Genomic DNA, 72089 nt, shown 5'->3' with positions numbered 1-72089 from the left:
TTTTTAAGCTCAAGATAAATTACCTCCTCATAGTCGTCTTCGTCTGATTCTCCAAGAAAGCAATAGTTTGAATGAGAATTTGTGCTTTCATCGTCACTGTCGGAGATTAGGTCAAGACTAACACTGCTGAGACAAAGGTTTGCTACTTCGTTGTCTTCAGATTCCTCGTCATCTTCTGAGTCAAGGTCTCCCCAACACGAAGCCATCATTACTTGCTTGAATTCTCTCTTTGTCTTCTCACGTTTCGTCTTGTCCTTTATCTTCTCCCATGTTGGACAATCTTTGATCATATGACCAGATTCTCCACACTTGAAGCAACCTCTATTTGCGAAAGACGATTTTGAGTCATTAACCTTTTTGTTGAATGACTTGTTGTTGTTGTTGTTATAGGATGATTTTGTTTGTTTATTTCGAAAAATCTTATTTTTAAAACGTCGTGCAAACAAGACAGTTTCATCCTCTAGGTCAGAGTCCACTTCTTCGCTCTTTAAGGCCATACTCTTATTGCGAGTTGGTTCAACGTCGTCTTTGTTAAGAGTAATTTCATGGGCCATGAGAGCACCGATGAGTTCTTGATAGGATAGGGTTTCAAGATCTCGTGACTCCTCCATTGCGGTGACCTAAGCACGCCACTTCTTAGTAAGGCTCCTAAGAACCTTTCTAGAAATGTCCTCGGTACAGAATTTCCTACCTAGGTTTTTTAATTCATTTATTATACTTGAAAACCTTGCGGACATACTATCTAGAGACTCATTAGGCTCCATGATGAATAGCTCATATTTTTGCATAAGCAAATCAATTTGGTGCTTCCTAACAATGGAAGTACCTTCATAAGCTAATTCGAGCCCATCCCATATCTCCTTGGCCGTGGAACATGAAGAGAACCGATCAAACTCAGTGGAAGTCATTCCGTTTTGCAGAAGACTTATTGCTTTGGAGTTTTTCTCGGCCTTCTTGTAGTCGGCCTCGACATAGTCCTCTTCTTTCTTTTCATAGGTAGTGCCTTCCTCGGATGCCACAAGAATTTTGTGCGGTCCGTTTTGAATGATCCTCCAGCACTCCCAATCGTGTCCTTTCACGTAGTGAGTCATCATGTTTTTCCACAATCCATAATTCTTCCCATCAAAGACGGGACACTTGAGATATTTGGAATCCATTTATCACGTGATAGGCAGCGGAATATAAAACGATAAGATAAATGAAAAACAATATAGATCAGCCTCTATGCGGTTAGGCAATCAAGAGCACGAGGCTCTGATACCAATTGAAGAGTCTATTGATCCAAAATACTCAAGAGGGGGGGTGAATTGAGGATTTAAAACTTTTTAATGCTTTTTCGATTGTACGTATGTAATTGATTATTTAAAGTTTATTGATTAAACTTCAACTAATCAACTAACGATTGTAAGCAAAGTAAACGAGAGAACGAAACAAGAAGAGACACGCGGATTATTGAAGTGGTTCAGTTTCACAAGTCGAAACCTACGTCCACTATTCTCGATTAATAAATTTAGTACCTTTCTACGGATTACAAATTTACTAACCCAACTCGTACAACTAACTCTAGCTGTAACTCAATGAGTACCGTTAAATACTCGAGTGACTAACTTACGCTAATAAGAAAGCACTAATGATTCTAACAAATGTTCACGTTAATGAACAAGTTAAGAAATCAATCTAAGCACTATTATCTTATAACGATAATGAAAGAACGAATGCACAAGTTTATAATTCACACGACCTTTTTCGAAAATAAACAAAACGGTTTTCTTGCTTTAAAACACGGTTTTTGTTTTGTGAAAATATATGAAAGTTATGCTCAAAGGTCTTAACTTTTAAAGATGTAAAGTATAGAGTATTTATAGTAAAAGAGGAGCAAGGGTTTCGGTTTACTAAAAACCCTAGATGCCGTGTGGTGTCTTGTAAAGTAAGAAGGAATTAGGTTAAATCTTTCCTTAATTCTTTTCCAAGACTTGCCTTAATAAATAATATTTTCCTATCTTAACAACTCACCAATATCTTGGAGATTAGGAAAGATAATATAAGGAGATAAAGAAATCTCTAACAAATATTATCCTAATACCTTAACCCTTATCCAAGCAAAGACTTATTGTACAAGAAGGAAATTACTATTCACGTTTACTATTCACGAGGCACTATTCACGGGTACTATTCATACAGCACTATTCATCCCTAATATTTTTATAAGATAGAAAAGAATAAATCAAATAATAAAGAGATAACAAATCTCTAATCAAATATTATTTTAAAGATTTACTCAATCTTTTCCTTCTATCTTTACAAAAATAATATCTTATAAGTTAGGAAAGAATAAATCAAAATAATATAAAAGAGATATTAAATCTCTAATCAAATATTATAAAGATTTACACAAAACCCTAACTTGTACAAAGAGTAACCGTGTATGAGAAAGAAACGACCCATAAGCCCATTCCTCTTTCACGAAAACCCTAGGTAAGATAAATTAGGTTTAGGGTTTTTAGAGTATGTAGAAACTAGAAACCCTAATTAGCCAGATGCCTCAACTCATAAGTTGATTCAATCATAATTACTAATTATAAGCTAATAGTAAAACCATACTCATATTAAAATAAGCTCCCTTGTAAAATAAATACTTTTACTAAAACATTTAAAACGGTTTTCCAAAAACAATTTAAAAACTATTTTGTCGTGTGTTTTATAAACTTCACATCTCAATGTTATAGTAGAAGAGCTATAACATTGAGCTCTTATATAAGTAATGTTATAGCTGTGAGGCCATAACCTTACCAATGTAAAAAGTCCATTCTTACGTTACCATTACGAGATAATCACCTACGCTATTCTAATCTTCGTTAGGAGATCTTCGAGTGTAGGCTACTTCATTATCCAAGCTTGATCAATCTTTAGATGAGCTTTATCTTCTCATGACGCTTGAATAATTCTTTCACTATCTTGTAATATCTTGATCCGTGATTGAGGGCTTGATCACAATATATTCTTGTATACTTCCATCACAATTCTTTAATGCTTGCGATTAGTAAGTCCAATCTAAAAGACTAAACAAACAATTACGCGCAACGAGTATATAGAATATAAAGCACTCTTGACATCATCAAAACATAAACATATATGTCTATATGGTTCAACACTTCTCATTACCCTCCTCGGTGGGCTCCATCCCGTAAATCGCAGCCTCTAGAGCATCCAACTCGGCTTTGAAAAGGGGAGATTCACTGTAGCCATTGTCCTCGTCAAAATTGTCATCCAAAATGAACCAAGATGACGATTCACTACTCTCTATGGCTAAACTACTCGATCAAGCAAAGATAGAACTCGATCGAGAGGTTTCTTCACACAGTTTACTCGATCGAACAAAGTAGGGCGTTCGATCGAAGTCCTCTAATTCAGCACTACTCGATCGAACAGTGTGGAGTGTTCGATCGAGGTCTTCATCATACAAACCATTCGATCGAGTTGGCATTTCTGCTCGATCGACTTCCTCCTCATATAATTCACTCGATCGAATAAGGTGAGCTGTTCGATCGAATGTTTTGTGCTGAATCATGGTGAAGTGTTTGAGAAAAGCCTCATCTTTATTGACACCTTCAACTTCCGAGTCATAAATGTCTTCATCACCAATAAACAACTCAGGTCTTTCATGGGAAAGACTAGTGATGGGAATAACAGCATATACCGTCTCTGAGTCTCTAGAATACAACTCGGCAGCTATTTGAGCTACTTGAGATTTAAGTAGCGTGAGGTGAGCGTCCCTGTATTTCTCGGTTTCTTGCATTTAAATTATAAGTGCTTTTACCATAGACTTCAACTCGGCAGTCTCTTCATTCTCTTCAACGGGAGGAAGGGTTTGTTGTTGCGGGGCGAGATAAACGGAGGCTTCTGATAGCCTCGTTGCTGAAGCGGATGTGGCGGCACTGATGGAGCGATGTCGTCGGGTCACATCAAATCAAACACATTTATAATACTCAACAAACTACTAGTTAGTGGTAAGTCGAGGTCGATCCATGGGACGGTGTGCTTTGGGTTCTAAGTCTATCTATCTCAATTTATGCTAGTGTCACGATTTGTTTGGGTTTGTAGTTGTGTTCTAGACTAATAAAAGCAATAAAGTAAAACAAGCAATAAAAGGAAAGATGTAAACAAATGATTAAAAGTGCTAGGATATCATGGGGTCATAGGGGATTCATGGTGTTGATCATACAAACATGTTTACATCGTTGCAAGCAATTAATGTTGTGGAGGAACCGAGTTGGTTTATGTCTTACGGTTCATAGGAAGAGTTGGGTCCCGGAGCCGAATCGATTAGATTGTACAACACCTACAAGTCGACTTACTTTCCTCCTATTCAACTTCTATGCATGGTCTAACAAGACTCGAGTTGGTTTATATCTTACAAGTCAAGTTGAGTAGATAAGAGATGGTTGTAAATGCAAGGATTCATAGGCTTGACATTTCATCAAACATAACATGTGCATAAAGTTGACATCATAACAAGCAAGCAATTTAATCATGTGAACATATTAGATTAAGCATGAATCAATCCCATGTTGGTTTTCCCTAATTACCCATTAATCCTAGCAAGAGAAACTACTCACTCATTATCATGGGAAACATGTCATTAATGGTGTCAATCATCACAACAAGTATAAACATGATAATAGAATGAAGAAATGAAAAATAAAGATTAAAGAGTAAAGGAATTATACCAAACTTGAGATGATCCAAATAATAAAGCAAAGAATAATAGAAGAAACTTGATGATTGATGGAAGGTTGTCAATCTCCCAATAATAACCCAATAATCTTCAATTACCCAATAATAAACTTGAACAATAATTAAGGAGAAATTAATGTGTAATTTGTGGAAAGATTAAAGAGTAATCTATTCTAATTTACTCCTAATCTAATCTAAAGAAGGATTTTTCTAGCTAAAAAGATGTGTCCAAGGATTATTACAAATGGGGTATTTATAGTGGAAATTAGGTGGATACATTAGGGTTAACTAAGGTAAGGGCTAAACTAGTAATTACACTTTTGAGATTTGAGCAGGGAGACTCCGGTATTTTCCGAGGGAAGGGCGTCTTTCACGGAGCTTGAAGAACACGAAAATTGCTGTAAAGGAATCCGTGCGTATTGGAGTCGGGACGGGCGGATTCTGGCTGGGGAAAACGGGCGGATTCAGTTGAATCCGGGCGGATTCTGAAAATGCAATCCGGGCGGATTTGGGAGAAGACGGGCGGATTCTGAAGATGCAATCCGGGCGGATTTGGGAGAAGACGCACGGATTGTAGTTCACGTAGAAAGGAAAAGTTTCCTGTCCAGGAATACGCCCGTCCCGAGCGAAATATGGGCGTCCTGGGCTTCAACCCGAGCGGGTTGAATTTGACCCGAGCGGGTTGAGCTGTATCTTGAGCTCGGATTGTAAAACGGACGTCATTTTCTCATCCGGACTCCTATTGGAGTGATTCAAAAGCCTAGATCACTTGTTTTTTCGACGCCGTTCCATCTAGCATACTTTCAGAGCCAAAGGAGAAGCCCTTGGTTCGGTTTTCGAGTGATTTCTTCTTGTAATGCCTCCCCTCTCGTCATTCTTACTTTTAACCCTTTGATCCCTCTATATACACTTTATTCCTACATCTTTGGTCATCATTCTTGCCTTCTCTTCATACTAGTCCATCTAATATCATCAATAAGCTTCCAAATATGCACGAAAGACGGGAATTTCCGCCTTATTATCTCCTTTTCTACAAAACATATGAAATGCGATAGAAAAGCAAATAGGAAGGTTTTGACGGATAAAATGGCCATAGAATGTTATAATAGTATGCAAAATAGGCTCAATTAGGGGACTAAATGTGCGCAAATAATGTTCACATCAAATATCCCCAAATCGAACATTTACTCGTCCCGAGTAAAGAGGTGACAAAGACTAGGACCATTATTTAAACTAACCTAATAACATAGCCGATATGAGACAATTAGCGGGTCTCACTCCGCCCCTTCAACTCACAACAAGACAACCATGAGGTAGGATGCCTTCTTGCAAGGCAAGGTGGGTCTTGCCAAAATGGCGACACATCCAAACATTAAGCACACAAAAATCAAATAATGGATGCATCTTCAAAAGGAATAGCCACTTCCTCATCAAGTGGCGGAGGCAACCAAAAGAGAACAAATTTAAGAGCATATAATCCTTCACAAATACCAGTTCAACAAATTACTAAGGCTAAGAGGATGCACTAAATCACCTCCAAATGGTGTTAAACTAGACTACTTTCGTCCTCAATTTCCAAATGCTTTCGTCAAGAGCGATCGGATGGTGGTGGAATGATGATCCCTATGATGCTAGTAGCATATGACATGACAAGTCTCGAATTCTCTACAAAAGTAAAGGTCATGGATCGTCCCAAGTTCGACAAAGTGGCTTGACAAAAGGCTTTTTGGGAATGAAATGCTCAAATCTTTATAAACAAAGGGTGGATATGACTAGTATTCAAAAATTGACCTCATTCAACTTTCACATTTCAAGAATTTAAGATGGGGTTTGTCCCTTCCGGGCTAGTGTCCTTTGTTTTCGCCAATCGCTTATTAGGCAACCGGTTAACCTCTAGACAATAGCTTTTCGGGGTGATAGTCACTCTGTCTTTGGGCGGCCGAATTCACAACCGTGTGGGGGCCCAATTCAATGGATCCCGCTCCAAAGCACATCGAAGTGGTACGCCTCCATCAAAACAATTTAAATTTCTCAACATTCAACAATTCATAACATTTGAGGTTTCCTTGGCATTAAATTACTTCCACATGACAAAACTTTAGAAATGAGCACTTCAAGCTTATTGATAGAAAATATTTTTGGGTTACCTTACCACAAGGTCAATCAAGGTCACCTAGACAAGTTAACCAAGTCCACATCGCATCACGGGGTTGGATAGGTGACCCACATGCAAACCCTTGACTAGGCTTTGGGTCATGGGTCAAAAGACACTAGTATGACACTATCTAGGGTGTTTTACAACCATTCTAGTAGGCAAAGTCTTAAGTTGAAAAAGTATTTGTAATGGCTTAGTTGCTCTTGTCAAAGTTCCTAATTAGGCACTTTTCAAAACTTTTTTCTAAATGCAACTACATGCTATGATGCAACTATTATAAACATCCTAATGCAAGTGATTCTATCAACTAATATGACATGTAAACTAAATGCAAGTCCTAAGTTCACATTTTTATACCGCATCAATCAAAATAAAGCCACATAGTCATTAACATAAAGAGGAAAAAGGAGATTGGAAAGATCATACAATGTGGTCTTCAATATCCTCATGTCTCGGATGTGGCATAGTCAATCAATGTGAACAAGGATAGAACAAACACAATATATATAACAATATATACATGACTACACTACAAAGGAAATGAACATGTTTTTTTTTATTTTTCAAATTTTCAAATTTTTATGGTTTTTGTTTTTATGAAATTAAAGAACATATTTTTGGGATTTTTCGAAATTTTTCAATTTTTATGTTTTTTGGAATATAAATTCTCATCCCCCACTTTATTTTGGACATTGTCCTCAATGTACATGTAGGAGTAGGAATGAAAAAGAAAAACATGTTTTTGAATTTTTTTGATTTTATGCAATGATATGAATGAATGCATGCTCTAACTAAATGCAATTCTATATGACATATATAACAAATGAATGCAATCTAAACTATACTATATGATGCATGATTTCTATTAAGCTATGGTCACCTATGATCAAACCTCTCCAAACAGATTTAAACAATATTTCTAGTGTAGAAATGAATAGGTTTGGCCATTAGTGACTATGCATGAATTCTAATCTATATGCAACTATCTACATGAATCATGTGAGATATATACAATGCAAACTAATTTAAATGAACTAACTAATGCAAATGCAATATGAAATATAATACAAATGCAAGCTAAATGTATATGTATATAACTAAATGCAAGTGTAAATGTAATGCAAAGTGAAAGGAAATGATATCTTACAAATGGTGGTTTGAGGGAGGACTCCACCAAACTCATTCCTTGTTGCCATGGTTATTGATGTTGTCCATGTTACTTAATGCTCTCAACAACCGGTCAAAGGCTTTTGAATGGGCTTCATATAAGAACAAATAGGAGATTGGCGATGTCAAAACGTAGTTTAGCCATCTTGGCTTGGAATAGAACTTGCCGAACACTCTCCCATTTGTTTTGCCCTTGGCACTTGGCTTCTTACAATGCTTCAAACTAGCAAGCACTTGGCTTCTTACAATGCTTCAAACTAGTAATTACACTTTTGAGATTTGAGCAGGGAGACTCCGGTATTTTCCGAGGGAAGGGCGTCTTTCACGGAGCTTGAAGAACACGAAAATTGCTGTAAAGGAATCCGTGCGTATTGGAGTCGGGACGGGCGGATTCTGGCTGGGGAAAACGGGCGGATTCAGTTGAATCCGGGCGGATTCTGAAAATGCAATCCGGGCGGATTTGGGAGAAGACGGGCGGATTCTGAAGATGCAATCCGGGCGGATTTGGGAGAAGACGCACGGATTGTAGTTCACGTAGAAAGGAAAAGTTTCCTGTCCAGGAATACGCCCGTCCCGAGCGAAATATGGGCGTCCTGGGCTTCAACCCGAGCGGGTTGAACTTGACCCGAGCGGGTTGAGCTGTATCTTGAGCTCGGATTGTAAAACGGACGTTATTTCCTCATCCGGACTCCTATTGGAGTGATTTAAAAGCCTAGATCACTTGATTTTTCGACGCCGTTCCATCTAGCATATTTTCAGAGCCAAAGGAGTAACCCTTGGTTCGGTTTTCGAGCGATTTCTTCATGCAATGTCTTCCTTCTCGTCATCCTTGCTTTTTAACCTTATGAGCCTTCTATATACTCTTTATTCCTACATACTTGGCCATCATTCTTGCCTCCTCTTCATACTAGTCCATCCAATATCATCAAAAAGCTTCCAAATATGCACGAAAGACGGGAATTTCCGCCTTATTATCTCCTTTTCTACAAAACATATGAAATGCGATAGAAAAGCAAATAGGAAGGTTTTGACGGATAAAATGGCCATAGAATGTTATAATAGTATGCAAAATAGGCTCAATTAGGGGACTAAATGTGCGCAAATAATGTTCACATCAGGCACATATGTAAAGGAACGAGTGGCCTGCCTATGCTTCTTGAATGTATAGACTTCGTCGTTCCCCGCTACACACGTAACAGCATTGTGCTGCGAAGCAACACATCTCTCACAGTAGACCACCTGTTGCGCCATAGACTGGAACATGGGTGGAAGATCAAAGGTACTCAAGCCTTCGCTTTGACGATCTCTTACCTAGAACTGTCTAGGTAGGACCTGTAGGACCTATCAAAACAGCACTGAATAAAAAGATGAGAACGGCCTCAAGGGAAAAATCCCTTGAGGCTAAAAACAGACAAAATTAAACAAGTAAATAAAGTAGTTGCCTCCCCGGCAACGGCGCCAAAATTTGATACCTAAGTCGTCTGTCGTCTTTCCTATTTATAGGGAAGACAATTATTTGACCTAAAAACGAAAAAAACATGAAAAATCCCGAGCCCATTAGATAACTACTCGATCGAGCCATTTGAAACTGCTCGATCGAATAGAATCTAGCAAAAACCACTCGATCGAGTAGAAAACCTACTCGATCGAGGAACTCCAATTATGCGCAATTCGATCGAACATGGATGTTACTCGATCGAACTTTTATGCTATCAAAAACTACTCGATCGACCATAAAAGCCTTCAATCGAGTGACTTTGACTCAGCCAGCTACTTGTTTCGTTGATTTCAGCCTTGACTTGGTGATTTAGCTTCCGAAATGACTTCACGCATCCCATAACAGCAGTATTTCCGCTCCAAATCCAATCATCCTCTAAATGCAAGCAAAGTGGAAGATAAAAGGCTTGATTCTACCACTTTCGGGTCCATTCCTACAAATAAAGCAAAACAAACCAAAGTAGAATATTCGGGGCATTTCGTAGCATAAAACTACGAGGATAGCATAGAAATACGTGCATAAAGAGGCTTAAAAAGACTATATAAAATGCACGTATCAAGAGTTATGCAGATCTACATCATCGTGACATAGAGTTTCAAGTTGGGGACAAGGTTCTTTTGAAAGTGTCTCCTATGCGTGGGGTCATGAGATTTGGTAAGAAAGGTAAGCTGAACCAGAAGTTTATAGGACCATATGAGATCTTGGATCGTGTAGGTGAGGTTGCTTATTGGTTAGCTTTACCAGCTGCTTTGGGTAGAGTGCATAATGTGTTTCATGTGTCTCAGCTGCGGAAGTATGTTAGTGATCCATCACATGTGTTAGAGGTAGAGAACATCGAGGTGGATGAGTCTTTGTCTTATCTTGAGGTGCCTAAACAGATTCTTGACCGAAAGGTTAGGAAAACTAGACATGGTTAGACGGTGTTGCTTAAGGTTCTTTGGTCTAACCATGAGGTTGAGGAGGCTACTTGGGAGGCGGAGGAGGCTATGAGGGAGCGGTATCCGTCTCTTTTTGATCAGGTATGTATGGTTACGGGGACGTAACCTTGTTTCTTTTAGGGGGTAGGAGATGGTCGCATAGAGTTTTTGCAAGTTTTTGCATGTTTTATGTCGGTTTAGTACAGTTAGTAGTTGTCTTGAGTCGAGTTGAGTTTTGTTTTGGGAGGTGTGTTCTGGAGTTTTGTGTTTAGTTTTGTTTATGTTGTTGTGTCGGGGTAATGTTAGTGTGTTTTGTTTTTGTTTGTGGTTCGAACTTCGGGGACGAAGTTCTTGTTAAGGAGGGAAGAATATAATACTAGGGTTTTATGTGTCTTAGGGTACTCTATCGAGTGGGGTTTACTCTGTCGAGTAAGTAGCTTTTTACGCAAAACAGTAGACTTCCTGTAGGGAACTCGATCGAGTAAGTGAGTTGACGGGTGATATTTGACGGATTTTGTTAATAGTACGGGCTTGGTATTTAAGGCTTTCGTCACTTTTCTTAAAACACTTTTACACTCAAAACCTTCCAAAAGAGAAGCTTAAAAAGTTACGTTGAATCATCCTCGCCGCATTATTAGCAAATTCCAAAGCTAGGAGTGTCGGATTTCATTGTTCTTTATGCCGTTGTGATCCTTGTGTCGACGGTAAGCTTTTCATATAAATTTTATAATGTTTTGTTAAAGTTGGTTAAACCCTAATTCGGTGATTTGGGAGTTTTGGGTGATTTATGTGAATATGGTTGTGATTGTATGTATGTATAGGAGAAGGATTCGTTGAGGAGAGATTCTGACTTAGCTGTTTGATCGTCTGTTGGTGTTTGCATTTTTAGGTAGGGTTTCCCTACTCAGTATTGATTATATAATGTGTGGTGTTTGTGATGGTGATTGGTAATTAATTATATTGTTGGTTTGATCTTGGTGGTTGTTGATTAAATATTGTTGATTGACTGTGTATCTGCCTGTGATCTTCGGGGTGCGTCTCTGGCTGAGTTGTAATACCCCGTATTTTATATAATCGAGTAAACGGATATTATTATATATTAATTATTATGTATTTTATATTACTAATTGTGTCGGGATAATAGTTGAGTCGAGTTATTTGTTTAGTCGTGTTGATATCGTAAGACCGAGTTACTTGTAAACTTGTTGGGACGGGTTTAACTGAACGATAGCTTACCCATTTACCAATCACGTTACCCATGACCCATTTACCATCTAACTTGATCTTTACCCTAATTTTTAACCTAGTCTTACCCTAACCATACACACGCCTCCCTTCTTCACGCCTCCCTCCTTCACCAACACCAAAACTTCAGATTTCACGCATAGAGAGGGAGAGAGAATGGCCGTGAGTAGTGACCACGCAGCAATGAAGAGCTAGGGAAGCTTGTCGACGTTCATAGGCGGCTATAGGTGGCCGTTATGGTGGCGGAAAGGTAAGCAGTTAACTCCCTTCCTCTATTTCGTTTTTCTGTCAGGTTTTGTTGAGGGTTGTGCGTGTCTTGGTGAGGTTGCTGGTGGTTGTTGATGGGGTATTTGGGTAGTGGGGTATGTGACGAGTATAGTGGTGGTGGTTAGGGTGGTTTTGGGTGGTGGAAATGGCGGCAGGAGGGGTTGTCGACAGGGGTAGACACAGGGGGTTTGGTTACGGTTTTCAGGCGAGTTTTAGAGGGGTAAGGTTTGGGTGGCACCACCGTGGACTAGGGGGAGGTCGAAACGGTGGTCTTTGTGGTGTGTCTGTGTGCGTGGGTTGGCGCGAGTTGGTGGTGGTTGTTTGGGCAGTGGTTAATTAATGGTTACGGTGGTGGCAGGTGGAGAACGAGGGGTGTTGGTGATGCGTGGTGGTGAACCAGGCCAAATGGCGGCCTTGGTTTGAACCGCCGGCGGCAGTCGACCCCAGTGGGGGTGGCCGTTGGTGGTTGGGTTAAAGTGGGGACCACGGCTGGTGGTTGACACGGCCTCGTGGTGGCCTGTGGTGGCGGGTGAGCGCGTGGGAAGGGGGTTGTGTGGATGACGGGCTGTTTTGGTTTTTGAAGCGGGTTTTCGTAATTCAATCGTTATATTTCGTAATGGGTCATATTCTTAATTAATTAATTAATCCCCGAGTCTTCTAAATAATTTATTTGAGTTAATTCCCGAGTACATTAAAATAAGTAGAGGCGGATTTGAGTCGGGATTGTTGAGTTGTTCAATGTTTGATTCGGATTCTTTTAATCTTATAATTCATTTAATTATCATATTAATTATCCAATTTAATTTCCGAGTCAGTTATATAATTCAAGTCGGGTTTTGAATCGGGTTTGTTGAAATAGAAAAATTACTATATCGGGAAAGTTTCCATTTTTAGGAAGTTCTATCATTAATAACCCTCTATCTTCGGAACGGGAATAGTGAAGTAATTGTTATCATTATTTATCTTTCAGAGAGCGATTTCGTGATGAAATATTATTGGGCATCTCCCATTGGACCGCTTAACCGCTTAATTGGATTTGCTGGCACTTGAGGTAGGGAAATACACTTGTCTTATTATCGTCATTGTTGAATTGTGTTGACTTGATTCCTGGTTGTTGATTTACGTTATCATTTATATTCGGAAAGGTGATTGACTGATTTGATCGTATTGAGTATGATATCACAACATCGGGTAAATCGGCATGACTTTATGATTTATCGATTCGATGAATTATATACATATTGCATTGCATTAATTACTGTTGAGCATTTCATATGCATTGGAGTTGGAGGATGATGTGGTGGTGACGATGTTGAGATACGATGTGATGTTGTGATAAGGCCCAGGCGGGTTCTGCAGGACTTGCCCTGGTGTCCTCAGCTGTTGAGCTGGCAGATCGACTTCGGTCGATATTTATAGTCTACCGGGATCGGTATGGTCAGGCGTTCCGGGGTATGAGATGTTGTGATGAGTTGAGATGGGGATGGAGGTGGCGGAGTATCATGCATATCATATTTTATTGTTTATTGTTTTCCCTACTCAACCTCGTGGTTGACCACTGTGTATTCGTGAACACCGTGATGAACCGTTTTATGGGGAGCAGTCTTGACAGTTTAAGAGATAGGACGGGAGCTGGATGGGCGTGAGACACTGGATCAGACGACTTAGTAACTAGATCATCATCTAGAAGACTTCACTTTTATTTACGTCAGTTCTTGTAATTTAATTTGAAAAGAGAATTTGTAATAATTAAGTTAAAATATTATATAAATTGCCTTGGAGTTTAAATTGTTATTCACTACCTCGGGAAACCGAGATGGTAACAGTCCGGTTTATTAGGGAATGTCTCGCTAAAGGCTCCTTCATAAACCGGGGTGTTACAAAGTGGTATCAGAGCGAACGATCCTCAGGCCTAAACCAATGAACCCAATGAACGTAGGATGTGTCTAAATAAAATGAACCCCTGGGAATAAACTGTTAGGAGCTCACAGTGCGGTTAAGAAGGCGCCCTTAATGCGTGCTCTTTTGCCCTCTCAGTTTTGAACCAGGTAACCCGAGAGAAATTGAGTGAATGGGGTAGTTAGAAGGAAAACCTTGGTTATAATCGAGTTGATGTACACCTTGAGACCCATATATTCTAACCATGCTACAGGACAACATTACGGTAAGTATTTGTATGAATGATGACGTGATCATATGATGTTGTGGTGATGAGAAATAAATTTTCGAGTTCAGGTTGATAATCAATGAAGTGTTGAATTGTGGTAGTTGTGAGCGTGAAAATAATTGCGAATTTATGATAATTATCTGGATGGATGTTGAATGACATGTTGATAGTACTATTATGTCTAATGATATGCGGTTATGTGATCCCGAAGCCATGCTAGTATAGTATTGTGATAGGAATGAGAAACACTATTGAATTGCATGTTTTAGTCATAGCAATCGTGATTTAGATGTACGGAGTAGATCGAGACGCGAAGGGATTCTATGGGGTAGATATTACAAAATACACAGTGTGAGATTTAAGTTAGGATGAGTTAGTATCGATAGTATGGTTGTAAGAGTTTGGGACATAGAAAATGAACGACTTAGTCTTTGAAACTTGTTTGTTTGATTGTACTCTTAATTGACCTTACTGCCATTTCTTTTCTGTTATTGCCTATGGATGAAAAAAAAAAAAAAAAAAAAAAAAAAAAAAAAAAATTTATGAGAGATAGCCTCGTGAGTTAGTGTTCATTTGGCGTTGGTTTCATGCTTATAGGATGTACGGACTAGGAGTAATAAATATTTTAGTGGGCTATGGTCAGGAAGTTCCTGTGCAGTGATGTTTTGACCAACAATGTTGTAAAAATCCTCATTTAAAATGTATTAATAATTTTTGCATAATTCTAACTCCATCGATCAGAAGATTCGCATATGTTCCCAAATTGATGAGCCACGAAAATTCTTGATGTCTCTATATTAAAATGTAAGTTTTGCAAACTGACCCAAGTTTCGGACCAATTGCTGTCACATGTTTGTTTGGACCAGCTGAGTTGTAAAATTCTTTAAAAATGGAATTCTTGTGCTTTAGACCTAATTCTTTTTCCCATGTGTTTTTAACCTCTCCGTGTTTTATAAAAATAATATGAATCAAGTTTTAATAGAACGGTTATTTATTCGTGATCTTTGAAAGTTACAACGTGAAACATGACTTGTAAAATGTGTGTTCTAGGTTGAGTTTCATACAGTTGTTTGATTAATTCATGAGCCTTAGTAATGTGAATTTATAATGCTTTATATGACGATAGTAGCACGCATGATCAGTAGTTGTGTATCTTAACAAGTGATAAAATTAAAGTCTAGTTGATAACACTGTTGGCATGATAGTATGAGTGAAATTGAATAGCTTAAATTGATTCTTAATCAAGGGTGAAATATTTTATACGAGTCCAGTTGTTGCATATTTTATACATTTGGCATGTTGTAATGTCTCTGGTGTGTGCATCATGTTTGCATAGTGGTCGGATATATGTGGATATAAAACTATATTGTCATATCTGGTAAGTTGATGGCGTTAAAAGTTAATTGATTGTTCTAATATACTCGCATGGATAATTATAATAATTATGTCTAAATGTTTACACATAGATGGTAGTAATGAGTATGTCTAAATGTTCACATATGTAGGATGCATCTGAGTTCTAATGTCTTTTATATGAGTTGTGTGCCCATAATTACATTTATTACCTTCATCGCATTAAATTATTTCAGTTGGACCTACACCTATAACATGATAATAAACAGTGAGTTATTTCTTATTGGATATGTTCGTTATTATATTGTCATAAAATGCTAGGGTGATTCTTGCAATCGTAACACGACATCTGACATATCTATATTCTCGAGTCGTTACTATCAATTATATTCTAATAAAGATTGTTTATGATAACTATGTTGGCAATTATAATGGGATGATTCACATGATATGCATTGGTTTAAATGATAGTCGTTATAGTTACGTTTAATTGAGCCTACGAGTTGCCTAATTATTCAAATCGTGCAAATCAGAGAAGTTGTTCAAATTGCTAACCTTTTATCATAGCTAGTGTTCTACAAAGTATATGATGGCAAATGTATATGTCTAAGTTATTTATACGATATCTTTTGTTTTGCTGAAAATGAGTATACTAAGTTGCTAGACACAATTGAAAGATATGATTGCTAAAGTGTGAAACATACGTGGGATATGAAAGTGATGTTGTTGTTGTCATAGATCATATGTAGCTACTTTTATTGGGAAATATGTTTCAGAATTGATATCGTGCAAACAATGTTTATAATTTAAAATAGGAATTATGAGTCTGTTGTTGATTGCTTAAATTCGTCGACCCAATTCGTGACCTAAACCAGTGAGTGAGTAAATGGTTGTACGGACATGTCAACAAGATCATGTGAGTGTGATGGATGGTAGTGGTAGATCTATTTTCGGTGATATGGTTACAAATGTGAGAAGTTCCTAAATTGTTTTGTTGATTTTACTCTCGCTCGTTCATGGTCTGTAATTGATCATCAAATTTGTTTAGTTATGAAACCGTGTAAACCTTGGTTCCTTTCTTGTTGTTCTTTTAGTTTGATGTTGTGTTTTAAGTTAAACATGAGCTGAGTAATAAATGTTACTTGCTGACAATCAGTTAATTCCATAATAAAACCTTGTTTCGACTTTAATGTTAATGCGCAATCTCTTATTATGTGTTCTTTCCTGTCACAAGTGGTTGACAATGATTTTGTTGCATATGTATATGAAAGTTGAAAGAGGTTACGAGGACGTAACCATGTTTCTAGTCGGGTAGGATTGTAAAATCTTAATGTTTATATTGCACTTGTTTGTAGATTGTAGTTTTGATCAAGTTGATGATTCGTTGTGAGGTACCTATGCAAATGAGTTCTATATGTGTTATTCCTACTTCACATTAGTTGGTTGATGTGTAAAAGGAGAGTATAGTCAAACTACCGGTATTGAGTTATGAGTTGTGGGGCCTTTGTGCCGAGTTACGTTTACGGTCCAGTGTGACCATGGTTATGGAGTTACTTGAGTTGAGATCGGAATTTAGATGGAAGATGACGGTGTTCTCAAGGGATTATTTAGTTGTTATACATTTGTGTTCTCGGGTAATCATTAGTCGTAGTTAGTCGGGTTAAGTGTAGATTTGTTAAACTTCGGGACGAAGTTTATTTTTAGGAGGGCAAAATGTAACATTTCGTATTTGTTATGTTTAATTGATGTGTCAAAAGTGTGTGTTAACCGTATGTACGATATACAGTACCCTTTCCGATGTTTATGTAGTCTAGTTGTGTGTTTGATCGTGTTAGTTATACGGGATGCCTTTATATTCGGATGACATGTTTGGTGTGGGAGCGAACTTCGGGACGAAGTTCATTTTAAGAGGGGAAGACTGTAATACCCCGTATTTTATATAATCGAGTAAACGGATATTATTATATATTAATTATTATGTATTTTATATTACTAATTGTGTCGGGATAATAGTTGAGTCGAGTTATTTGTTTAGTCGTGTTGATATCGTAAGACCGAGTTACTTGTAAACTTGTTGGGACGGGTTTAACTGAACGATAGCTTACCCATTTACCAATCACGTTACCCATGACCCATTTACCATCTAACTTGATCTTTACCCTAATTTTTAACCTAGTCTTACCCTAACCATACACACGCCTCCCTTCTTCACGCCTCCCTCCTTCACCAACACCAAAACTTCAGATTTCACGCATAGAGAGGGAGAGAGAATGGCCGTGAGTAGTGACCACGCAGCAATGAAGAGCTAGGGAAGCTTGTCGACGTTCATAGGCGGCTATAGGTGGCCGTTATGGTGGCGGAAAGGTAAGCAGTTAACTCCCTTCCTCTATTTCGTTTTTCTGTCAGGTTTTGTTGAGGGTTGTGCGTGTCTTGGTTAGGTTGCTGGTGGTTGTTGATGGGGTATTTGGGTAGTGGGGTATGTGACGAGTATAGTGGTGGTGGTTAGGGTGGTTTTGGGTGGTGGAAATGGCGGCGGGAGGGGTTGTCGACGGGGGTAGACACGGGGGGTTTGGTTACGGTTTTTGTGCGAGTTTTAGAGGGGTAAGGTTTGGGTGGCACCACCGTGGACTAGGGGGAGGTCGAAACGGTGGTGCTGTGGTGTCTGTGTGCGTGGGTTGGCAGCGAGTTGACTGGTGGTTGTTTGGGCAGTGGTTAATTAATGGTTACGGTGGTGGCAGGTGGAGAACGAGGGGTGTTGGTGATGCGTGGTGGTGAACCGTGCCAAATGGCGGCCTTGGTTTGAACCGCCGGCGGCAATCGACCCAGTGGGGGTGGCCGTTGGTGGTTGGGTTGAAGTGGGGACCACGGCTGGTGGTTGACACGGCCTCGTGGTGGCCTGTGGTGGCGGGTGAGCGCGTGGGAATGGGGTTGTGTGGATGACGGGTCGTTTTTTGGTTTTTGAAGCGGGTTTTCGTAATTCAATCGTTATATTTCGTAATGGGTCATATTCTTAATTAATTAATTAATCCCCGAGTCTTCTAAATAATTTATTTGAGTTAATTCCCGAGTACATTAAAATAAGTAGAGGCGGGTTTGAGTCGGGATTGTTGAGTTGTTCAATGTTTGATTCGGATTCTTTTAATCTTATAATTCATTTAATTATCATATTAATTATCCAATTTAATTTCCGAGTCAGTTATATAATTCAAGTCGGGTTTTGAATCGGGTTTGTTGAAATAGAAAAATTACTATATCGGGAAAGTTTCCATTTTAGGAAGTTCTATCATTAATAACCCTCTATCTTCGGAACGGGAATAGTGAAGTAATTGTTATCATTATTTATCTTTCGTGAGAGCGATTTCGTGATGAAATATTATTGGGCATCATCCATTGGACCGCTTAACTCGCTTAATTGGATTTGGCGGCACTTGAGGTAGGGAAATACACTTGTCTTATTATCGTCATTGTTGAATTGTGTTGACTTGATTCCTGGTTGTTGATTTACGTTATCATTTATATTCGGAAAGGTGATTGACTGATTTGATCGTATTGAGTATGATATCACAACATCGGGTAAATCGGCATGACTTTATGATTTATCGATTCGATGAATTATATACATATTGCATTGCATTAATTATTGTTGAGCATTTCATATGCATTGGAGTTGGAGGATGATGTGGTGGTGACGATGTTGAGATACGATGTGATGTTGTGATAAGGCCCGGGCGGGTTCTGCAGACTTGCCCTGGTGTCCTCAAATTGTTGAGTGCGGATCGACTTCGGTCGATATTTATAGTCTACCGGGATCGGTATGGTCAGGCGTTCCGGGGTATGAGATGTTGTGATGAGTTGAGATGGGGATGGAGGTGGCGGAGTATCATGCATATCATATTTTATTGTTTATTGTTTTCCCTACTCAACCTCGTGGTTGACCACCCCGTATTCGTGAACACCGTGATGAACCGTTTTATGGGGAGCATCTTGACGTTTAAGAGATAGGACGGGAGCTGGATGGGCGTGAGACACTGGATCAGACGACTTAGTAACTAGATCATCATCTAGAAGACTTCACTTTTATTTACGTCAGTTCTTGTAATTTAATTTGAAAAGAGAATTTGTAATAATTAAGTTAAAATATTATATAAATTGCCTTGGAGTTTAAATTGTTATTCACTACCTCGGGAAACCGAGATGGTAACAGTCCGGTTTATTAGGGAATGTCTCGCTAAAAGCTCCTTCATAAAACGGGGTGTTACATGAGTGGAGTCACTTGCGGGAGTGGTTTCACGCCCTTGATTCGCCTTCTGTGGAACCCACCACAGAAGGGATGTGCACATTAATGAACTTGGGTTTTTCGCTCGATGGAGATGAGCGGGGATTTGGTGGGTACGGCTGTGGTCCCCCGCTGGCGGCGTGGAGTACTTGTTGCGATGGGTACTCTGGCAGGACTACACACTTTAGTGTGTAGTCAGTTGTGTAGAGATTGGAGATGGAGACTGGGAATTTGTTGAGCTGTTTGAGCTGTTTGTGTTCTTGTTTTATTGTGGCATTGTGGCATTGTTTTGTATAATCAGTACTGACCCCGTTAAATGTTTTAAAAACTGTGGTGATCCATTCGAGGATGGTGAGCAGTTGTTGAGCAGTTATGAGACGATGCGCTTGGGTTAGCTGGGATGAGTCACCACGTTGCAGTCTTAGAGTCTCCCGCTGCTTTTGGACTAGCTGTTTAGTACTTTTGGTTTTAGAACATTTGTATACACTTTTATCAGTTTTGGAGTTGGACATGTAACATTTAAACTTTACTACTATTTAAGTATGTTTCTTTATTGTCATTTGGTTATCATTGCCTAAGGCAACCGAGATGTTGACGTTCTCATACCTTAGGTGATCCTTGTAAGGCACTTAGAGTATGGGGGTGTCACAGGATCGACAAAAGACGTATGCAAACTTGCGGCGTAGGCCGATTGAGTTTGAGGTTAGCGATAAGGTTTTCCTTAAGATTTCGTTGATAAAAGGTGTTAAGAGATTGTGGTTTAAGGGCAAGCTTAGTCCTAAGTACATTGGACCTTATGAGGTGCTCGAGAGAGTTAGCGAGGTAGCCTATAGCTTGGCTTTACCTCCGAACTTGTCAAAGGTTCACGATGTGTTCCATGTGTCGTAGTTGCGTCGTTATCGCAGCGATCCTTCTCATGTTCTAAAAGCTGATGTTATCGAGGTTGAGCCTAACCTGACTTATGAGGAACGACATGCTCGTATTTTGGAACGTCAGGAGAAGAGGCTAAGGAATAAGGTTGTACCTTTGGTTCGAGTTCTGTGCAAGAGCTAGAAGTTCGAGCAGGAGACTTGGAAAACTGAAGCATCTATGCGAGAGAAGAATTCGTATCTTTTCGAGTGAGGTATTTCTCTTATAGGTTTCTGTAACACCCGCTTTTTCCTGCCATAATATTAGTTAATGGCGAGTTTTAAATTTTATTAAATGATTTTATATATTTTCTAAGCCGACGTATTTATTTAATATGATAGTACGTCTTTTTATAATTCGTATTTATTTGAAATGTTACTCCATTTTCAAAATAGATGATTATTAAGCAATCTAACAAATAACTTGAACTCATATAGCAATATATCATACGCACGCACAATAGACTTTCGGGTTTGGACCTAAACTTACGCAGCAACCACCCGAATTCAGCAATAGACAGCATTTCACAGGAGAACATATGAATCATTTGAACAATCATCGACCAATCTATCATACAAGACCGCAAAACCGCGACGTAATACTGAGGACAGTCGTCTACGTTACCTTTTAGCGCTTAATCTTCAATGGAATCGTCAACAACGTAAGAGTCGGCGTCCGGGTCGTCCGAGTTTGAACCTATAAAGGAATAACGGTACCGAAACAGCATTAAACATAGACGTTTTAAAGCTTAAACAAACCGCACAATACGAGGCAAAGTGAAACGAAAATGATACGGCTGGAAAGCTTACTGTGAGATGAAGAGAATGGCGTAAAAATTACTGAAAATCATTAAGAAACGAGAGAGAACGGAATTGCCGAAATGGAGTGTTTGAAATGGAGAAAATGACGAAGAAGAATGAGAAGTGTTTGATGTCGGGTGATTTAGAAAAGCTGCGTGCTAAATAATTTGTTTCAAATGGAAACGTACGATTATAGCCCTAACTTCGTGGGATATGGGTTGTTTCAGTAACAACGCTATCTCCTGGATTTGACTCGGTTAAACGGCTACAGTTTAAATAAAACTTAGCGTTTAAACTCTATCTCAAGACGGTTTAATAAAATAACGCGGTCTATTTAAAACCAACACACATTTTGATATTAAAATATGAGTTCAAAATAGTTAATAAATATATTATAAAAATGGAGTAACATTTCAAATAAATACGAATTATAAAAAGACGTACTATCATATTAAATAAATACGTCGGCTTAGAAAATATATAAAATCATTTAATAAAATTTAAAACTCGCCATTAACTAATATTATGGCAGGAAAAAGCGGGTGTTAAAGTTTCAAGGACGAAACTTCTTTTTAGGGGGTTGGATTGTAACACCCCTAATTTCCGTAATATATTCTTTAAATTTATTTTCCCATATTTCATATTTTATTTTCTGGGAAAATATTCGTCTCTTGTCTTTTTGGCTCGTTGGGTTCGAAAACGGTGAAGGCCCATTCTTTTATTGGGTTTCACGTGATTTTGGAGTATATGGGTGAGTTTTGGGCCTAAGCTTGAAATAAACCCATGAGCTTTTCTATAAATAAGAAGGAAAAACAAACTCTTGCTTTTCATTTCTCATAATTCTCACAAAACTGTATACCTAATTCTCTCCTCTCTTTTTCTCTCCTTTGTTTCACGCGAAATCTCGCCTAGGGTTTCGTGCCGTCCTTTCTTTTCCTTTGTTCTTCATCGTTCTTCGTGCCTAGATCGGTCCTACTTCTTGGATCTATCTATCTTCTTCGTAAGTTTTATGTTTTTCGCGAAGTTTTTATAGTTTATATATATAGTTAGTATATTTATTAGATTTGTTTTTCTTTGGCACGTCTGAAACGACAATGAAGGGGTGGAAGTTGCTCCTGGAGAGGACGTTTATATCGTTGAAAACGATCTTTAGGATTATTTGCATAATAAGGTAAATAGGTGTTTCTCTTTTAATTGTGTTTATGTCAATTGATGTAATTAATGTGATTTAATGATTGATTTGTATGATTGGTACATGTTTGATTGTTTATTATCATGTTAATTATGTTTTCGCATGTTTGTATATGTTTTAATGTATTAATTATATATCATATGTTGCTTATGGGTTAAATATGGGTGTCATGAGCGCAATTAGGGTTTACAAATGGAACCCTAATGGCGGCATGATAGGCGGCTAAGAGTGCTTACCAAAGTTATAGCTAAAGCTAGTATAATCTTGATAATGATTCAAGTGTTATAGCTGAAGTTAGTACAACTTTGGGTCGTTACTCTAGTTATGGCTGTTTGAGGTATAACCTTGGAAATGTAAATCCAAAGTTATAGCTGAAGCTTCTATAACATTGAAGTACGAGTTAAAGTTATAGCTGAGACTAACGTAACCCTGATATTATGGCTCAAGGTTATGGTTGGAACTAGTATAACTTTGAGTTTCGTGTCAAGGTTATGGTTGAGGTAAGTATAGCTTTAAGTTATATGTTGAGTTATAGTCGAGGTTACTATAACCTCGCATCCGGAGTTGATGTTATAGTTAAGGTTACTATAACATTGACCGTTAATACTTGTTTCACATGTTATGTGGTGTTCATTTATATTGTATAACAATATGTGTGCATGAGTCATTTGTTACTCTTGTTCATATGATATGTAGGATAGTCAGCTATACTATCCTATGAGTTGAGTTGTGATGTTGTTCACGCATGTTAGTACAGTCGGTTATACTGTGCATTTGTTTGTTGGCTAGTTTGAATAGATTACGGTAGTTACGGTTATGTGTTATCGGAATGAACCAAAGCCACCCGTTAATGCGGGATTTATTTGGTCTATGTTCGGGATTGGGCAGAGTCAGTGGTTATATGCTCTGTTCCCCGAGTGTCGTTCAGTGTACAGTTATTTCACCGAGAGTCTTGCCAGGTCTTAGACATATAGGTAGTGGTTATACGGTATACATAGTACCGTGGAGGCAGTGGTTCTTCGCTCCGCACCGATGGAGGCAGTGGTTGTACGCTCCGTCAACTAGAGGCAGTGGTTATACACTCTGGCAAGTTAGAGGCAGTGGTTATACGTTCTAACGGGCGTTTGCTTTATTCGCTACGCTTGATTACTAGCTTTGTGCCTTCTGTTGCTGTGGATTGTATGCCACCATATTCGCTATGCTTTAATGCTAGCATTGTGCCTTAATTTGTTATGGGTCGTGTGCTACTTTGGTTGTAAGGGTACATGGTCTAGTGGTTGCATATGGTCTAGGTTTGCATGTTTGCATCCGTCTAAGATTGATAAGTCATGGTAAGTTGTATTGGATTTCCATGAGTATAGATGGTCTCACATGTTTACTGGTTTTACATTTCAATTGTTAATGATTGTTAGTTATATTCAATTGTGTAAACATGACTGGGAGAGCATCTAGTTACTCTCGACTGATTGTCGACCCCCATTCTCAGGTTGTTCAGATGATTGTTGTTTTGGATGATATCTTGTTGGCGAAGTACTGTGCGGCGAGATGAATAATAAATTAGGAGTTTGTTTTCATGTTTGAGAATTTTTGAATAATGTATTAGTTTGTTTTGGTTTTAGTAGCGAACCAGATTGGTCAGGTGTTTCCGCCACTTTGACTCTTTTATCATTGTATACTCTGATAATTTTTTTTTCTTTTAATATACGTTTTCCCTTTGTTTTATAATCCGGGTTGTTACACCTTTCACCAAGTGATGCACCGTCTCGCTCCATGCAACTTAACATAATAGTTGTGAACAATCCATTGAAATATCAAGACGAAGGATACCCCCCCCCCCCTCTTTTGCCCATTCCAAGACACGTCGAATTCCTATCGGTTCAGGTTGCAAAGCTGATTCCGTCCTGATCCTCACCCCTCCTTCAACAACAACACTACCATCATCGCCATACGCGAGCAATCCAATGAAAGCATTAAGTTCGTAGGCATCCTGCACCTATTAATGGAAAGGGTACATTTTTTAAGCGTGCGCTTGTTTTTTTTTTAAAAAAAAAACAAAAAATAGGATTATTGTGTAGAATTTTTAACACGGGGTTATAATGTAGAAAAACTCAAAATTAAATCAGGCACGTGACTATAATACCCACAATGTTTAAGGACTCTTTTGACCGACCCTTTGACCAGGATAGACCTTAAGATGAGATATGTGAGAGGCTAAGTGAGGATAGGTACCTTACGAGAGTGTTTACTCGACCTAGTAGGGACTACTCGGTCGAGTAGTGTGCATACTCGACCGAGTAGAGCTTACTCGGCCGAGTATGGGGTACTCGACTGAGTATGGCTGTTGTTGACGCGTCAATATAAAAACGCAAGTTCGCAAGTTTCATTTCATTTCTCATTTTCGACAGTTCCTCTTCCTCTAACCCTAGTCTATCTCTCTCTCACCTATCACCCCTACCTCCATACACTCTCTTATATATAGCCTAGACCTCAACCTTGGGAGTGGACGGGGCTTGCGTAGGAAGGATACGTGCGTGGTTGTCGTCCGTGTCGCCGGCCCGTCGGTCCGTGTTACTAGGTAAGTCACTGTTTTGTTGTCTCTTCAGTAGATTGTTGGGGTAGTCGTATAATAGGTTGTGGTTATCGTTGTAGGATGCGTCCCGGAGTCTTACTTGGCTGTCTGTGGATACATTTTCATGGTTGGCGTTAAGGTAGGGTTTCCCTACTCAGTTCCTGTGTAATTGATTTGAGATATATTGTTGTATTGTGTATGATTGTTGTTTGCTGATCATCGCTGGAGTGTTGGTGTGGTGGTCGTGTGGTGGTCGTGACGGTGTTGTGATGCTTGTGGTGGAATCACTTGCGGGAGTGGCTTCATGCCCTAGTTCGCCCTCCGTGGAACCCGTCACGGGAGGGGATGTGCACATTAAGGGACAGGGTTGTCGCTCGTTGATGAGCGGGATTTAGGTGGGAATTGGCTGCGGTCCCCCACTGGCGGCGAGGATTACCTGTTGCGATGGGTAATCTGGCAAGGCTACACACTTCGGTGTGTAGTCGGTTACAGTGTGAGATCGGGAGACCGGAGATGGTGGATGATCAGCTGTTTACTTATCGTACTTGTCTTATTTCATTTGCTCAGTATCTGACCCCGTGTTGTGTTTTCAAAACTGTGGTGATCCATTCGGGGATGGTGAGCAGTTGGCTTAGCAGGTACAGTTGGTTGTTACTGTTGGGCATGGAGGGAATCGAGTCACCATGCTACCGGCATAGAGGTTCTGACGCATGAGCTCTAGAGCGATCATAGTTATCACTTGTATCTAGTTTTTGTATTTGGTTGTAAAGAGTTAAAGTAATTTATTATAAGTGTTCTTTTATTTTCTATTTGATCTAGTAGCTCGGGTGATCGAGATGGTAACACCTTCATACACTGGGATGGTCATTGGTAAGGCATCCTGGTGTGCGGGGGTGTTACAGTGACTTTCCGTTGGTTACTTAACGAAAAAATTGATGGAATTCAAGTTCAGAGTCATGCTAAAAAAAATATATAAATGGAGTACAGGGTTACTACGTGTGTGCTTTGAATATATAAGGTTACCACGTAGAATCTGAATAAATACAAGGTTACCAAATAGAAAAACCCAAAATTAATTTAACGGTCGCGGCTGCATACCCCTTTGTCACTTCTCCCCTCTTCTTCTTTTCTTCTTTCTTGTTCCTCCTCCTTTGTCCCTAAGGTCATTTCGTTCTTCACAAACTAATATTTATGTATTTATGTTTCAGTTTTCAATTGCATTCTTGTTATTTGCACCAATTTGGCATTTGAGTATAGGTTTCGTATTATTTGCACATATTAAAGATGATATACTTTTTAGTTTGTTATATGTCTCACATTAAACATATAAACACTACAATTATCCTACATCGAAATATTAGCATAAGGTGGGGTGATCATATTATTATAAATAGAAGATATCCTTGGAACATAAGTATTATGATACAGTCTTTTGAGTCTCTCATGTCTTCAAGTATTGTCTTAGAGAGTTATTAAAAGTTTGTATTATTATATTTATCTTCATAACGTGAACACAAAATAATGTGGAGAATGTTTTAATGATTATAATATATATTTCCTATATTATGTATTCAGGCGATGTTTATGTTTTTTTATTATATAATATAACAACTTTTACATTTCATCTGACAAAAAAGTTTCATAAGAAAAATTATGAAAATTATATAATTAGATTCGTGTTAGAAAATGTTATCATTAGAGTATAGATTTCTTATCATTTGCACATATTTTAATTATGATAAAAAATAGAAAAAAAACGTATGCTCATTATTAACCAGGCTGGATGTCGAAAAAGGTCGAAAAACATGGTGTACGTTTTCTTAGTATGCTATTTGTCAATATTGAAAAATAATGTGATTGTGGAATAGTACAATATTGTCCCTCCGACATAGGGAAATTACAATAAGGTGGAGTGATCCTATAATTATAAATATGAGTCATCTTTGGAAGTAAGTGTCAACCCAAAATCTTTTGAGTCTGATCTCTAATAAGATTTTTTTGTCATTATCTCTATAATAGCGAAATTTATTTATTATTCGTTGTTCTCACATAAGGTGACCGAAGTTGTTTGGTTTCCTTTTAAAATCATGGAAATTGGAAAATCATGGGAAATGGCTAAATAGAGTCTTGTTTGGTTGCCTAATTTCCTATGGAACTCTAATTTCTACATAGGAGCTGTTTGCTTGATCAAGGAACTTAATGTTTCTAGGAAAATGCAGTTCATGGGAATTAAGTTCCCTCATCCAATTCAGGTGAATTTCGAAAAAGTGTTTAGTTGCTCATGTAGGAATTAAATTCCACAGGAACTTCCAATGACCAAGGGGGGAGTAGGTAAGCAACTTCCCACATCATGTAGGCATTGAAAGTTCTTGGGAAGTTCTAATTCCTACATTTTGTAAAATTTATGGCAACCAAACAATCCATGTTTTTCAAAATCATGAGATTTTCCAATGTCTATATTTTCTAAGTGGCAACCAAATGACCCCATAATGTAGGAAGTCAACCAAACAACATTTACACAATTCACGTGATTTTCAAATTCATATGAATTTAATCTTCCTAGGAAACGACCCTACCTAACCCGATAATATATGATCGGAACCCAAACTCGACCCGTTGACCCTTTTTTTGCCAGGTTTACGGCGCAAACGCACGAGCTCTAGTTAGGGATGAATATTGGGTTAGGTAATAAAGAGGCAACCCAAAAATTAATTTAACGGTCGCGGCTGATACTCTCCCTTCTCCCCTCTTCTTCTTTTCTTCTTTCTTGTTTCTCCTCCTTTGTCCCTAAGGTTAGTTCGTTCTTTACAAACTAATATTTATTTATTTATGTTTCAGTTTTCAATTTGCATTCTTGTTATTTGCACCAATTCGGCATTTGATTTCTAACTTATCAACATTTTTGGGGGTTAGGGTTTTCAATTTCCCTTGTTCACCGTTTACCTAAATCAGGGTTTTCCTGTATTTCCCTCTTTTAGATAATATACTCTCTTCATCACAATCAATATGAAAGGTAAACAAATGATTGGGGCTGACGGAGTTATAAACAACTTTTTAATTATATGAGCTATTTTTATTCTCTTAGTTGTTGTAATGGTTATTTGTCATTTGATAGATTTAGGAGCTTAAAACTTTCTATAGGAATTGTGGATATAATATAGCTAGTGGACGTTTTCTCGGTGGATTAGATTGAATTTGAGCTCAACATGGGACTGGCTGTTATTGTGATTAGTAGCGAGAGGATATGGTTCTGGAGGGAAATGCTTGGAGAAAATGTAATTTGATTTTTGTAATTGTTATTGTTGTTAAATTGAGTCAAGGTTGCCTAATTCGGCATGAATAAGCCACCTCCGATGCTTAATACGCTCTTACAGAGTGTTTGATATGTATAGTGTTAGTAAGCATCCTGAGTTCCTGACAGAATACACTTAGACTGATTTGTGGTTTGTGATTTGTGGGGTTTGAGTTAATCCGGTAAGTAGGTAGCCCGTGTTTCATTTTAGGGGGGTTTGATGGTAATGGAACTAGGAGATGAAACAATCGTAAGCTAGATGTGTATGGATTTTTTATCCTTCTAAAATATCCTTTTTGGCGAAGTTCATCAGGAACTCAGGATTGTGTGGTCAGCTTGTAATTTGAATTTGGGTGTTGTTTGTCAACGTCATAGTTTGGCATTAGATTTCAATCATGCGTATCGAGTGGTTTTTGTCAATCGGCTTTTATCCTGTTAATTGGAATTAAAAATTAGTTTTGATACTGGAAAAAGATGACGACTTTGCATTTATCTGTGTGGTCTTTCAGGTTCTATCCATCCTGGGAATTTGTTGTCTTTAGTGCTCCTTCCTTGACTTGCTCATTATTGTTGCAATTTTCCATGGCTCTAAGCATTATTTGATAGCAATATCTCATTTCTATTAATTTTTTTTTTCCTATTTCTCTTTCTCTGCGTCCATTGTGATATTACACTCTTCCTAATCGCTAGATAAATTTTGACCGGCCTTTGCTTGTTTGTCAAAAGTCTCTATCTGATTATCAGAACAAAGTTCATTGCTTCATTGTTTGCGGCTTTGTGCCTGTCGAGAATCACATCATCCTCATCCTCATCCTCATCATCCATCTTTTGTGCCTGTTTGTTAGTTCTTATTTCATTCAAGTTGCAAAATCCTTGGTGCCTTAGTCACGGCACAAATTCATATGAAATTCTAACTTTGCAACTCCTTTTGGCCGTCTCATTCTTTATGCCTTCCCACCTTTGTCTCCTTTGTTTTCGGGATGGACCTGGCTTCTGTCCTTTTCCACAGTTATTCCATAGGCTTGCCAGACTAAATAAACATAATGCCAAGGACAAGAGCAACAGCAGCAGCAGTTCCAAAGACAGAAACACCTGAGGAGACAAGCGAGCCAGGAAATGCTGTTGAAATAGAGAATGATATGGATGAAACCATAGAGGAAGAGGTTGAGTATGAAGAAGTGGAAGAGGAAATAGAGGTAGAGGAAGAGGTGGAAGAAGAGGAGGTGGAAGAAGAAGAAGAGGTGGAAGAGGAGGTGGAAGAGGAGGAGGAGGAGGAGGAGGAGGAAGAAGAAGAGGAAGAAGAGGAGGAAGAAGAAGAAGTTGGTGCTGGAAATGGTACAGGTATTAGTGTTGAGTCGAATGAGGGGGATGAGATGAAAAAGCATGCTGAGCTTCTCGAACTTCCTCCTCAGGGGTCCGAAGTATTCCTTGGTGGCATACCACAGGATGCTACCGAAGAAGAATTAAGGAGCTTTTGTGAATCTGTTGGGGAAGTCACGGAGGTGTGCTTCTGTTTATAGTTTTTTTTCTACTGTTTTGTTCATCCGCCATATAATGACAGTATGTTTATTTATAACCTGTAAGTACAGGTCAGGATAATGAAAGGCAAAGAGCCTGGTAAAAATAAAGGCTATGCATTTGTGATGTTTAGGACAAAGGACTTGGCCTCTAAAGCTATGGGAAAGTTGAATAATGTAGAACTGAAGGTAGCCTCTTAATCTTCGTCCTGCCATTTTCTTTTTAACTTGGTTGCATTATTTTTGAGTCATACTCAATGCTTGATTTTTAGGGCCTTGCATGAAAGACTATGTATTGCTCAATGAAGCATAAAAAGCTGTAGTATCCCCTATTTACTAAACGAATAGGTGATTCTACGTTTTTTCCCGCCTAAACTATATTAACTCCTATTTGGGCCTTTAATTTTGCATTCTACTAAACACATTGTGGGCCAAATCTGCAAGCTCAAAAAAATATAACTTAAAAAATAAGTATAACGTGCAAGGCCATATCTGCAAGCTCATAAGACAATCATTGTTATAATTAAATTATCTCATCCCCCATATAATAAAAAAAATATATTATGAAATGTTTTCCCTCCAAAAAGCACTTCCTTAATTAAGGAAACAAATAAAATTGATTTTCTTCCATTAAACCATTATCCTTTTATCATATTTTCTTTTAATCAAACTATAATTTTGTTATTAAACTCTAAAATATAACTATTGATTGAAATAAAATAAATTTGATATAAACCCATAAATTAAAGTGTTGCTGAATTTTTCATTTGAAACTTTTACTAATGATTGAGCACATAATTACCTATTTACCTATAGAAAATAAAACATAAGCTCCTAGCCTCCTTATAACTAAAACACACTAAAAATAAACTATTAGCTTATATGATGATTTTTTTTTGTGAGAAAATTTATAAATAGACATAATTAGTTTCGAGTTTAAAAAAAATCATTAAAACATACATTTACTTTTTTTCCTCCAATCAAAATACTTTGGCGTGAAATATGAAAATTAATAACGTATTGTTTTAACCTATAACTGAAACACACTAAGAATAACTACCCTCTATATACCGCGCATGCATTGCGCGGGATCTAAACTAGTTACTTATTAAGTGATTTGGTGGGACAAGGAAACAACACCACTTTTTTTTTTTTTTTAAACTTGGTCGGTCATGCTAATTAACTGATGATACAATTAGCAGTTTTTGAGCTTACTGTTAATGAGTTCTAAATCTTAGATCAATTGCTAAGATCAGTATACTTCTCATTTCAGGGTAAGAAAATAAAGTGTTCACCATCACAAGCTAAAAATAAGCTATTCGTTGGTAATATTCCCAAATCATGGGGAGAAAAGGACTTGAGGAAAGTTGTTTCAGAGGTCGGACCTGGTGTTAACGTAATTGAGCTTCTGAAGGTTTGTTTCATCAACTTTTTATGCATGTTGCATTTCATGAGTTAAACTGTTAAACTATAACATTAAAAGTTATCTGTCTCCAGGCAAGGAATTTCAAGCTCTCTTTCTTTCATAGTTCATTGGTTGTTGATATAGTTACCTCTATTATCGCAGGATCCACAAAATTCCAGTCGTAACCGTGGATTTGCGTTTATTGAGTATTATAATCATGCATGCGCTGAGTATTCAAGAGAGAAAATGTCTGATTCAATGTTTAAGCTTGGTGATAATTCTCCAACAGTTAGCTGGGCTGATCCCAAAAATGCTGCATCTTCTTCTTCTTCTTCTTCTACTGCGTCCCAGGTATAGTGTTCAAGGATTAATTTATGAGTCTTCTCAATTTTAAATACTGTAATCTTTTGTATTTGGAGGGGGTTTAAATGTGTGTCATCATATATCTTCTCTTAGCTTAACTGGTCTATGAGGTTAATATGTTTCTCGTTACGTTGGTAGGTTAAGGCAATCTATATCAAGAACTTGCCTAAAGATGTTACTGATGATAAGTTAAAGGATATTTTTGGGCAGCACGGGAAAATCACTAAGGTCGTGTTGCCACCAGCTAAGGCTGGACACGAAAACAGCAGATTTGGCTTTGTTCACTTTGCAGACAGGTCATGTGCTTTGAAAGCTCTTAAGACCACAGAGAGATACGAGTTAGATGGTAATACTGGATGTTTGTACATTTGGCCTCGCTATGTTCTCTAGTACTGTGGTAACTGGCAAATGCTTTTTACTAAAACGTTACATTTTTTTCTCATGTGATCTCCAGGCCAGGTTTTGGATTGCTCTCTAGCAAAGCCGCAGACTGATCAGAAATCGGTTGGGGGATCTAGTTCTCAAAAATCAGCTTTACTACCCAGTTATCCACCCCGAGTTGGCTATGGTATGGTCGCCGGTGCATATGGAGCTGTTGGTATGGGATATGGTACTCCAGGCCTAGCTCAAGTAAGTATCCAACTCTTATATACTGCTAGGCTGTTGATAAAGATTGCATACTCTTGCATCCGAATTCCACATCTCTGGAGTTCCTTGAGCTGCTATTATTTAAGCATGGATGTAAAGATAAAGTAATTAGAGACAATTCTGCAACTTTTAAATCCAATCCTCACAAGGAATTATCGTGTGTACTAGGATTTAAGTTCTTGTTTTGTTTTCTTTTAAGATATTGTTTGTCACCGTACTATCTTGTGCACTTCTATCATTAAGCACTCCTGAAGTGCTTGGCCTTGGATATAATTGTTGGACATGGGTAAGGAAACCGGTGCTGGACATGGAACTTGTTCAACTGTCTGCTTTATGTCTCTATGGAATCATCTGTGTGTCAGCGTTAGTTTTCAGGTCTAAGTACAAAGGATTCCTCTGTAGCATGTCTTCTTCAATTTTTCGTAAATTGTCGTTCCTTGAGTACTCAATTATTGTAAGCAATTGTGTCTGATTTAGTTGTAAATCCACTAAGGTATAAATCCTACTCAACTCACTTCCCTTTGACTAGTTGATTATTGGTCGTATTAGGGGATGCCTTTTCATGTGCTCACAGAGGCTCTCTGGAATTTCACTTTAATCTTCAGAGACGGACCTTGATAAGTAACTTCACACGTTTATTTCCCTTTGGGCGTTGATGTATCGCGATATCTTTTATCGATATACCTCACGGGCGATAAGATACATATCGACCATGATTTTGAACCATGGTTTGCACAGTCTTAGTCTATTCAGTCTTCAGTAGTTCACCTTCTTGTAATATGAGATCCCCCTGAGGCTTGAGCTCTTTGATTTTCTTTCAATTGAATATTTCAGGCATTTTCAATAGGTGCTGAACATTGTTGGGATGTTGGAGAAAGTTAGTTTTGTCTGTTTGCCTTGTCAGAACTAGAGGACTGATATTTTCTTTATATAAAATAAAATTGTTTTACATTCTCCTTAAATCTTTTAGAGTAATGGTAGACTGGTTATATTGGGCTCCAATAGGGTTATTACCCGAGCTTGAGATAATTGAAATTATGCCTGGGTGTTAACTGCAATAGTGCAGCTGTTTTGCATCATTGCTTCAGTCCACAAATATATAATTGGAAATCAATATACTGAAGTGGGAAAGATTTTACTGCAACTCCATAATTGAAGGCTAATGTGCATTTGATTTCCTTCTGTTTTGTTCTACCTCAATCCTAATGTATACACTTTTTTATTGGCAGCCACTGCTATATGGTGGCAGGGGACCTGCTGCTCCTGCTGGTATGGCGATGATGCCAATGCTTTTACCCGATGGAAGAATTGGATATGTATTGTAAGTTGAGCCATTTTGTTTTCTTTTTCGGGACATGTATGGCTTTTGGTGTTGCGCTTTTTTGTGCCCTTTTAGTATCTTCTCGTGCTTCTTTCACATACTGAATCAACTTGTGGTGGTGATTTCAAATGAAAATGCCAACGGTACAAACTGATTCAGTATTGGTAAGCAGAGGGTACAAACTGATTCAGTATTGCTTAGATTTCATATGTAAAAAATGTTTGTTATCGTCCCACAGGCAACAGCCAGGAATGCAACCACATGTGGCCCCCCAACAACATAGGGGTGGTGGTAGGGGCAGAGGGCGTGGTAATGGTGGTGGTCGAGGACGGAGCCGTTACAACCCATACTGAGACGCCTGCGGCTATAGTTGTGGTACAATCTAGGTAGGTGGTTGTCGAATAAACGGACGTTCTGTATCAATTTGCTATTTCTGAACTCTAATTAATCAAGCTGCTATAGATGTTTGACTTGAATTTGTCGGTCAGATTTCAATTTTGGATGCCGTGTCATAAATCATAATTATGTAAAGCAGCAGGATTGTTTTAGTGTTCTTTACCACAAGCCTTGCTTAAAACACACGGATACATGAAAATTGACTACTTTCATAGTTATAGGTCACCATGCGATTACCTTTGTTTCAAATTTATCGTCCCTATTTGATGACACTATCAGTGTATTTGTTAAATTTTGTTCATACGAGTATTTGATTTATTAAAATTAGTACTGCACCGATCTTTTTCTTGGTCATTTATTTACTTACCTCTGTTATCATTCATATGCATTTTATTGTATTAAAATACAAGTTATATCACCGGTATCGTAAACCCCCAGAACGGAGGGGAAGAATTAACTGCTTCTGCCAAACAGAAGCAAAAAATCTTAGAAGAATTGGAGGAAGATGAAACACCGTGGGGTTTCGACTCCACTGCCAAATACTTGAGAAAAATGTAACAATATCTCTGGCCAATACGGTTGTTTTTACGTTCACGATCATTCTGAGAAAGACAGCTGCGATATCTTTAGATGCGAGGCAGCTCTTGTGGCAGCTAGTTTATCATTATTTTGCAAATGTATGTGCCGTAAAGTTACTGTCACTGAGAATTGAATGGCTATATGACATATTGTCATGAACAAAAATTGAACTTCCAGTCAACATGACAGTCAAATACTTGAATCCTTGATCATGCACATCCGTCACAAAACGAACTACCAGCTTTACGCTCCAAAAAGGTAGACTTGGTAAACTACTAAAGTCCCAACACGGTCGTCGGTCGTTTTACTGCACAGCGCCTGTCCAAGATTCATCTCCACAGGGGATTTCAAGAACTCGTCAGCCAGCCGTTGGACAAGTGGTGTGATGGTGGAAGAGAGCATGTATGTAACCAGGTTACGACAGGTGCCAAGATGACAGCATCCAGACCACCGTCATCTTTAGTATTCCTAGGTGTGGGGCGCATCCTGGGAAGAACTCGGAGAATGCCGTGATTGGTACGGGCACCCTCAAAACTAACTCAAAAGAATAACAAATTCAAAGTATGTAGAGTTTGTACACCAAAAACATACTTCATGTGAACACCACACCTACTCGCTACTTCGGTTGTGCGACTCGATTACTAAACGTCTAAACCCCAAATGCTCTCTCTTTGAATATCAAAGTTTGCAATTCCTATTCATTTCTCAGCAGAGTATTTGGTAAAACACAAATTCTTATTTGTGACGGACACTTTTCGTCACAAGCTGCAAGTGGGAAAGTATGTAGGAGAGAGGCTCTGAGAGGTTACAAGCTTATAACGGTGACAAGCAAGACTTATTGTTGGTAAAAAAAGTTCTAGTAACTTCTAATAAAATTTTATTTTTGGTACAATATAAATAAAACTTAAAAGTACACTTTAGTTGCTAAAAGAAACACCTAGAATACTAGAATTAGTAAACACTATAATTTCCCTAGCCATGATAGAATTTAAATTATGGCAAGTTTCTTTTATACCAACCAAAATCTCTTGTACTATATAAACACATACACACCTCATAAAAAAAAAAGTATACATCAACATCAAAATCATATCGTCTTCATATATCTATCTAATATTTCGAAACGAAAATTACATAAATTTCGTTGCAGTACTTGAACGTAACAAAGAAGCAAGAAGATGAACAATAACATGAATGATCCACCTCTTTGTGCAACTGGATGCGGATTCTTTGGGAATCCCACCCAACACAATCTTTGTTCCAAGTGTTTCCGAGATTCTCTCAAGCAGGCTACCGTACAACAAGTACAACCTCCTAGTACTAGTACCAACAACAACAACAAGAAGGATGAACACAATGTGACAATGACGATGAAGATGAAGAAGAACAGGTGCGGTTCCTGCAAGAAACGGGTAGGGCTGACAGGTTTCGAGTGCAGGTGTGGAGAGGTGTACTGCGGGTCACACAGGTACCCTGAGATGCATTCTTGTCCGTTTGATTTCAAGGGAGTTCAACTTGAAGCTTTGTCCAAGACTTTATATGCTGAGGCCGAGTGCAAGGCTGATAAGCTTGATTATCGCTTGTGATTACTTATTATTATCATTTTAATCCAATTACGCTATTGATTCACATTTATATTACAGAGTATATGTTAATTACTTAATTTATTTGGTATATGTAAATGTGTTTCAGTAAAATTTTATTAGACTTTTTCGACAAATTCTTGAATAATCTTTTGAACTGTGAAGTTGCAAGCAATATTGAATATGATATCAAGTAGTTTTGGAAACCGATCAAATATATTCATGCGCATTAATTAAGCTTAAAAAAGTTACTATATGGTGAAAAGGAGGGAGTAGCAATTCATGAAGAAAGCGAATTAGCGAAGGGAAACATGTTTATTACGCTAGTAGCTATTCTAGCTATTGCTCGACTATTAGTTACAGTTATCTTTGTACCGAAAGAGCAATTAATTCAGTTCATACTTGAAGACCTTCCTGTCATTTAGAGGTTGAGTGGGTCGAGCGTTGTTCTTGTTTACATCACAGAGAGGAGCTTTCAGAGCTTCAATTTGTTCTTTTGAAATAGTTTTCACCTACATACATAAACAGTTTAGAATCTCATCAGGAATGTATAACTGTCGTTTTTTGATGCCACCAGAGTTAAACTCAGGAAGAACGAAGAAAGGTGATTTCACCTCGGTAAGGACACTCCAAAGAACATTCTCGTCACAGGGAGGAGTAGTGAGAGATCCATGATATCTGTAGTAATTGCGGGGCCACTTCCTCAAGAAGCTTGACTTAAATTCGGTGATGACAGTCCAAGTTGTATGGTTGCCTGGACATGGGGTTTTTGCAAGTTCCTTGAGTTGTGGCATCATCATGTTAATATAGGGACTCGGAGGACCATGCTTGAAGAGTACCCCCACAACTGCCCTGCTTCCATCTTTCGCGGTGTGTACTTGATGCAATTCCGCTGCATATCTTTATAACACGCTTCTTGTTACATTCTCGAAACAACATAATTTACAAAATTCGACAAGTTCAAAACACACTTACTGGACGCCATTAAGAAAGTGCTCTGAAGGAGCATGGAAATGGAACTGTGCCAACTTGTATGTCTTTCCGTCTATCTTCAATCCTCCTTTTCTCCCGGGAAACAAGACCCCGATTACAGTACCTTGTGTAGAGAGAGTAGCATTTTTGACAGTATAGTCTCTTTCAAGGGTTTCCAAGGTGTTGTTCACCACGACTTCATAGGTATTGATATCGATTGGCGACTGCCTGTCACCCTTTGAGCATGCTGCAAAACTCGGGTCTTTACTTCCCCATTCATCCACTTCTCCGTAATTGAAGCCTGGAACTGGACCTTCCTTGCTTTCATCTTCCTGCCATTGCTTCCCTTTCCCTATATTTTCGATCAAAATTTATTACATACGTACTCATATATATGTTTACATAAAACTCGAAATTAGAGCAAATAAAAATGGCAATACCTGAGGCAACAACAATGCCAAACAGCCCCAAGATTAAGACGACGGTGATAGAAGATGAAGCCATTGATATAAAAAAAAAAAAAAGGAGAGATTTCTGTACTTTTATTATTCACAACTTAGAATAATATCCTGCAAAACTTAATTTTAGGAGCTTTACTTTTGCTGCTTTCAACATATTCTGTACCACCTGTATTTTTAGTTGGTTTCCACCCTAAATTTAGCTATGCATTTCCCTTGAATATCTATGCACCAATGGTTTGTCTATGCACCTCAAATTAAATGATAAAAATACATTAAAATTTAACTGAAAGAAAGTACATAACCTAAGCTTAATTTATCTCTCATTACTTGAAAGTCTACAGGTTGTAGATAACGCGGCCTGCATACCCTCAACACCCCACCTGAGACTCGAGTTACCCGACCCTTCTTTGTTGATACATTAAAATTCAAAACCTTCTTTGGACTAGTCCTGTATTTGACTCAACCTTACTGACCAGCTCAGTACTTCACCTGTCAAAGCTTACAACAACATTACCTCAGCGCCTCAAGTGTTCCTCAAATGGCGGGGGATTGAGAAAAGCCAGAGTAGGCGAGCCGAATGGTTTTTTTTAAACACAGCTGCCGATGCTTCGTGGGAACCTATTCCCAGGGCCACTGTCCTAATCAAAAGATAGGAGAGCACCCCCTAGCTGGAATAGACCAGACTGTAGCACACCTAGCGGTTTAAGCTTGACCAGCAGCAGCAGTGCGGAATTGACTTTCTCATCCGGTGAAGCAGCCTGAAGGACGACCCTTCTTTGCAATTCTGCTAAATGAAGCCTGCTATAACAGGCTTATATCCTATCTGCTCTTGGCAAAAAAGATAAAAATAAAATAAAAGGCACCTCAGTGCCTAATGCTCAGAGATGCCATGCTCCAAAAAGGTCCCCTATTTCCTCGAAAGCACTTGGGCTACGCCCCTATTATTGTTACTCTATTAATTGCAATGAACTCGTATTCATTGTATTTCGAGTTAGCAACATCCATACCTTTTCATTTCCTTCACTTGAGGTCGGAAAAAAAAATCGGAATTAAAAATCCCGGAAAAAAGGAGGGTCATGGCTTAGGGGAAAGATGTCAGAGTAAAAGTTATTTTGGAATATAATAGTTGTGTTCGAAAGAGTGTTGATCCCGTCTTCAAGCGTCCCCTTGGCTGCTCGTCATGAAGGGCACAGTACCTCCTGCTCACCCTCCACTGCTGCTTCGCACACACATCTCAGCACAATGGAGCTTGTAACCCACCTGCTTTCCAGTCAATTTGACACACATGGGAGTAAGGGGATGGTAAGCAGTCTTATACCTTTGTGTTGTTAACGCATAGGTGGTTACCTGATGACCAAAATGATTATTTTTTTTTTTCGAGAATAATGAGACTTTGGCCCCCATTGAAATGGAAGCATCACTGGTCAAGGCTTCTAAGTGAAAAATAAAATAAAAAATTTATTGGCTCCTTGTGCAATTTATTGAGAGGATCTCCATTCCAAGTATCAGATGCAACAATTCTGTTACTCTTTACGAATGCTCAAGCTATATATATATATATACCATCAATGGTACAAAGATACATTTGTGCGTGTATGCCATCGTCAAACTTTGATAATTACATATGAACTACATGATTTTCCAGCTAATTATTAATTGATGCACCTTGACAAAGCTCATAAACCTAACAATAGTGCATATGCATTGTCGTAGGTCATTTTATCGATTACATATTACCCAGAACCTGAGAACATAAATTGTGAGGCGGCTAAAGAGCATATGTTGCTTTTAGGTAATCCACAATGTCTGCACTTTCAAACATTTGCACTCCAGTATTTGGATCTTCCAAATAAGGCACCTGTGTAGATTACTGTCACTACTACTGTAATTTCACACACAAGAAAGAAAGACTAGTGAACAAAAATATCGGTTAGATTACCTGAAAATTACCAACTCGTGCAAAAAGTTCCTGTCTTTTAGGGCTGCCACGTGCACAGCTGCAAAGTAGGAGTCTAAGAGCTTAGCAAAGCAATAACATGATATTAAAGATGATCGAGAACCAGAATACACGGCTGGAAAAAAAAAACATAAGTTCTGAAACTAAAATCACAGTTCTGCTTCGCAAATCTCCACTTATCAAATTGACTATTTATGATTTTACTTTATTCTTACAGAGAACGCTCTAGGTGACGTCAAATGAGGAAATGTAATTTACGAACATGAACCGCTGTCGATTCATATGTAATATTTGCCAAGCCATAAAGCTATGACCGGACCTGTACATAAAAAACATACTCCATACTAGATTTCAAGACAAAAGAAAAAGTTTCAGATATAGTAATAACAAACTATTAAAAAGGTGAAACACTCAAACCTAATCTTAAAACCCTACCCTTTCAACTTAAATTCCAACCTTTATCGCAAAGTCCCATAGGAGTTTGTCATGTACAAGATTTTGTGCATCATTCAAACAAAAGCAAAAGCTGGTGTTGGGTCTGAACTACTTAGGGGTAAAGAGTGTATATCTTGACCTCGGTTATTCTTGAAAGAAAATGGCAGTCTGATACCTTAGTAGGATAATGAATGACACAGACACTCTGGAAGTCTGTCGCCACAAGAAGAAAGAGAGGGTAGCCCCGATGATGTAAATCAGGCATATTCAATTATTCAGCCACACAGACAAGCACCAGATATAAAAACATAAATTGCTAGCTTCAGCTCTTGTATGGTTGTATCCAAAGTACAGAGTAAAACACAACAATATGGATGAAGCGCAATGTACATCATGTACTCCTTTTACATACGTCGATCTCACATTTTCAGAGGTCCCTTCAATCTCTAACCATTTTTTTCCATATATAAAGTACTCCGTATAAATCATGGAAGTAAGTTTTGCAAAGAATCTAGTAACTATACGAGTACCTGCGTTGGATGTGTGGCAACTCCAACTCTACGAGTACCTCACGTACAACTTTGCAGAAGGGAGAACCCTGAAGTGATATATAACATAGCTTAGACTCTGATTTAAGACAACAAAAAGGGGGCAAGACAGTTAACCTCCAATATTACCTCATATGCCCATAGCGTAAGTGGCTCTGGGGGCATTTTTGCAGGTGTATAAGATGACCCCTGAAAAATATTGAAAAGATCAAAGAAAAAAAAAATCAGTAAAAAAAGATCGAATACTTTGTGATCAGGAATTAAGGATTGCAGAAATCAACTAACCCGGCCCATACGCCCAATCATAGCAAAACCTTCCGTCAGAGTCTGCACAAGACCACATTATCAAATGAACCAGCAATTGAGGCATTTAAATAACAGCAACTGCTCAATTGCCAGGGGATATTTCCCATATAACCCACATACTAACCGTTAGTAGACCTAATGACAACAAGAGAGGGACTTGACCATCACCTGCAAAAGAAACATTAAAATCAGGAACATGTCCAGAATCCTGACTGAGTAATGTACTTGTAGCTATAACAGTATAGATGGAAGAGACATTTACGCACTGAACAAGAGATCATGAAATCATCTTAACAAAGTGCCTTTATAAGAAGGCTTATTAGAAAATTCTATATCACCTTTCCATTGAAGCAACGGATATTCACAGTTGAAACTAGAGCAGATAAGGACATAAGGTTATTATGATTTCCTACCTGATGAATATAACAGCGAGAACATTAACAAAGTCAAGACCAAATAACAAAGGGTTTAGGTAACATGAACACTTGAAGGAATTCAAAGACCTAAAAGGCAGTTAGATCAGATAAAATAGCAAATGAAAGATTAAGAGATACACAAACAGAGGCAATGAGGCATACAAACAAAGAGAGTAAGAAAGCAGAAAGTCAAGGGCAAAAGAAGAGATTTTGATAAAAACTGTAAGTATACTTACTCAAGCACAATCATTCACACGAAATTTATCCCTCCACTAGGCCATACCCAAACTCATGCTTTCATTTACCGTCAACTAAACCCATAACATCCTCGATCATCCTCATGCCCCTCATGGAACACTCCCCATTTCTCTGATTCTACAAATATATGCTTTTCTAGTAGGTCAAAGTTTTGACAAGTTGCTTTCGTTGATGAAGGAAGAGATGTTGATTTGATATGTGAACTAGTAATGAGGAGAATAACATACACCTTACAAACTAAGGGTGAAAAATACAAATTCGGGTAAACAAATGCGTTCACGTGTAAGGAAAATTATTATCAAGAGATGGTAGCAGGAATCTTATTTTTAAGAAAGTTGAACATTTGTGTTCCAACTTCCAAGACAAAAACATCCTAACAGTTCAATAATACACCTAGAGCAAAGGAATATCCCAGACAAGTTTTCCAACCATCAGTGTATGACTCAGAACTCCAATAATTCATAGAAACAAATACATTCTGGAACTTCCTTGCTAGTTCTTTCACCCTTGCATGCATAATCATCTCCAGATTTGAAATACATGCTGCCTGGACGTGCCTATTCATTCACCTTTCGAGGTTTTAAAGGATGAAATTTCGACAAATAAATACACGTAATTTTTGATTTTTTCGTATCAAGGTTTTCACATTGCTTTTAATTTCATACTTCTGTGATTATTAAAAGTATTCAAAAACTATTATGATGGAGAACGTAATAAATCCTTCAAACAATGGAATAAAAAAGGACACCCCTGTGAGCATAAAATTTCAGCTAACAGATTTAATCTTGGTGTAATGGTAAATTGGTAATTAAATACATAGAATCAGCAGGAAGTCACAAACCATATTTGTTAACCAAGTACTTGATAATGTCATCTGATTCATACATTGCAACACCGGTGTTTGGATCTACCTGCAATCAGTTACTCGTATCAGCCCTTATATTTTAACAAGTTATCATGCATGGAGTATAAGCTATGACAGGGGAACCGAAGTTGATTGGCCTAACTCGAAAAACTAATTCGACCTACAAGAGACATAAAACAAACAAAACTATCTGAATATAAAAATTGAATTGAGATGTGAAACCTGCACCTAATATTACTGGGAAAAAAAATAGAATGAAGATTCAACAGAAGAGAACTGGCATAAAATGCATACACTCGAGCTCAGCTACCACAGTACCACCTGTTCAACAAGTCTCAACTTTCAAGTGATGTCACAACTCACAACACTCGGCTTATCTAGAGCCCACTAAAGGCACGACCCTCAGCAGAAAAAAAGGAACTTTACGTAGTTAGTACATTGCCTATGCTAATTATCTTTTCTAGGTGGACTTCCAGTTCACCAAAACTAGCACAACAAATTTATTAACAATTTATGAGGTCTAAATTTAACTTTAGTAATAGAACAGCAACAAGAAATCAGATATCTGACAGGTACGGGACCCAGATAAACTCAATCAAAGAAATTTACAACAAGAAAAAACCCCCACAATAAAACCCAATTTCGGTGAAAAGAGTCGAAGAACAATGAATGCACATCATGTAGATTAAATAACTAACAAAGGACTAGTGGTGCTGCCAAACCATGTAAGGAAACTGCTTCTTTCCGCCAATCTGAGAAGCTCTTGGACGAAAGTTTGGACCATTTCTAGGACAAGGATAGTAGAGGACATCAATATCCAACACTGATACAATTTCTCTGACCTGGTTTCATATAGAAGCGTCAATTAACAAGTGATGAAAAAGGACTGTAAATTAGAAAACAAAAGAAACCATTTATATGAAACTAAATCACATCAATGAATGGCATTCACATACATTGGAAGAAAGAAAAAAAGAACTATAAAACAGTCATTAATAAGCTTGGTTATGAAGTGCGTCATGCAGATTCAACATCACAATGATATAGAAAAATATAGAATGGTTGGCAAGAGTTCAAGTACCTTTCTGCAGAACGGGCAACTGAGGTATTCATGTCCATTGCAAGCCATGAGCAACATGCCAAGAATTACTATGGTTAGTCATATGCAAAGTAAAAATGACGAAATTAAAGCAAGAAACTGCTGTATGCTGAAACCTAGAAAGAGAGAAATTGAGTTCCATCTTCTGCACCTTTCAAACTCATATATTTCAATGGGTTTTTCAGGACGTGGACCTAACTTCGAGCTCTCCTTCACCGTCAAACCTTATACAAGTAATTAGGAACAAATTCAAACACCAATGAGCAGAGGCATTCAAGAACAATAGCTAACTTGAAATTAACAATATTGTATGGTGTAATTTTGAAGTACAAACTTGAACCTCATATTTAAAGTACACTACCACAATGTGACATGGTTGCAATCAAAAACAATGGAAATAACTTAAATAAGATAATAATCATAGAACCATAAGAAAAATATCTCAATTCTCAACCCCAGCAAGAACTTTATCAGTCTCCTAGTGAATGTCAATTCAGGAAGATCTAAGATATATGCAGCCTTCCGCTATGTCCACAAAATATTTAAATAATATACTCCCTCTGTATAATAAAAAGGTCAATTTTGACTGTATATATGCTAAAATATATAAGAACAATTTAATATGATACTAAACTATTTACATCTTCTACCAAAATACCTTTCACAATATTAAATTTCTTATAAAAAAAACTTAATATATAGATGCGAATAAAATATGATCAAAGATCATCTTGAAACTGCGTAGAAGGGAAGTAACAAACAGAAGGAACCAAAGTAAGCAAGCACACAGGAAGACCAGAGAAGATGGAAAATCCGACAGATATTGACAACTGAAAACAAATTACCAGCAAAATCTAGAGCATATTGGCCGGGTGGAATTTCCTCCTTCGACACAAAAGATGCTGAATACCTGTCAAAGTGCGTCTTGAGTAAGAGTACATCTTACTATCTTAGTACAACCTTGTGCTCAAGATAATAAGACCCTTCAAGTCAGGAGTCTAGAATCTCCTAATTCCAAAATCTATATATGTCATGCTAAGAAATAAAAAATAGTGGAAAGGGTTGTGGAGGAGGGGGGATGCAGGAATGACCCAAAAGTTGACTTTTAGAAAACCATTACACGTATAAATGGTAGAGAAAGAAAACATCAGAATTTGGAAGAGGCACTTTCCCTTATGTATAAACCAAATCCATCCAAAGTTTGGAAATATTTGAAAGGAAAATGGTCTTTCTTGTTAGGTTGCTGGATTCAAGCCGTCTTCCCTCGCTCATTAACTTTTATTGGCTTTATCATCCAAAGGGGGGACTGATTGACTGAACCATTTATTTTCCCTCTGCTTCTCTCAATGCAATCAAAGTTTTGGTTTGCTTCATGCAAATCGGTACTTCTAAATTTCTTGTATTTATCTAAGACACGCTTGTTGTTACTCGAAAGCATTAAATCATCTTAATGACAATACTCTAGCTAGTAGCTAACCAAGCTATTGCTTTCTTCCCTTTTCCCACAGCATATTTATCATCGAAACTATCACACTTGCTACTGAAGAAAGTAAATTGAATAGGCATACAAGGAAAATAGTTCCAAAGTATTCATTATCCATTAATTCTATAATTCTATATTAGGATGATTTAAAGCAACAAAATGGTTCACTAAATCGGCTCCACTTTGAGACGATGCCATTTTGGATCATCTAGAGACAAACCTTCTCTCTAGCTAACACAAGTATAAGACAGGTGCAAAAGTACATCTGACTCTCCTTACCCTGCAATTTACGCGCTAGAGTAAATTGTATAAGATTGCGTACGTCCGACTCTCCTTACCCTCTAACTTGGGAGTCTTTGATGCACCAGAGAAACAGTATATATAATTGGCATTACTACCCAATTTAGCAATTATTACTCCCTCTATTCTCAATCATTTATTTGTCTTTGATTAAAATAACCATCACAAAGAATTAAAAAAAAATAAACAAATGACCGGGACGGAGGGAGTAATTGGTTAAGAAATACAAAGAAGAAAGTATACCCATTCACAAAAACGCCGGTGCCGAGTCGAAACAAGAGAGAAAGCGAAGCGCCAAGAATATCAAGTGTCCTATCGGGTCTAATTCCGAACCGTTTGGGAGTCGGCGGCTTGAAATTGGGCGGGGGAGAAAAGGTAGGCTTGGTAGCTGAGTCATCTTTTGAAATACTAGAATCAAGTGTTTGCGACGCTTTTATACTAACTCCTACTTTCGGCATTTTCCGGAAATACTGTGGCTTTAGTGACGGAATTGGAGTGAAACTCAGAGCTCCGGCCATGGCTTCCCCCCCTCAATTTTAACGGAGATGTAATCGGGTGTTGGTGTTTTAATAAGTTTGTCTAGTGTACTGTATCCTTACGTTTGTGGTCACAGAGTCTAGTACGAATCCACACTTCACAAGTCACAACACTAGAGGTACCAACTTCACGTAGTCGACAAGTGCTATGTTTTTTTTAAGGATTATTTAACATAAATACTCCACACTATAGGCGTCCTTCTCATAATACTCCAAACTATATTTTAACTCGGAATAAACCTAACTTTGTGTACCATCTTTTCAAAATAGAATCGAATGACCGATTACCTGATCAGCCGGTAATTGTCATTTTACTTTTTTTTTTTAATAATAACAAATTTATTACTTCATCATAACTCCTAATTAATGTCTTCTAAGTTCTACCCTTGTGTGTCTTTGTGTCTTCTGAACACAAAATTAACAAATAGAGACGTTCATTTTGGTGTATCCATGTGACTTGTCCACATCAATCCGCCACCTTCCCTAACTACTGCAACACAGCTCATCCTCAGCGGCGTATTAGCATACTCGTTGCACTGTTTCCGACGTGTCATCAAACATCACGGACTCCTTTGACCTCATATCATTCTCACCTCACCAACCCAAGACAACGGCGGCGCAACTAATCGACGGCTGACATCGACATTTATCCCCACCATGGCAAGCACGCACCTACCTTGAAAATCTATCCCCAACCTCCAAAAACCCTAATTGCCACCACCACCACACCGGTGGACCACTTCTCGCATAATAAAGTCCCCCATACCCTGCAATACTTTCCGACAATGATGGAACCCGAACCCGAACCCGAACCCGAACCCATAATAGAAAACTTATGATTATAATTGAAATTATCCCTAAACTTCCCCAATCTCTTAGCTTTACTCAGAAAAAAAGATGAAGACGACAACGAAGAAGAAGTATTAATAGGAAAAATTGTGGGTTTAGAATTGGGGAATTAGATATTCATGGGCATAATTGATTGAAGATGCGAGAGAGAAGAGGAAAAGGGAAGACGGTAGGTTTTTTATAGGCTTGAGTAGTTGTGGTGGGAGAGGTGTGAGTAGTGTCGGTGGTGAGGTGTGACTTGTGAATAGTGAGTGGGGGCTGCTTGATTGAGGATGGAATTGAATCAGTGGAAATAAGGGTAAGTAGAGGTGGCCAACTGCACGGGTCAGCCCGGCCCGGCCCGGCCCGGACCGCTATTCGGGCTAGTTCAGCACACGGCCCGGCCAAGCCCGGCCAAGCCCGCCAAGCCCGCATGCCTATCCTGGCCTGGCCCGGGTCATGAAAGCACAGCCCGGCCCGCCTCCTGACCCGCCTAAAAAAAAAAAAAAGAAAAAAAAGAAATCTGTACACTTAGTTGGAAGAGGCGTGCGCTAAAATATTCCAAAATTTTGAAATCTGTACATTTAAAGTTGGCAGGCCCCGCCAAATCCCAAATCACCAAATATTCCCAAATTTCCAAATTTTTGAAATCTGTACACTTAGTTAATTCATTGTACCTAGACACCTAGTATTATAGTGATAAATCTTGTTCATCGAAATCATCGACCTCGTGCTTCAATCCATGAATACCAATTATTATTATTATTTTAGTCTTTAATTTCCAACAACACAAACAAAACACTACCCATCTCATCTCATCTCATCTTCTTTCCTCCATTGTTACATTACATTGTTTAACAACAACAACAAAGAACTCAAGTTTAATTACAACAATGGCGGCCTCATTTCCAGCAACAACTTCATCTTCATCAACTGTTGTTGCTAAAATATCAACAACAAGACGCCAAATACTACAAATGGAGAACCTGTGAAGGCTACGGCATCATGTATCGTCACGTATGAAATTCCGCCGTCACTATTTTTTTTAATAAAAAAAAAAGAATAAAACAGGCCCCAATATGACCCGGCCCGCATCCAGCCCGCCCCTGGCCTGGCCCGGGTCAGACTCGCCTACAGCCCGGCCAAGCCCGGCCAAGCCCGTGCCCCCCCTGGCCGGTTCAGGGTCGAGCCAGGTGAGCCCGGCCCGCCACCGGGTCAGCCCGGCACAGCCCGAAACCGGCCCGATAACAGGTCTAAGGGTAAGTATGTAGTTGTAGGGTAGTATTGTAAATGCATTATTTGTTTGCTTAAATAATAATATTGTAAAAAGCCATGTCACTGCCACATCAATTTCATGTGGATGCCACGTCAACTTCAACCTGGTGTAACAGGTGAAAAATTGAGTGATTCTATTTTGAGAAGATGGTACACAAAGTTGGGTTTATTTCGAGTTAAAATATAGTTTGGAGTATTACGAGAAGGACACTTATAGTTTAGAGTATTTATGTTAAATAACCCTTTTTTTTTAACCAAGACTAGTTGGAAAGCCGCGTGCGTAGCAAGCGGCATCCAACTCTTATCGACGATACTAAATGGATGCGATTTCTGTAGTATTGAAAGAACATATTATTTTACGGTATTTGTACAATATTTAGACGGTGTTTGTACAAGCAAACATGTACATATATTACAAATGAAACTAATTTGTTGATTTATTGCGGATAGGTCTTTCTCCGATCTAGTAAACACAAAGTGGTTGTAGGTAATGTTATCTTACCATAGACTAAGTACATTTTTATATGAGGTAGTAGCCGTATATTTAAGTTAATCATCTTTCACCACATGGACAGCAAACTCAACGGATGTATCATGTACTTCATTGTTTGGAAGAACATCATGTTCAATCTCAGACCATTGGGAATTATATGTCATTGCTGGGAAAACGAAGCTCTTCTCATATCGATGAGCCAAACACCTTGCATTAAGATAGCGATATCTCATATCTCGATCAGTTCCGATAAAGGTTGCAGGACCTATGATAGAGCGACGTCCAACATCTGAACTACGTGTTTTGTCCGCCGTTGATTTCAACTGCATTATTTCCTAGCTGCATATACAACAAGTATATCAACAATGTAAGGATAGGAAAGGTAAAAGACAATATGTAGTACCACGAAATTATATTTGAATATAACATTGATAAGAAATAATATGTGAATACAAATAGAATATATTGGTCGAAATGTAGGGAAAGTTGGCGCTTAGTCGAGTAATAAAAAAAAAAGTTATAAGAGAAAAAAGAAATTGTAACCTTGTATCTAATTAATAATCTTGACCATAAATAAAAATTTCGATTATTACTAATTTTAACTTAGAATAACTGTTTTCCTCTATTGTGTGTTGCGTAGTTTTCGAAAGTTGTCTAATATTAATAGGTAGATTATTTGTCAATTGTTAACTTCGTTAGGTATTCATACTTTATAAGTTGAAAAAAGTAGAGACAAGACATCGGTAAGGAAAAAATATTGAATCATTCACTCATGTAAATCGTCTTGTATATATATATATATATATATATATATATATATATATATATATATATATATATATATATATATATATATATATATATATATATATATATATATATAGAAATAGGATCTCGTGCGAACTTAAAGTTCGGTGCGAACCGTGCGAACTAACCTAAAAACCAAAACACACGTTAACCAAACTCCGTATACTGCTCCCTTATCCACTCATCAACAGGCCCCCCCACTCATCTTCCCCCATTTCAACTCCAATCACCCCTCCCTATTCATGTCATCACCGGTCAAACACGCCGGCGACGTACTCCTCGTCTCCGACATATCTAATCTTTACATCCTTCCTCTCTCCTTATCTCTAACCCCACTCACTCACTCTCGCCGACTCCGACGCCGGACGTACCGGTGGCTAATAGATTAGTTGTTGCGGCGCCGACGAACCCTCGTTCTCTCCAATCTCTTCATTTGTCATCCGGTCATGCTCCAATCATTACCGCTCGTGGAGGTGCGAATACGAAGGCAAAGGTAGTTATAGATGGTCGGCAAAGGTGAGTGATAGGTGGTAAGGTGATTGTGTGAGCAGCCTCGCCATTCTCTCCGGCGGTTATCGAGGTCAGTTGCTCGAATGAAGGGGTAGCGGTGGTTGCTATCGGATCCGGTCTCGATTCAACTCGGGTTTCGATTCGAGTTTCATTGTGGTGATCTTTGGTGTCGCCACCTGCTTTCTTTGGATGCGTGAAGTTGGTGGTGGTGGCGATGGTTGTGGCGAGGCAGCAGGCATGTCTGAGGCGTTTTTAGAAGTAGATGTAATTATATGGCAGATATGAACATATGTAAGTAGAATTTTAGGCAATGGCGGAGTTCTTTGTTGACGGTCGATCGCCTCTTTTTCGAAGATCAATGTAATTACCTTTGCTTGTTCTTCAATAAAATTGCTGAAAATGCAGAGGATGACAAATACCAAACTTTTATTAATCATGTAATGATTATGCTACAATCATGGAATACAAGCTAAAGCCAAAAACTTGCATCCTTACAATGAACTATACTAAGCAAATTAGTGTATCTAGCAAATTAAAGGTGTGTATCTAGCAAATTAAAGGTGTGTATCTAGTACTTTAAATGAGTGTATCTAGCAAGTCAAATGTATATCTAGTAATTTAAAGAAATGTATCTAGCAAGCTATATATATGTATCTAATAGCTTAGAAAGTGTAACTAGCAAGTTAAAGGTATGTATCTAGTAATTTAAAAGAGTGTATCCAGCAAGCTAAAGGTATGTATCTAGTCTAGTAACTTAAAAAAGTGTATCTTGCAAGTTAAAGGTATATATTTAGTAATTTAATTTATTGTATCTATCAAACTAAAGCTATGTATCTAACAAGTTAAAGATAAGTTAAAGATATGTATTTAGTAATTTAATTTATTATATCTATCAAACTAAAGGTATATTTCTAACAAGTTAAAGATATTTATTTAGTAATTTAAAGGATCAGAAGAGGCAAGTCAATATAACTATTTTCAAGAGCAACCAAGCAAATAGAAATATTTCAAAAGCCATGTAGCAATGTTCTGACCTAAAAGTCTGACGTTTGATTGTATTACACCCACAAAAACACTAGTGATTCTATATGAAGTGTGAGCGCCGCAACAAAGTATTGAATCGGAAAGAGTGAATGATAATCTTGTTCCAATCCAAATAATTTTTTAATAAACACCTTCAGTTTCTCAATCTTGGGACAAATTCAGAATCTGTTATATATACTCATATAACATAAAGAATATAACATGATACACAAGTACACAAAAAATATCATGAATTTTGTATTAAATACTCCGTAGTTATCGACCAATTTGCGTTTAGCTTCATCTGAAATATGTTTGAATTTCCTCAAGAGTTCTTCCTTTTGTCTCAGAAAGCCATACTACTACAAATATGGCACTAAAAGCACAAAAGACTGTAAATGGCGAAGGTCCCTGCAATTGACATCAAAACCGGTTCAGACTGAGTTAATGTCGAGTATCTAACCTTAGTGGTGATACTCCGTCTATATCTATCTTAGTTATTTAGATTTTAGACGGACTATCAATATAATGTTACGGAAATTTTATGTTGTTATTTAGTTTTCTGAATTCGGATGGGGACAAACTTTTGAAAAATAGGCGAGTGCTAATGTCACAGGGCTATTAGCTTGGTCCATGAGTCATCTAAGGTGCGTGTATCACCCCTGAGAGGATGAGCATAGGACTCGTGGACAAGCTAATAATCCCGCGGATTTATATCCATCAAAGAAATATTACCTCCGCTGCTCCAACTGAGCACTGGTTAGCAATCATAGTGATCCCCCAGGATGTGAGGAAATTCGCCAATGTCGCTACACTTCCTGCTAGACCTTTTATACTCACTGGGAGAATCTGGTCGAAAACAAACAAATCAAAAATTCAGAGAATATTGCAGTAGATTGCAGCAATATGAAACTCAGCAACTCACACATCAGATAAACTTCAGTAAATATACACAAGTGCATTGACATACCTCAGACATAATAAGCCATTGCATTGATTACCACCACCCCTATATAGACAATAAAATTCACCAAAGATTCGGACAAACAAACGCTCATGAAATAAAGCCTCGAGAAATGCAACCTTTACAAAAACAACCATTTTGCGGGAATATTTACAAAAATAAACATTGCAAATTCAGCAGCTTGAAGAGCTTGTTAAGTTGTTATGCACCACCAATAACTCAATGAGGTCCTGAGCTAACATTACGATTAGATATTAAAAGATGCTTCAAGAAGTGAGCTACCATCATAATAGAGTATTAGACATATAAACAAAATGGAGATGCGAAAGCAAAATTATAAGATGGTCCTGGGCTTAAAACAGTTCCTTTAATAACTTTTCACACTATCTTTGCATAAAATCGCTTCTTACAAAACCAATCTTACGACTTACGTCACAAATTTTATATTCTAATACTCGATAGATACTTATCGAAAATTAATTTATTTTAGTAGTGACATTGTCTTACATATCAACATTGAGGCACCTAAAGATCAGTAGATGAGTATTCCTCCCTTTTCATCCATATCAAAAACAAAGAGAATGTCTATAAAATGGTGACAATTCGTTAGACGTAGTGGGCTGGAATTTACAAAATGATGAGTAATATTTTACGTATACCTAGACTACTATTTTATGTATTTATGTAATTCGTACGATTTGCACTGCAAGAACATGTATCTAGTAAGGTAAAAGAATGTATCTAGCAAGGTAAAGACTTGTATCTAGCTTGCTAGATATGTGTATCTAGCAAGGTATAGAAGTGTATCTACCAAGGTAAAGGTTTGTATCTAACAATCTAAAGGAGTGTATCTAGCAAGGTAAAAAGTGTATCTTGCATGTCATAGATGTGTATCTAGTAAGATGAATAAATGTATCTAGCATGCCAGAGATGTGTGTCTAACAAGGTAAAGAAGTGTATTCGGCAATTTAAAGAAGTGTAGCTAGCAAGCTAAAGGAAGGAGTGTATCTGGCAGTCTAATGGAGTGTATCTAGAATGATATAGATGTGTATCTAGAATAATATAGAGATGTATCCTACAATTTATCAAATAAAAATAGATTTGTGACGACTATCCCTAAGAAAGAGGGGTAATGGTTTATGGTTGAGATTATCCTACAATTTATCAAATAAAAATAGATTTCTCCCGCATTTTAAAAAATTCTAATATCACTCATCAACCTTTCTCACTGTATCTAATGAGTTATTTGACGCTATCCTCTTTCTCTCTCAATTTTTTCCAGAAAAATAACTCGATTCATCTACAAAATCGAATAAATGGACAAATAAATCACTATTTTCATGTCGTTATGGTCCTGATTCTAAGTTAAAATTCCCTCAAAATCAAATTTTTCATAAGCTATTGTTTCTGAATCGGCCGCAAATAGAAAACTTTGTATACCTAACTTTTAAAAAAACTACAGGGTTACTCCACGTTAACTCGAAACATAATATTCAATCCATCCATAACTCTTGAGCAAATGACATTTCGACTCGATTCTCTCCTTACTAGAACGACACAACAAATACATGCCACAAAAAGTGTCGAATTACGAGGAATCCCCAATTTTAGAAAAATTACAGATTACTCCTCATTATCTCGAAAGATAATATTCGGTCCATCCATAGCTTTTGAACAAATGACATTTCGACTTGATTCTTTTTTACTAGAATAATACGACAATGACCATGACAACTTGAAGAGTTCACACTGTAAAAAAGGAACCATGAGCAAGGTCCTTTTAAGCTGCTCTGAAAAGTTTTTATCAGAAGTCAGGCATACAATATAGCTTAACAGTGTTTCGATCAATATAGTTAGGCATCACCTACTACAGGTATAGAACATATTACACAACTTTTCAGAGCAGCTTAAAAGGAAAAACAAATAGAAAACTTTGTATACCTAAAATAAACTTCATTGCTAGGAGGCTTCGCGATTTGGCATCACCTTGAAACGACCTCGACTTTTGAACAACCTTTGCTATTCTGGTAAACTTCAAGAAGACCCGGTACATCTTCCTTATAAGGTTCAACAAGAGTCTTTAAGAACTTAGTCTCGCTTTAATGATGGCGGTATAAAAGTTGTAATCTAACAAACACTCAAATCGATAAAACACGATGCCTAGGCACCATTCGAGTCTCTAGACTATAAGTAAAAAACGCAGCAGAATGGGAAGCTATGAAATCGGGGTCATAACCCAACTCGGTCATCAAAAATCGGTTTAATGATCGATTTCGTAATGTGATGACAAGTTCTATACCAGAAGAATGAGAGTCTTACTCTGTGATTTCTGATGCTTGCACTTTTTTTCCGCGACTACCTGAAAAGTTCACAAAGAAGAATCGGCAATTAAGGTTCCATTTCTTTGAACTAGGTCAAATTTGGGAGAAATAATTACCAAAATTAGAAATGTTGAAATGAATTCAGCGAGAGTGGTGGTGCAGGCGACGAGCCGATGATGAGGATTGCGCGAAGTGGAGAGAGAAAGCCAAGAAAAGAGAAGGATGACAACTAACAACGATTCGAGGATGATGTTGGTGGTCACCGTGACGGCTGAAGGTGGCAGGGGTAGAAGATTCGAGAGGATAACGCCTTAACTCCGGCGACATAGGACGTCGTTGCTGGCGTCTGGTGTTGATGGCTGTCGGTGTTAGGTGGTTGGAGAAGGGAGTTAGGGACTAAGGATGAAAGAGAGAGAGTTAGAGATAAAGTGATGTACGGGTTTGGGAAGCAAATGGGCCTTTTTTTTAATGATTGGGCTTAGGTGATCTGACTCTTAAAGAACAAGTTCGTACGGTTCGCACCTGACCGCCCCCCTATATATATATATATATATATATATATATATATATATAGAGGCAAGATCCGGTGAGTCCACCTATATTTTTGAGTCCCGTGAGTCCATTTATGTATCACACGCTGTACACAAGAATATCACGAATTGAATAATAAATTTTTCCACTCAGATTCGTCAATCTCCCCGAGCCTCCTTTTGTAGTCAATAAATGGCGACAAAAAAAGTTAAACAAAAGATAGTGCACTTAGAAGAGAAAAGATACAAGTACATCAATTCCAGCCCCAACTCAATAATGCATTCTCATCCATACAACAGAATGTCGTCTTTCTTCTTACTTTTCAATTTTCATTGTCTTTGGCTCGGATTGACACTGTTGTCTAATCTTCTTTTGCAGCTTCAGGTTAACAACTGCGGAACTGGTGATATTCTACGAAGAAAGACGACATTCTGCACACATCTGCTTAGTCTTGGGTTGCTCAGTACTTTTTTCACTGTTTAGTCAAGAGTCTGGTATAAGAGAGCTAAGTTAAATTAGGGGATTTCGTTTAGTGTTGCTGTTACAAATAATACTCCGTTTGTTTTTGTACTGTTATGGCATTCGCATTTCCGACAATCTTTTTGGCACTATTTACTGTATTTGATACGAGTATTTGTTTTATGATAACAGCTGGGATTAATATTTTAGCGGATTTGAACAAATGTTGTTATTCGGGTTTTGCATAATTCAATAATGGAGGAGAAGTAAGAATCGAGAATTGCGTGAATAATTGATGAGATGACTTATTTGTCACATAATCGATAATAAATAACCAGTCATTTTGCATTATTCAATGCTATCAATTCCACAGTAACCCGTCATTTTGCAACTATTCAAGAATCGAGAAGTAGTTTGGCATATTTTAGGTTCAGTGGTGTGATATTGTATAGTATAACCCGTGATATTGTTTAGTACAACCAGTGATATTGTTTATTGTAAGGCGTGATATTGTTTTGTATAACTCGTGATACTCTTTTACTGGACTCACATACTCAGATACAATATCACAGGTTATACTAAACAATATCACAAGTTTTTTTACAAAAAAAAAAAAAAAAAAAAAAAAAAAAATTTTTTTTTTTTTTTTTTTGTAAAAAAAAACGTGATATTTTTGTGTAGAGCGTGTGATACATAAATGGACTCACAGGACTCAAAAAGATAGGGTGGACTCATGTGATCCTAATTCTATATATATATATATATATATATATATATATATATATATATATATATAGGTTCAGATGAGTCCACAAATTTGGTTGAGTCCATAAGTCCTCTTATCTACCATTAGATCTTAAAAGATGAATGGTTGAGATTAAAACAAAAAAAAAAAACACTCACCAACATGTAATTAATGCTTTCTCTTTCATAATTTCAATTCCCAATTTATCTAATCAATTACTTTCTATTTTTCATCATCTAATTTATTAAATTAATATCCTACCATTTATCTTTTAAATATCAAAATATTGGATTCAAAAAACGAAATTTCATATCCGCGTAAAATAAAAGCGGGTTCGTAAAAGACTCCGTAAATCTTCATTCGGACTCCGATTAAGGCGAAACAAAAGCCTAATTTTATTATTTTTTTGAGCCCAACGCAATGGTAATATTTTCGTATATCATTGAGTTTTTAAATTTTTCAGTACTGCTCTGTGAATTGAGAGTTACACCTTATCCGCTTAAAGTTACCTCTTGTTCGCTTGAAATTATATCATGTTGACTTGAAATTAATAAATTAATTAATTTACCTATATATACTTGAATTTACAACATATCAATTGAAATTATACCATATTTATTTGAAATTACAATATATTCGCTTGAAGTTACACCCAATCGAAGTTACTGGATATTACATCATTTTTACTTGGGATATTCTACATGGTACCCCTCAACTTTTCGACTTTCTACGTGGTACCCCTACATTTTTTAAAACATACATGGTACCCCTAATTGTTGTCATTATCACTAAGTATACCCCTAAGGCCTAAACTTTATTTTCCGCCAATTAAACTCTGTTTTAGGCGTTAAGTGATTACTTGGACACGTAACCAAGCTTGTCATTTATCATCCCATAACATAAGGACTCTATTAGGCTCAATATCCATCTTTGGACGTGATAATTTGGCATGAGATCAATAAATTTCCCGTCAAAAATTTTTTAGCCCATATATATCAATAAATATTAAGATCGAGATGGATATTAAGCCCAATAGAGTCCATACGTCATGGGATAATAAATGACAAACTTGGTTACACGCCCAAGTCATCACTTAACGCCTAAAACCGAGTTTAATTGGAGGAAAATAAAGTTTAGGGGTGCACTTAGTGATAATGATAACAATTAGGGGTACCATGTATGTTTTAAAAAGTGTAGGGGTACCATGTAGAAAGTCAAAAAGTTGAGGGGTACCATATAGAATATCCCTTTTTACTTTAAGTTACAATTGAAATTACATAAACTAACATTTAAATTCCACGCTGTACAATTGAAGTTATACATTATACCTTTAAAATTACACACTTTACAAATTAAAGTTACACACTATACACTTAAAGTTACACACTTTAGAAATTGAAGTTACACATTATACCCTTAAAATTACATTCTTTTTAAACTGGAGTTACACACACTGACCTTTGAAATTACACGATGTACAACTGAAATTACACAATATATATTTGAAGTTACACCCTTTTTAAACCAAAATTACACGCTTTACACTTAAAATTACACACACTAACCTTTGAAATTACACGGTGTACAACTGAAGTTACACACTATATATTTGAAGTTACACCCCTTTTAAAATGAAGTTACACAGTTTACACTTAAAGTTACACACTAACCTTTAAAACTACACGATGTACAACTTAACTTACACACTATATATTTGAAGTTACACACCTGCTTTAAACTGAAGTTACAAATATTAAACTTTGAAATTACACGATGTACAACTGAAATTACACACTATATATTTAAAACTATATGTTTAAAGTTACACCCTTTTTAAACTGAAGTTACAAACTATACCTTTGAAATTACACCCTGTAAAACTTAAAGTTACACTCTTACAAAATTAAAGTTACGCCTTTTAAAACTTACTAGTTGTTGCACCGCGCCCTATCGGGCACGGTGCCCCAATTTGGCGAAATGTTAAGCAGAAGTAAGTTGGAAGTATAGCAATAAAAAGGGACATGGTTTATCACATGGTGAACCGAGCACTGACGAATATGCTCGAAAACGCGATGTCTAATGGAAAAGAATTAGAGAACAGTTGAAAATAGAAGGCGAAATCGCACCGCCACTAAGGCACTTACTATACTAAATTTTTTTGGCAAACAAACTTGAAAGAACAAGATAACACGAAAAGACAAAACGAACGTTGACTAACGACCAAAAAAATTTATGACCGTAAGGGGGGAAAAAGCCCGGTAGAAAAACATCAACCTCGACATTATCGAGGGGAATCATAATGTAATAAGTCGAGGGGAATCATAATGTAATAAGCAAACAAAAAGATTAGCACCAAAACACTAAACACGGATCATAAGAAAAAAGCAGCTTTTATAGGCTCATTTCTTGTACTCGGGGTCCCAATAGGTAATCAGGAGTCAGGACAGTCAATTACAATTTATCCCACATTGGACAATGAAAGATGCAATGTCGTGCACGAAGCTAAGCCCAACCTTTCCTCGCAGGCAGGCGCATCCGCATCCCCATCCTGCATTTCATACAATGGTCTCCCTAACATTTCGTTCTCCTTGTCGATGCCATCACTATCTTGGGGGAAGCTTGCTTTCATTAATGACCTAATTTTGTGCCCATCCTGACCAAAATAATACTATTAACGCATCAATTAAGTGAACACAAAATACAACCGAAAACCAAATTAACCCATCAGAAATTCTAAAGTTAGAAACAAAAAACAATCAAACTTACAACAATATCACAGAGAATGGCAAAGCTACATAAACGCACCCAAATATTTGCCCCTCCTTCTCTCTCTCTCTCTTTCCTCCTTCGTCTACATCCCCTTATCAGCCTCACCCTCCTACTCTACCCGTCCTCATCCTCATCTTCCTGCTCTTTCTTAACTCTCCCTTTTGTCATTTTCATCCTCCATTCCCCCTACTCCTCATACCCCTACCCCTCCCCCTATCCCCATATCCCTCTTTCTCTCCTACTCCCTTCTTTATAAAGCAACTTTTCAGTAAATTAGAGCTTGTACATTCCAGGGGAAAAAAATACAAAAGTCGAGCAACCTGCTACTCCAGAAGAAAAGAAAACCTAGTATATATCCACATAACTATTGTTTGACTTTACTGCCTTTTATGATTTGTAACTATAACATTCAATCCCGACACAAATAAACTCCCATAAGTCCCTCACTATTGAAGCCCTCATATGAATCACCTAGGCTTGCTTTGCTCCTTTTATCAATAGTTAAAAATCAAAGTTGAAGACTTTAACAAGCGATGACTAAGACAACAAACCTGTTTCCACAGTTTAGAAGGCCACAAGCAAAGGTGGGCAAATCCTAGCTAAAAAGTTTGATGAACACATCATATGAGAAGAGAACCTGAGGAAACCAGATTCTCAGAAAATGGGATCGAGAAGTGAAATACAATAAAGCAATAAGTCCCTCGTGAAGAAAACAACACCATAAAATATTAATTAATCATTGACCTTGTCTAAAAGCTTGTCAGGTGCCAAAGGAACCAAAGCAATAGACGAATTGCGCTTTCTATCTTTATGTTATTGTGACTTTAACCTGCCAGAAGATCCCTTGCAATTTGCTTTATGCTCTGATTGCCAATGTTTCAACTGGCAGGTTTGGAAGCTACAAGGACAATACAAAAGCTACAGTAGACCAACAAATAATCCAGTCCAAGCTCCAAAACACATGCACAAGGAAATATCTCATCGCAGGCCATTACTGTACAAGACTCAGGCAATTACGGAGAAGGTAAAACTTCATTAGGATTGCTTTTACAATATTTATAAGAAGGATCATGTGAAAAACTTGCACGTGCAGTATCTCAGCTATGACAAGCTGATAACTAACAAAAGAGACAACCTAAAACCAAGTTTTAAGGAAGAACCAGTACAGGAAAGATAAAACCATTCAAAGCCTTAAACCCAAAATGATTTGGTGTCAGTTAGCAAAACCGAATAATTCATAATCAGGAAAAAGGGAAGAAATAAATGAGCAACAAGCGATGGGTGAGTGTTCAATACAAAGTTCTATAGGCATTATAAAGAGACCAGCACATACCATAACTCATTACCGAGGTGTTCTATACAAGGTTCTTGTTTGGGAGCGATGGGTGAGAAACGTAATTTTTGGGAATTGTATCACATTCAACCATAAAAAACACAGTATATTACAAAGACCGAAAAATACAATAAACCACAAAAATTGCAAATTAATATAGAGAGGGTGTTTACCAATCCTTTCAGCTAAGCAAGACGAACAGGAACAGGACTAAGCAAGACGAAGAGGTACAGAAGTTCCCTCTGTCTTAATCGCATATAAAAGCAATCACACTGATACTTATCATGTTGTTCCTACCTTCATCATGCTTCCTTCAACTTCCCATTCTCCTTCCCCTTCCCTTTCCCCCTGCTCCTCTTCTCATCCTTTTCCTACCCCAACTCTTAATTCCCCTCGTCATCATCACCATCACCATCATTTCAATTCGCCCCCACTTCATCTTCTACTAATACATCTAAGTAGCAAACACAACAACAACTCAATTTGATGACTCAACTTCCAAAAGATAAGAAAATACCGAATAAAAATCAATCAATGATTTAGTGGCAAAGCATAAAAATACACAAAATAAGAGATTAAAATAAATTTGATCTAGTGGCAAAGCATAAAAATACTAATAAGTTCTGCTTTGCTCTGGCAGCTGGAAGACGGAAAAGCTCAATTAATTAATTTCCCCAAACATTAGGGATGAACACAGAAAATTGCAACTATGAGCTAGAAGGTCTGAACAAAAGCTATGAACCTATCGAAGGAAAAGGTCACTTTCTATGGCGGAAAACCAGCAACACCCTGAATACACCGTGTATGTAGGGGACCATGATGCAGGTTCTTAAATAGTACCATGTAACGTAATCAAGAATAATTAGGCAAAACCAATACAATTAGTTTGAAGCATATTTTTTTTAAAATGGACATATTTAGGCAAAACCAATATAATTAGGCAAAACCAATACAAACCTAGTTCTATTTTCATGTATAATTAGTCCAAAATAATAGGAGGCATATTTTTTAAAATGGACATATGCATTCTAAAAAGTTTGAAGCCACCAGCTATAGTTAAACATCCTGTTAGTTCATATCTACAGAAGTTTGTCAGCCGTAAAACCAACGATTTCTGCTGCAACTGCTAGCAATATCTACAAATGTACGTAGTTTTCTCTTATGAAAAGAACTTGTGATAAGACTATAACAATCATTATAGTGGCATTGGTGGATGCATTATTGGTTATCAACTTAATTAGAAACAATCCTTTTAAAAAAAACTAAATAAAAAGAATGATCAATTGTTGAACACTACCTTATAAATAGACTACTTTGCATACTACTACCTTTTATTCATATCTTTGTGAAACACTGCCTTAAAGATACGTTTTTATGTTAAACACTACCAAAATGCAAGCAAAAAAAAAAGTCAAAATCCGGCATTGACCACTGAAAGACGTGATTAAAATTTGTTTGCCTTAATCCCAACTGATTTGTCTGTCACAACTACACACATTGCCGCCTCCGCCTCTGTCTTTGCCTCAACAACCATTTGCTCCCTTTATAATTGTGTTTTATTGTACAAGATTTGGGAAAGTGAAAATTTGACTAATAAGAGAGACAATGAGGAGGGATAATTAAGAGAGAAAGAGGGAGAGATTTATAATGGATAAGAAATTTGGAAGGAAACATGAAAAGGGGACAAAAAATAGACGGAAATTAGTCGAGTTTAAGGGAAACAATTTTAATCACATACTCAGGTGGTCAATGGCAGATTTTGACTTTTTTTTGCCTGAAATTGCATTTTGGTAGTGTTTAACATCAAAACAAATTTTTAAGGGAGTATTACACAAAAAATTGAATAAAAGGTAGTAGTATGCAAAACAATGTATTTATAAGGTAGTGTTCAACAATTGATCCTAAAAAGAAATCAAATGTATCCATGACTCTTTAAAACACGAACATTTATGTATCCATGACTCTTTAAAACTCTACCACATATTAAATAGATTATATAAATCATGAATAACCCCAACTTTAAGCAAGTAAAACCACCCTACAAAGACAATTCTTAATAAGTCCAAATACTATATTTTTCATACAATTAACAATAACCTTTACTCAAAATTAGCAACAATAACATGAAAGACCCAAATGAACAGTTGAGCAATTAAAATAAGAATGACCTAAAATGATGGAAAGAGGGAAAAACGCGTGAAAAACGGTGAAGGGAGCATACCTGGTAAGCTAAATTAGACGTGGACTTAAAAACACACCCACTCAACACTCCCAACAACCTGCAAAATAAAAATAAACATCGTCAACCTAACAAAACTTTTTCCATCTTTCTTGCTCTATACTTCTATAAAGCACTTTTATTAAGAAAAAAAAAGAGATAAAAGAAGGAACACTGAAATATTTAAAGAGGATACGGGATGTTGTCGAAAAATCTAGTTAAATTCATCTCAAATTTCTATCAAATGTCTAACAAATAATGAAGCACAGTATTGAGAATGTGAAATTGCATATCTTTTCTCTACACCATAATTTTTTTTTTGGGCAAATTTATTTCCTAGTTTTCTCGTCAAAACATCATTCCAAGTCACACCTTTCAAATTTTCAAACTTCTACCTTAAATGTTAGAGAAATACTATCTACCTTCTCTTTTCTACCTTCTCCTCTCACAACCGATTAAATTATCATTTATTTTGCTTCAGTTACTTGCCTTTTGACCCTACACAATTTATATTAAATTAATCGTTTGTGAGAGGATAAAGGGAGAAGGTGAGAGAGAAGGTTGGGGGGAGAAGGTGCATAGTAACCCTATTATCATTGACAAAAGCAGTTAATAAAATAAATCATGTTTTTTAAAACAATGAACATAAATCCCTATTCAAGTTAAGGCAGACCTTTTCCTCTTTCTTTCTCTTGCGTTCAAGCTCTTCCAATGAAAGCAAGTCACATATTCACCCTGTAACAAAAAGTATGACTGATCACCAATGACCAGTGTAAAGGCATTGGTGTTTTCGCTTTAATTTTTTTCTATATTACAAACCTAGATGAATTTTAAGCTTATTTCCTGGAGGGATCATAGACCCTCATGTCTCTATGACACTATCTAATGTTAGCCCAATTCCCTGTTCAAACAAGGGATTTTGTTCCTCACCCTTTCCCTACCCAACTTTTACTCCTAAACCCCTCAATCCAAATGATGAGTAAGTGCCTATGCATCACTAAAATTTGAACTGGCAGGAGCCCTCCAACTCATTGTATCTGTGATCAAGCCCTAAGCTCGGTTTTATGTTTGTAGTTTTGAGTCACCTAATTTTGCGATTCATGAAATGCTTTGATGAAGTAAGAAAGAAATTAATTTGGATACTTTTAGTCCATAGTAGTATATGGAGTTTTCGTTGAGAGATATGACAATAGGTTATGTTTCACTTTATTCATGGAGATAATTAATTAGTGTTCGTTTAGTAGATACGATGGCGGTCGATCGATCGATCACCTGAGGTTGGAACATGGGTATTTAACTTTTTGTAACTTTTATTTGGTGGATAATTAATTTTTCTGGTTTTTGTTGGTTAATTTAGCGTGTGTTTGGCCTAGATTGTAAAAGTGTTTTTGGACTTAAAAACACTTTTTAGCCAAACACATCATTTTTTAAAACTTAAAAAAAAAAATCCCAAAAGCTAAAAATCAATTTTTTTGGCCATAAAAATAGAAACATCAATTTGATACTTCTGTTTTTGAAAACACTTTTAAAAAATTAAGCTCGAAAACCAAAAACTCTTTTTTGAAAATTCAGGCCAAACATGCTTTTAAGTGGATAGTTCCTTTTTTGTTTTTCAGCTGAAAAATAGACAGATGAGGAAAAGGATAAGGCAGAGAACAAGAAAATGAAACATTAATACCTGTTTGGCAAATCCGTGAAGTGGGCCTGCAAAACCGTTCTGAGCAGCTGCCAATGAAAGGTAAGGGTCTGAAAGAGCTCTGCCCACGCACCTGCACTTAGAAAAGCTTAGCCTAGTGTAACAGTCAATTACGATTCCACACAATCACCGCCACCACTCATCACAGTTAAGTAATATAATTCATATCATCATGACATTGATCAAAAGACAATGTGTGGACAGCGGGCCGCCCACGGGGGCGCTTGGTGAGAACGAAACAAACGTTTGCATTTTGTATGGAGTCGCCACCAATTTTTATGGGAAATTGGAACCGTTCGAGTACCTCGTGTCATGTCAAGACACAAAGTAGTGACATGAAACACTAAGCAATCGTTACCCAAGATTCTATGTCTAGAATGACTCTCGTGGATGCCAATGAACACGGTGCTCACGGAGATCCGGGTAGGGGGTGAGGTGCGTATTAGGAAGCTCTTTTGATCGAACACCTAATCCCGCCCGCCTCGATAGCGGCCTCTACTAATGATTAGGGAAGTTGTCTATACTCGATATATCGTCGGCTATAATGCATGCAATGCAACATCCAAGTTTTAATCCTAGCATGTGAAGATTAGACTAAGTCGGTTGACACATAATTAGCATACAATTGGGTCGAGGTAGGATTTAATGCTCAATTACATGTGAAAACATACAAATGATCATGCAAACGCGATAAATAATACAACGAAAATTACAATAATGAAAATTACAATAATTACAATGGATTAGGCGATTTATGTCGAAAATACCTTTAAAACGGATAATTTGGGAAAAAGGAATAAAAGAATAAATTAAATAAATTAACGAACAGGAATTAGCGTGATATTACGGTTAATAGTTAATTAATACGTAGCCTAATTAATTACGTCAAGGCAGAAAAGGAGTTCAGAGGCAGAACTCATCCTGAACAGCGCAAAGAGATCGCGCCCTCGGAAGAGAGCGCGGCAGCAGACGCGTGACGCGTCTGCTCCAAGGGTGAATTCTGGCATGTTTTTAATCGCAAAACCGTTAATGTCGATTGGTAAATTTGAGGATTGATTGATAATATTTACTCGAATGAAAGTGATTAACAGATTAATTATATGTGAACGATGGTCATAAAAGCGATAAACATGAATGAGACGGATGTAAACGAATTATCTACATGATGAAGCGATGTTAATGAATGAGTCCTCTGTTGAAATAAATTAACTAGTCTAAACATGATGAATATACAACGAATATACGACAAACATGTGAATAAACAAACGAAAACTATATCAATGGCGAATTCCAGAAGCTCAATATGGACAAATTGATTCTCCAAAATCCGGGTTTGAATTTAATGACGAAAACCCGTAAATATGGATTATTTAGGATTTAAGGCGGATTTATGAGGATTGAAACATGTGGATGAATGATGAATTATATACATGTGATTATTAAACTATCATGTGAAAGAATTAAAGAACAAACAAATACAAATCAAATACGAACAAGAACGAATTACAGAGGACGAAGAAGAAGAAAAGAAGCGAGAATCTGCGCGGCCTCACGAAGAGGCGCAGCAGAATCTGCGCTCCTTCGAAGAGGCGCAAGATTCTTTGCGTCTTTTCTCGATCGTCGATCTTAAAAATCCGTAAAAAAAGGTTTTAAAGACGGTTTTAGAAATCGGTTTTAATGAGGTATTTTCGACGTAAACCTTACAATAATGATACAATAAATAAAAGTACAATAAATAAAAGAGAAATTATACACCCTCAGACTTACATGTTGACGAAACGAGAAGGACTAAGAATATCGATTAGTGATGCTCGACGCGAATGCAAAGAAAGTGCCCTCGTAAGAGGAAAACGATTAAGTTGATTAATGTGTAGTTGGTCAAATTGGTCGGTCATGCAACGGAGAGGCTGGTACCCGGAAAGATCCGAGCTTACGTGGTCGGAAGTCCAAGCACGTAGGCGCCAATTAGTAAGAACAAAGTCTAGAATGCAAAGGGAGAAGAGAAGGGCGGACACTCGCGTGAGAAATATGAGGAGCGAAGGCTCCTATTTATACTAATCACGCGACGGAATTATGGTAAGACTAGGATACGGAAGGAAAGATCCGGAAATAACCGACTTAGGTTAAAACACGGAAACTTGGACAAAAAGAAAGCCCTGGGAAAAGGCGCAGGTAGTCGCGTCCCTTGGAAGAGGCGCAAGACTTGCGCGTCGTCCTTTCCCGGGTAGGTTCCTCTGCGCGTAGAAAACGCGTTTGAGAGCCTGTCGTATTTTAGGCATAACTTTCTCTACAAGACTCGGAATAAGGTGATTTCGGTGGCGTTGGAAAGCTAAAAGAAAGATCTAGAACTTTCTGTGAAATAGGCCTAACCCAAAAAACTCGTTATGACCTCGTAAAATGGTCCTAAAGGTCGGGTTGTCATTTTAACTAAATGAAATGCACATTTTGTAATGTAAACTTTTAGTTTAGACCAAAGAAGTGACATGGGACTCAAAATGAGATATAATCTCAACATTTATGACATCCTAACCTTAGGTAGACAAAGACATTACTTTTGACTCGGGATTTGACGGTTTAGGAAAATGAAGACGGTTTTTGACCCGGACTCCAAATGTACTCTAATTACTGCCAAAACGACCGTATCGGCACGTAGATGACAACTAAGAGGTAGACATTAGTGTTTGAGCAATCACTTGACGATAATCTTACGAACTGTCACAAATCGTTCCGCGTACCAAACATGCGGCCCAATCATCACCGGGTGGTTTGCGAGAGGTGCAGAAATGAGGTATCTACAGAGCCCCCACTTTGACTGAGGCTTGGACAAGGCGAAAGTCAAAGTATAGCCATCAGGTCAATCGAAGATTACAACCTGACGACTATGGCGACGCGAGGCGGCTCAAGGGGTCTGAGCCAAGGACCTGTCGTCGGGAACATTTTAGAGTCTGTCGACTATCGGGGAGGGTCGTTTAAAGTCCATTAGACTACGTAAGGAAGCTCGCCAGCCATAAGAAGAGACCATACCTGAGACTTCTTTCTCGAGATGCTTCCGGAGGTGCACAGGAGCTAAGGTTAAGCGTAGGAGCTAAGGGTAAGACCTAAAGGATATATAAGGATTGTGCTAGGGTGTGGGACCCTAAAGGAAAGCATCGACGGGAAGGAGGCCAAATATAAGTTCAACTTAAGGATAGCTAAGGTTTGGGTATAGGAACTCTAAGGAAGGGTGATCCTAAAGGAATATGATCCTAAAAGGAAAAGGTGATCCTAGAGGATTGTGATCCTAAGGGTAGAAGTGTATGAACTCTAGGGAGTTTGGGAACTTAAAAGAAGCTAGGTGTGCGAACCTGGGTATATGAACCTAAGGATATTGGTGGGGGAGCTTAAAGGCTTATGAACCTAAAGGGAGCTATTCTGGGATCTAAGAATCTAGGGGTAAGAATCCTAACTTTGGGTATACGAACCTAAGGAAGGAGGCTTTGGTTTGGGAACTTCTGGAGAACAACACCATTGCCGAACTTCGTGAGGAAACAATAATATCGAGGGTAGCAGGACGTCGGTAGATACTGCTGGGGAATCTGCTTACGTCGGTCTCAAGCGAACTCTGGCAAAAAACTTGAGGTTGAATCTGCTTGCGTCGGTCTCAAGCGAACTCTTGTTGGGGAATATATTGACGATTAGGAACATCTTGATCGCCATGGAAGAAATCTTGAGTGAGCAATACTGCAAAATATCTTTGCTGCTACTGGGACAAATATTTTGACGACTAGGAACATCTTGATCGTCATGGAAGAAATCTTGAGTGAGCAATATTGCAAAATACTGCTGCGCTGGGGAGAATGAAGACTTAGGTGAAGCCCCCAGTCAGAGCGAGCACTGCTTCTGATACTTACCTGCATGGTTAGTAGCCACACAAGAATGCAATCTAATATGCAAATAGAACATAAACACATATGCACGTAAGCGATTATCACATGGACCTCGAATGAGCGAACACATAGGTTTGTAAAAGTCGTTTCTTTATAAAAGTTGTTTAAAACTTGTTCAAAGAAATTTGTCGTTTGTAATGCATTATGCATATTCAATGGGCTTTAGACATAGGACTTGACATGACACAGATCTACTAGGACGCGACGCGAAAGGTAGACTTAGGTTTGACTGACGCGACACAGGGATGACTTTGACAGACTTTGTTTAAGTATGCGCAACCCTTAGCCAAGTGTGGGTGACAATGCGTATCAGTTCCAAAGGTAGAAGAATCGCAAGAATGATGAAGGCATATAAAGGCAAGTCATGAGCCATGGATCATCTGTCTACTTGAACATCTTTTGACACCATTTGCTGTAAAAGAGACCCCTCTTGAGGCACGATGACTTGGAGAATTGATCTAAGATCTTTGTCATTGTCCAGACCGAGTACTAGCCAGACTTAGAGGAATAAAGGAAGGGAGGCATCTTGGAAGAGAAGCCCCCAGGATGAGAAGATGACTCTGGATTTTGGTAAAAAAGAGGCTGGGCGACAATAAGGAGCCCCCAGTATAGAGGTGTTGGTTGTGGAAGGGATGTTAAAAATGGGGATGGTTGATAATTGATGTTGAATAGTTGATAATTGAGGTGGAAAGTTGGGATAGTTGTGTCCTTGAGGACTGCCTACGTATTCACGTGAAGTGAAATCAAACCAGATCGTAGTTCTGAGGTTTGGTTAATTTTATTTGGGTGTTGTGGTTGTATCCTTCTTGTGTAAGAAAAGACTGCCTACGTATCCACCTGAAAAGGTGAAATCAAACCATGCTCGTAGTTCAAGTGTGTGCCTAAGCTATGTTGTTAGGACCTTAAAGTGCAGGGGTCACAAGGGTATTTTCCTTTGGTGACTCGAAGAACCGATTTGAGATAACTCCCTTTGATCATAGACCAAAGAGGTATAACTAATTTTGTAAAAATTTCCTTGTCATGTGAGCACACCTAAAAGTGGACCCTAAGGATGAATATGGGTATGTCCCGTTCTAGGTAGCAAAGTATTTGAAGACTCCGTGTATGGGTCAAGGTGAAACTGGATTGGATATTTGGAATGTGGAGCTCGGTAATAAGAGGCTTTGATGAAACAAATCTCTGAAGCTTGATTTTGTGGAGTTAAGGCTCGATGGGATTATGGCTTGTAATGTGGCTTGGAAATGGAGTCTCTTGGCTTGATGTAGCCTGAGCACATAAAGGTAGGATAAAATGACGTGGGTTCAAGTTTCCATGTCTTGGCCCTAAAGGATGGGTATGCTTGACAAGCTTGAGAGGATTCTCAAAATTCCTAACTATCTCCCCATAACGGTCTCGAGAAGGACTTAGGGTGTGATATGTGAAAGGCTAAGTGAGGGTGTTAGCTGACCACCTTCATTAATGTCTTGATTCTACCTAGACTTCAGCATTATTCCGTTTAGCATTTGATTCCAGGCTTGTTCTTGATTCAGATTCTTGGTTTAGAATATATATCGGATTTTTGCCCAGATTCTTGATTCGGGTTTTTGAGGATAATTTTGACTTTGGATATTGACATGACTTGCTTGATTGAGCCTTGTTCTTATTTTGACTCTTTCGTCTTGGATTATGGGCATAACTACGGCTTTGGATATTGATCTTGGTCATTTCTCATGATTGAGCCTTTTGTCTTTCATCATGGCTCGTATTGTCTTGGATGGACTTGGGTCAGACTAGCACCTTTTGATGTGAAACGGGTTGGTCTTTTTTAGTAACACGGGTTGTTTATTGTGGAAAATGGGCTTGCCTTCCGTCATGGATCGCTAACAAGGGAGATGATCTGGATTCGTCCTAGAATCTCTTGAGATATGCTCGTCCTAAACTGGGGTTATATTGTGGGTTTCTATTGCCAGACATGAAATAGGTAAGAAAAGAACACGGAGTTTCGGGTCCTCTACAGCTTTGAACGGAACATCATATAAGTGCACTCACATTGACTGACATGTGTTGTTGTTGTTGTTCATTTTAAAATGTCTCAAACCAATTCTTATTGTCACGGGAAAAGGGTAGAGGAAGAGATATGATAGAACATGTGGATTGAAAAGTGTACTTTTATTGAAATGAATGATAAATATATTTAACATAGACATGAGAAGACATGTGACTCGTGGGACAGCCCCCAGGTTGTCACTAGGAATGAAAATGGAGAAAGATACTAGAACAAATATGAGATAGAAAGCCTAAGACTCGGACTCGGACCCGGACTTTGACGCGATCCTAGATCTAGACTCGTAATCATCGGCCCACGCTTAAACGTTTACTCTTCCAGCAACTGGCTTCGGCACCTGGCTTTGAGCATTCACCCATTTGAGCACCTCGTCCTCATCATTGGGAATACTAGAATGGTAAAGGCCTAAGAGATCTTCCTGTCTTTGAAGAGTAAGACACCCATGAGGGTCATTCTGTTCTCTTAACAGATCGAGGGTCGATAAGGATATCTTGCTGCAATCGAGCATATAGTGGATGGTATATTTGAGTTTGGATCATTCTTCAGTGTCGTGTCCATTACCTCTATGGAATAAGCAATATTGAGAACCGTCCCAGAAGCGACCTCTCCTCTCGTACCTAGGGTCTGGGGTTGGACCGATTGGTTGGATTAGTCCTTTAGCAAAGAGTCTTTTAAAGGCTACCGTATAAGGTATGCCTAAGTTGTAGTATGACCTTGAATGCCGAGTTCCTCTTTCCGGTGAAGGTTCTATAAACTTTACGTCGGTAATGCGGATTGTTTGATTATTGGGTTTAGATGTGGATGGTGAACCTTTTTGAATGACTTCATTGATACGAACAATCTCTCCCGATAAGTTTTCAACGGTTTTGATGCCACCTTTCAAATGAGAGGCGTAAATTGGGTGTAGGCAGTCAATAACGCCCTCAACTAATGTCGCCTCCTTCGACTGATCGGGCATTTGTGAATCTATTTTTCTTCTTTTCACCAAATGATTGGTGGATCTTTCATCTTCTTGATCATCTGTGATATTGAACTCCCTATAAGATCGCTTAACTTCTGTACCCAAACATTTTAGGAGTGAGATAGAAATCCTACCATCCTCAATCCCGTCTTGTATAACATGCTTGAGCTTATAACAATTTTCGGTACCATGCCCCCTACCCCTATGGTATTGACAATATGAATTGCCATCCCACCATTTAGATTTCTTTTCTGGATCTGGTGTAGGTCCTATTGGTTGAAGAAGACCTAGAGAGGATAATTGGTTCAAGGCTAGGGCATAAGGTATTCCTAGATTTGTAAATGACCTGGGAGAGTTGTTTAATTCCTTTGAGGAAGGCTCCATGAGGTTGCCTTTGATTTTGACTCCTGGATGAGAGGAACTAGGAATAGATCGCTCACTTTTTGCTTTTTCCTCGAGACCATGAGGTTGAGGGTTTGTCTGGACATTCTTCATCTTGAAAGACTGGGTCTTAAGCTTCTTATCCATTTCAGCAAATTGATTCCCCATGTGGTAAAGCCGAGAGTTTAGAGTATCAATGGCTCCCTCTATCTTGGAAAGCATGAGCATTCCACTTTGGACATCGTCCTCCTTCGGCGCTTTGATTTCTTTGTCATCACGAGGATCGAGAAGATGAGAAAAGTCTAGGAACGATCCTTCATCGTATTTAGTGCTGTTAGACCCAAGAGGGTCGGTCCCATCGAATTGCTCCACAAATGGTGACATTGGAAGCTTGCCATCCTCGATCATATCTTGAATAATATGCTTCAAGCAAAAGCATTCCTCTGTATCGTGTCCCCTACCTTGGTGGTACTGACAATATGAATTGCCCTTCCATCTAGGGAATATCTTTTCGGGATCCGGGGTTGGGCCAATTGGATGAAGTTTCCCTTGGGAAACTAGTCTTTGTAGAGCTACTTCATATGTGATTCCGAGGTCAAGGAATTCCCTATGAGCTCGTCCCGGCCTTCTGGGTGGAGTTTCCAAGAGGTTATCCCCCTTGTCTTCATTGCCCTTCTTAGATGGGTGAGTCGCGTTGAAGCTATAACTTGGCCTTGGGGTATGAGAGAATGGTAAAGGTTTCATCATGTCTATCTTGTCTTCCATATTGGTGACACGAGTTCTCAAGTCTTCAACGGTGGCTTGAAGCTTAATGAC

General features: G+C 38.0%; 4 protein-coding genes and 1 long non-coding RNA gene across 8 annotated transcripts; 2 read left to right on the top strand and 3 right to left on the bottom strand.

The window, feature by feature from the left end:
• The first annotated feature begins 26348 nt into the window (after window positions 1-26348).
• LOC141647491 (heterogeneous nuclear ribonucleoprotein Q) lies at window positions 26349-34545 on the top strand. Of its 3 annotated transcripts, none has more exons than XM_074455702.1 (9): window positions 26349-26411; window positions 29551-30043; window positions 30131-30247; window positions 31332-31472; window positions 31626-31814; window positions 31965-32172; window positions 32281-32456; window positions 33704-33795; window positions 34034-34545. In XM_074455702.1, the coding sequence occupies exons 2-9, from the start codon at window positions 29585-29587 to the stop codon at window positions 34146-34148; spliced, it is 1497 nt and encodes a 498-aa protein (XP_074311803.1). In that variant the 5' UTR covers window positions 26349-26411; window positions 29551-29584; the 3' UTR covers window positions 34149-34545. The 3 variants fall into 3 exon arrangements, with proteins under 3 accessions (XP_074311803.1, XP_074311802.1, XP_074311804.1); XM_074455701.1 differs by lacking the exon at window positions 26349-26411 and adding an exon at window positions 27930-28041; XM_074455703.1 differs by lacking the exon at window positions 26349-26411 and adding an exon at window positions 27935-28041 and having other exon boundaries at window positions 29051-30043.
• Window positions 34546-35854: 1309 nt separating this feature from the next.
• Window positions 35855-36413, top strand: LOC141647490 (zinc finger A20 and AN1 domain-containing stress-associated protein 1-like). Its single transcript, XM_074455700.1, has one exon. The coding sequence runs from the start codon at window positions 35949-35951 to the stop codon at window positions 36354-36356; it is 408 nt and encodes a 135-aa protein (XP_074311801.1). The 5' UTR covers window positions 35855-35948; the 3' UTR covers window positions 36357-36413.
• Window positions 36414-36550: 137 nt separating this feature from the next.
• Window positions 36551-37935, bottom strand: LOC141647489 (alpha carbonic anhydrase 1, chloroplastic-like). The gene is made up of 4 exons (XM_074455699.1): window positions 37766-37935; window positions 37329-37677; window positions 36968-37253; window positions 36551-36865 (listed from the first exon to the last, which is right to left on the bottom strand). Exons 1-4 carry the CDS (start codon window positions 37827-37829, stop codon window positions 36740-36742), a joined length of 825 nt encoding a protein of 274 aa, XP_074311800.1. The 5' UTR covers window positions 37830-37935; the 3' UTR covers window positions 36551-36739.
• A 1380-nt stretch (window positions 37936-39315) lies between these two features.
• On the bottom strand, window positions 39316-46099 carry LOC141647488 (uncharacterized). Of its 2 annotated transcripts, none has more exons than XM_074455697.1 (12): window positions 45697-46099; window positions 44516-44580; window positions 43822-43894; window positions 43653-43671; window positions 43294-43413; window positions 42548-42617; window positions 41157-41200; window positions 41012-41053; window positions 40856-40915; window positions 40709-40776; window positions 39726-39783; window positions 39316-39644 (listed from the first exon to the last, which is right to left on the bottom strand). In XM_074455697.1, exons 1-12 carry the CDS (start codon window positions 45969-45971, stop codon window positions 39555-39557), a joined length of 984 nt encoding a protein of 327 aa, XP_074311798.1. In that variant the 5' UTR covers window positions 45972-46099; the 3' UTR covers window positions 39316-39554. The 2 variants fall into 2 exon arrangements, with proteins under 2 accessions (XP_074311798.1, XP_074311799.1); XM_074455698.1 differs by having other exon boundaries at window positions 39316-39656; window positions 45697-46081.
• A 12084-nt stretch (window positions 46100-58183) lies between these two features.
• Window positions 58184-62576, bottom strand: LOC141646022 (uncharacterized). The gene is made up of 3 exons (XR_012545287.1): window positions 62269-62576; window positions 60221-60501; window positions 58184-58598 (listed from the first exon to the last, which is right to left on the bottom strand). It is a non-coding gene; the product is annotated as an uncharacterized LOC141646022 (long non-coding RNA).
• Between the last annotated feature and the right edge of the window lie 9513 nt (window positions 62577-72089).

Source organism: Silene latifolia, chromosome 3, assembly GCF_048544455.1.
Source record: "Silene latifolia isolate original U9 population chromosome 3, ASM4854445v1, whole genome shotgun sequence".
Lineage (NCBI taxonomy): Eukaryota > Viridiplantae > Streptophyta > Magnoliopsida > Caryophyllales > Caryophyllaceae > Silene > Silene latifolia.
This window is presented reverse-complemented; position numbering and strand designations above follow the sequence as displayed.

Coding starts and splice junctions, on each gene's coding strand:
- LOC141647490 (XM_074455700.1), top strand. CDS start 35,949: ATGAACAATAACATGAATGATCCACCTCTTTGTGCAACTGGATGCGGA.
- LOC141647488 (XM_074455697.1), bottom strand. CDS start 45,971: ATGGCCGGAGCTCTGAGTTTCACTCCAATTCCGTCACTAAAGCCACAG. Junction 42,618..43,293: donor AGAAGCAGTTTCCTTACATG/GTTTGGCAGCAC, acceptor AACTGATTGCAG/GTAGATCCAAACACCGGTGT. Junction 39,645..39,725: donor CACGAGTTGGTAATTTTCAG/GTAATCTAACCG, acceptor TAATCTACACAG/GTGCCTTATTTGGAAGATCC.
- LOC141647491 (XM_074455702.1), top strand. CDS start 29,585: ATGCCAAGGACAAGAGCAACAGCAGCAGCAGTTCCAAAGACAGAAACA. Junction 32,173..32,280: donor AGAGAGATACGAGTTAGATG/GTAATACTGGAT, acceptor TGTGATCTCCAG/GCCAGGTTTTGGATTGCTCT. Junction 32,457..33,703: donor GTACTCCAGGCCTAGCTCAA/GTAAGTATCCAA, acceptor TTTTATTGGCAG/CCACTGCTATATGGTGGCAG.
- LOC141647489 (XM_074455699.1), bottom strand. CDS start 37,829: ATGGCTTCATCTTCTATCACCGTCGTCTTAATCTTGGGGCTGTTTGGC. Junction 37,678..37,765: donor TGGCATTGTTGTTGCCTCAG/GTATTGCCATTT, acceptor TCGAAAATATAG/GGAAAGGGAAGCAATGGCAG. Junction 37,254..37,328: donor CACTTTCTTAATGGCGTCCA/GTAAGTGTGTTT, acceptor CGTGTTATAAAG/ATATGCAGCGGAATTGCATC.